This window comes from Alnus glutinosa, chromosome 2 (genome assembly GCF_958979055.1).
Source record: "Alnus glutinosa chromosome 2, dhAlnGlut1.1, whole genome shotgun sequence".
NCBI classification, from domain to species: domain Eukaryota; kingdom Viridiplantae; phylum Streptophyta; class Magnoliopsida; order Fagales; family Betulaceae; genus Alnus; species Alnus glutinosa.
This window is the reverse complement of record NC_084887.1, coordinates 3,276,214-3,347,412: the sequence shown is the minus strand read 5'-3', so window position 1 is coordinate 3,347,412 and position 71,199 is coordinate 3,276,214. Positions and strand designations below refer to the sequence as shown.

At 36.3% G+C, this 71,199-nt stretch overlaps 6 protein-coding genes, 1 long non-coding RNA gene and 1 pseudogene across 9 annotated transcripts in view; 5 read left to right on the top strand and 3 right to left on the bottom strand.

Moving 5' to 3' along the window:
• The window catches only part of LOC133861723 (putative germin-like protein 9-2), an 824-nt gene extending 666 nt beyond the window's left edge, over positions 1-158 (bottom strand). Inside the window, exon 1 of the mRNA XM_062297520.1 lies at positions 1-158. This exon is cut by the window's left edge and continues 666 nt beyond it. Within this exon, the coding sequence (XP_062153504.1) occupies positions 1-128 (128 nt within the window). The 5' untranslated portion in view covers positions 129-158.
• Positions 159-5,442: 5,284 nt separating this feature from the next.
• Positions 5,443-6,047, bottom strand: LOC133859828 (uncharacterized). Its single transcript, XM_062295375.1, has 2 exons — positions 5,933-6,047; positions 5,443-5,783 (listed from the first exon to the last, which is right to left on the bottom strand). Exons 1-2 carry the CDS (start codon positions 6,036-6,038, stop codon positions 5,512-5,514), a joined length of 378 nt encoding a protein of 125 aa, XP_062151359.1. The 5' UTR covers positions 6,039-6,047; the 3' UTR covers positions 5,443-5,511.
• An 869-nt stretch (positions 6,048-6,916) lies between these two features.
• LOC133861787 (uncharacterized) lies at positions 6,917-8,607 on the bottom strand. Its single transcript, XR_009899077.1, has 2 exons — positions 8,474-8,607; positions 6,917-7,192 (listed from the first exon to the last, which is right to left on the bottom strand). It is a non-coding gene; the product is annotated as an uncharacterized LOC133861787 (long non-coding RNA).
• A 7,516-nt stretch (positions 8,608-16,123) lies between these two features.
• LOC133859456 (G-type lectin S-receptor-like serine/threonine-protein kinase At2g19130) lies at positions 16,124-19,558 on the top strand. The gene is made up of 3 exons (XM_062294863.1): positions 16,124-17,441; positions 17,552-17,653; positions 19,314-19,558. Exons 1-3 carry the CDS (start codon positions 16,124-16,126, stop codon positions 19,556-19,558), a joined length of 1,665 nt encoding a protein of 554 aa, XP_062150847.1.
• Positions 19,559-20,280: 722 nt separating this feature from the next.
• On the top strand, positions 20,281-20,838 carry LOC133859454 (receptor-like serine/threonine-protein kinase SD1-6). The gene is made up of 2 exons (XM_062294860.1): positions 20,281-20,421; positions 20,530-20,838. The coding sequence occupies exons 1-2, from the start codon at positions 20,281-20,283 to the stop codon at positions 20,836-20,838; spliced, it is 450 nt and encodes a 149-aa protein (XP_062150844.1).
• An 11,986-nt stretch (positions 20,839-32,824) lies between these two features.
• LOC133859442 (glycine-rich cell wall structural protein 1-like) lies at positions 32,825-41,331 on the top strand (annotated as a pseudogene).
• Positions 41,332-45,036: 3,705 nt separating this feature from the next.
• Positions 45,037-46,615, top strand: LOC133860687 (F-box/kelch-repeat protein At3g06240-like). Its single transcript, XM_062296265.1, has one exon. It carries the CDS (start codon positions 45,183-45,185, stop codon positions 46,413-46,415), a length of 1,233 nt encoding a protein of 410 aa, XP_062152249.1. The 5' UTR covers positions 45,037-45,182; the 3' UTR covers positions 46,416-46,615.
• Positions 46,616-46,683: 68 nt separating this feature from the next.
• Positions 46,684-70,667, top strand: LOC133860685 (DNA repair protein RAD16-like). Of its 3 annotated transcripts, none has more exons than XM_062296261.1 (16): positions 46,684-46,877; positions 47,256-47,354; positions 47,513-48,747; positions 49,820-49,942; positions 50,031-50,104; positions 55,578-55,638; positions 55,752-55,886; positions 55,982-56,067; positions 57,446-57,515; positions 57,958-58,083; positions 65,582-65,797; positions 68,635-68,739; positions 68,814-68,966; positions 69,940-70,028; positions 70,120-70,200; positions 70,267-70,667. In XM_062296261.1, the coding sequence occupies exons 1-16, from the start codon at positions 46,826-46,828 to the stop codon at positions 70,337-70,339; spliced, it is 2,778 nt and encodes a 925-aa protein (XP_062152245.1). In that variant the 5' UTR covers positions 46,684-46,825; the 3' UTR covers positions 70,340-70,667. The 3 variants fall into 3 exon arrangements, with proteins under 3 accessions (XP_062152245.1, XP_062152244.1, XP_062152246.1); XM_062296260.1 differs by having other exon boundaries at positions 47,253-47,354; XM_062296262.1 differs by lacking the exons at positions 70,120-70,200; positions 70,267-70,667 and having other exon boundaries at positions 47,253-47,354; positions 68,839-68,966; positions 69,940-70,029.
• Positions 70,668-71,199: the final 532 nt, after the last annotated feature.

Sequence of the window (71,199 nt, the reverse complement as noted above, 5' to 3'; positions counted from 1 at the left end):
AAGGGCACGTTTGGTGGGACTGCAAAATCAGAGGTGATATCTGCATCTCCAGCAGTCACCATATGGAAAGTAGTGAAGGCAAGTGCAAGTACAAAGCAAAACTCATGCTTGGAGGTGATGAAGGCCATGGTAGAAATATTGATATAAAAAAAAAAGAGGTTATGTTCCTTGATACTTCATTAGTTGCAAAAGGCTTTTATATAGAGGGAGTAGTGAAGGCACCGTACAATGAGGCTTGTGCACGCTACTAAATGATAAAATATTAATTAGATGATTAAATTTATCTTTTCTTACTTGTTTAAGTTTTTAAGATAAACGGTGATTTAATATGCATGGTATCGAAGCCATCAATTCACCTCATTTCAATTAAATATTTCATGTATTAAGATAAATAATATTTTAACACCCAATAAACGGTGATTCTTTGTGAGTAAATAATTCAAGTTGTACTTCATGTGACCTTCAGCTGGAGCGAACCATCAAGGCAACAAGTTGGTAATTAGATAGAAAATGTTGAAATCGGTGGTGTTACATTTGTGGTGAGTTGTAAAGGTTTTGATGTTTGAATATTAATGATTAAATTAACCGTTTATACCCGTTTAAGTTTTGAGAATTAGTACTGATCATATATATTAATTGTTTTGTTTTCCCCTTCTATTTATGTATCAATTATTATCTTAATTAATATATATTGAAAGAAATTTGAAACCTAAAAGAAATAAAATACGGAATAATAAAATAAGAGAGACAAAATTTTATGTGGGTTTTAAAGAATATCTCAAATGCCAAAAGAAATGTGGGACTATCTATAGGCAAAAGAAAATGAGCCAATTATGAGCTGAAACGAGCATGAATTTTAGAAAATACATCAAATGTAAAAAAAAAAAAAAAAAAAAAAAAAACGAAAAAGTAGGGCCATCTATGGGCAAAAAAAAAAGAACCAACTATGGACTGAAAATATTATAGGCACCTTGGCCTCTTGATTTTTTTTTTTTTTTTTTTTTTTCATTGCTGCACGACGCTACACTCATTCAAGTTATGCACATAAATAACCAAGCCTTTCTCAGTTCCTTTTTTTTTTCTTTTTTTTTCTTTTTTTTTTTTTTTTAAACCAAGAAAACACTGAACTGAACGGGTTGAAAAACCAAACAAAATACCTGCAACCAAACGGAGACCTTCTTCTCCAACAACTCCCCTGAGAACTGCCAGAACCTATCGGAAACTTGCCGGCACGACTAAATCTCGCCGGAGAACACCACAGATCTCCTGGAATGTCGCCGGACAACTCAAAAGTTGGCGGAAAATACCACAAAAGTCCCTGACAACCATGAAAACCACCATTAATGGCCAAACGTCGCCGGTGAACACAACAAAACCGCTAGTAACTCGACAGAGACAACCAGACGCCGCCTCAAACGATCTGAAACTGCCGGAGCAGATGAGAACTTGCCGGTGACACCAACTAGGATCAACAAAGAGCCAATCTACAAACACCCACCGTGAAAACACACGGAAAGAATTTTTTTTTTTCTCAAGAACAGTATAAAATCTCCCCATAACGAAATTTCCTCCTTTTTTTTTTTTCTTTCTTTCTTTTTTTTTTTTTTTTTTTTGTCAGATACACTGCAATATCTATGGGGATGAGATTTGCAAAGCATTGACTATCAAGAAAAATAAAATACAAGAAAATGAAAAACAAGAGAAATAAATCACAGGACTATTAGATCGAACACTGATGTTAGCCTATATCTTTGATACCATGAAAGAAATCTAAAACCTAAAAAAAATAAAATGAGAAATAATAAAATAAAAGAGATAAGAGATTTTACGTGGTTCGGTCTATAACTTACGTCCACAGAGTAAATCTCAAAGAGCTACATTGTTGTTATTATTGGTTGATTATCTACAATATAAATGATCCATATTTATAGGGATATAGAGAGAATACAAAATGGTATGTAGAGAGAATATAATCAAATCAGAATTGAATGTATTTAAATCTGATTTGATTATAATCAATTACAATTAATGGGGATTAAATCAAATCCTCCAATGTATGGAGAGTACCGTAATATACGGTATTAATATATTATGTAACATATATCATATTTTACTTTAATACTTTCCTCTCTAATTTTAATTATTACGTACTACGTAGCATAAAAGAACCATCAAGTAAACTTGTTAAAAACCATCACAAACCTGCTGTGAAGAAATAACTTCAAAAAAAAAAAAAAAAAAAAAAAAAAAAAAAAACTTTCACAACTAAACTCTTGATCATCACGTGAAAGACAATTAATTGGAAATAGAACATGGAAAACTCTTGATCAGCACATGTTTTAAGACACTTGTCAAATTATTAAACCGGTTTGTAGCCAATTTTTGTCATATGCTTCTCACTTTATTATATTGGTTTGTAGCAATTTGGTACAAACCAGTTTGTAGCTAATTTTGGTCCCTAATTAATTTATAACTTTTTTTGAAAGATAATTTCATTTGAATGTGAAAACATCTCCGCCTAATTCACACCCTTTAAGGGCATGTTCGGTAAATTTTTCACAAGTGTTTTTTCTTCTCTTGGAAAATCATGTTTAATCCCTAGATTTCATCTTATTTGGATTTAGTTACAAGGTTTCCAATTTTTTCAAGAATAAGATTTTTAGATTTTGTCCAATTTTAAATAGGTCACTCAGTCATTTCATCGTAAGAAATTAATGGTTTGTCATCTGCTGTTGAAAACTACTTCATGAAAATTATTTCGTGAAAATTAAAGTTTCCCTCCAATTGTGTCTTACACTTTGTCCCACGTTGAAAAGGTTTGAGATTTTTTTGTGCTTTATAAAGGATTATCTTACTTTTATTCTAGAATGGCTTTCGAGTAGACATATGGTAGTGGTGTCACCCAATGCGAAACACTAGCCGTACGTGCGTCGCATCAACACTTTAGACACACTTATACATCGTCGCACACTCGAACTAGTCACGTGCTTATTATTTACATCAGAAACTGTTATTACAATAATAAACTGCTTATATAATTCTATAAAAGAAAACTTTTTGGAAATTTGATTTTACACATTTTTCTTCTTCGATCTCTTCTTCTTCTTTGCAGTTACAAAATTTATGGTTTATGATAGTTTTTAGATCGAATTTGCAATCTGAACACTACATTCGGGCATTATTGTATCCTAATGACAGAATTAGTGTATTCCTTAAGAGATAGAATATTTATTTTGCTTTCATTAACTTTGTAGTTCCCACATCTTTATTTTATTATATCTGTCACATGTGTCTCATTTGACATGCTAACGTCATTGCCCCAAATATTAATGTCATTTCATCAAGTGCCAAGTCATCCATTAAGAAAAGAAAACAAAAATCAAAACATCTTTACTTGATCAATCTTTGGCTTTGGTCAATCACCATTCTTGTTGAAATTTAAATTCCCTTGGATGACGCCTAAATCCAATTTCTATCCTACAAGAGATCAAGAAGAGATTGTTGTGATAGTTTGAGATAGGTGGAGAATGTCTTCACAAAGGTGGAAGAAGGGGATAGCTCTTCTCACTACAAAAAATTTGCTCATTAGCGGCCAACAAATTTGGCCGCTAATGATGTTATTTTGGCCGCTATTGATTAATAGCGGCCAACTTTGGCCGCTAATAGTCCGACGCTAAAGACTATTAGCGGCCACTTTTTTGTGTTCGTCGCTAATAATTGCTTTATAGCGGCCACTAAGTTCGCCGCTAAAAGTAATTTTGTCCGCCGCTAATAATTGTCAATTGAATCTAAAGTCGCTGCTAATACTAGATTATTAGCGTCGACACGTATGTGGCCGCTAATAGTTAAAACAGTTGGGTATTATTGTGGCCGCTAATACTAGAATAGTCTAGTATTAGCGGCCACATGTGTGGCCGCTAATAATACCCATTTGTGTTAACTATGTGTGGCCGCTATTACTATTAAAAAATATATATATATATATATATATATATATATATATATATATATATTCAAATTCACCCACCCTAGCTTATGAATTAAATCTTTACATGCATATTACAATATTTTAAAAGAAATACATTCTATGCATAAGCAAAATCGTATTGCATAAATTAATTAATAAGTGGACTATATTGCCAGCCATAAAGCTATTCCTATGTTAAGGTCCTACAATTTCTATTTCACTTGAGATATAATATACTATACATTAAAAAAACATAATAGCAAACATGTATCAATGACAAAAGAAGAGAGATCTGGAATTGATTAAATTTACTCTGTTATTTAGTTATTTCATGGGACAAAATAAGTTTATAGATCATAAGGTACCTTATGAGATCTAAAGGTGAGATTACGACGTAAGCCTACACTTAAGGAACATCAAAGCATGCTAATGAGATAATTATATGTATCTATCACTACAAAAAATTTGCTAATATACGTTCTCTCTCACAGAAAATGTCTGTAATTGTTTCTCAACACTCCTGTACATAAATGGATGTATTCTAAAGTTCAGATATGTGTAAAGAACGAGCAGCTCATCTAAGTTAAAATTCTGCAGTAAAACCTGGACTGTTGGACAGATTCAAAAAGTCTAAGAGGATAAGATCTAGTATAGTACATGTACGCGAGTGATCTAAGTGACATGGTATGTGACAGTACTTAAATCTATAAGTGATTCTTCAAGGAAAACACTAAAAAATAATGTTTCTTCTAAATTCCAAAATAAAGGAAATGAAATGTGTACATGTCTCTTCAAGGATAACGTAAGACATGAAATTTAGAACAATGAACAGAAATTGAGGGATATTGGTATTACCGATTTATAAAGGTGGATAAAACTTAAAACTTACTTCATTGCATTTGTGATTACATCAAATGGGTCTGGTCCAGCAGCCACAAAAACCAAATGACTCCCCTCAAATCCTTCAACAGTGGAATCTCCTGCAAGAAACCACAATCCCTCCCCTCAATCCCTCCCATAATCCCATCTCCCACTATCATCGCCAGAAAGAGGCAGCAGACTCGAAATTGTAAACCCATCGGGTTTCACCCCATCATTCTATATAGATATATTTTACCACCTGCCCCAATTCCTTATCAAAACTGCAACCCCATCATTCTGTTTTGCTTATTAACCTCCATCCCCCCCCCCCCCCCCCCCCCTTGCTTGGACAGCTAAAGCTGTCAAAAGTTCTGAAAGCATATGAAGCAATGAGAACCCATATTAAGAAACAAAAATTAGATTTGTGTAAATTCAACCAACTGAGACAGTACAAACTACTCTACCAAGGATTACAAATGAAAATATACCTTGAGAATGAAATCACAATAGTGTCATAATATTCTGTTTTGGAAGAAACGGCCACACAAAACAGTTACACATAAAGAAGCTGTCTCTTTGAATAAAAATATCAGATAAATTTATCTACATAACTCATGACAAACATATAAAAGAGCATAAAAAAGGAAATCAAGCAAGGCGTGCCATGTATGTAAAATATCTACTCATGAACACATTAGCAAGTTGGAATGGGGATAAGAGACAAACCAATATTTGGAGAATGCATTCTTTAGCGTTGAAGGAGATGACTGTCCACAAACTGATGATAATGTGGCAAATGGATCTAACTGATCATGATCCAATGAAGCTGTTGTTGACGCCAGGGAGAGTTTCTTAACAGCAACTTCTAGATGTTCACAATCCTCATGACCCTCACTCACTGATACTGCATTTCTCCTTTGAAAATTTTTTGTTTGATTCTTGAGAAAATGCCGAACTACACAACAAACCAAATACTTCCTTGGTCGAAATTCAACAAAAGAAAAAAGAAAGAAACAGAGAGAGAGAGAGAAAGAGAGCGAATCTCTTTTCGCACCATATATAAAATAAATAAATTACCAATGCAAGATGGGCGAGAGATCTTACCAGACTTCATATCCACTCTCTCAACCTTCCCATATCTACTGAAAAGCCGTTCCAGATCAGATGGTCGTGCGTCATACTCAAAATTTCCACAGAAGATGGGCTTCATTTTTCCTGCAACACTATAAGAAAGCACCATCATAATTTGATATATCTTGGACTCAATAAGAAGTAAACTTGGTCAAGCAACTGAAATTCGTGCATCTAACTGAAAGTAAGCATGACCACAGCATAATAACCCAGGGAATATCGTCTGCACATAAAATGCAAGTCAACTTATATATAATATGCTTATAACAGGATGCCATCTAAAACTACACAGATTGAGAGTTCGGAGTGGAAATTATGGCTCTTTTTCTGAAAATGAAACTAAAACCAGGGTAATTATATTTTCTTTTCCAATTGACCAAAATTTTTACAAGTCAAGCTTGTAGTAACCCATAATTCAACAGAGAAAAACCCATAAATCCACCCATCAATATGCAACAACCTCAAATTTGTAAATGCTTTCTCGAAATAAACCAAAATATTCAACTTAACACATTAGGAGTCACTACCCGCAGTCAAGGAGTAACAAAACACATTCAGATTGAATGAGGCTAATACACCAAAATTAGTTTGTGTCTAGGGTGTGAATACTATGGTTGTTGATGGTTACCCGAATATTCCCCATTTACCTCTGCTCCTTTTCCTGAGTTTTCTCACCAATCAAACAAAATCCAAATAAAACGAAATCCAGAGCCCTAATCTATAATACCATAGTAGCACAAACAAAAATCTTAAAAATGAACTATAATGAAATAAACACTGTGACGACCCGTTTTTTTTTTTTTTTTTTTTTTTTTTATATACAAAGCGTAAAACGAGTCATCGCAGTGGCACGACTACGTGTCGCTCAGCCAACATATGGCACATGCCCCATAACATGTACCTGATAATCAGAGTATGACATACATCCATCTATGCATCGGAAAACATAAATCTGAATAGCGGAAATTACAACTTATACATCTATCACAAATTAATTACAACAAAGAGCCATTTAACATCTATCCGTTTGAGTCTTATTAACACTATAACAATAATGGCTTAACAAAGAATAAGTGACACAAACGTCACAAGCCATACCAAACCTATAAAATAGTGGACAACCCGTGGTCCGACAATTACAACTGTCGCGGCGAGCTTCAGTCATAATATCTCAAGCACACTGCTACCGACCCATCGACTATACCGAAGTACCTGCAGCCAAAGAAACATCATCTACACGGTTGTGGTGGTATCCACATCCGCATAGATGAAAGAATGAGTTCACCGCCTTAGTATACCTCATACTAAGACCTCAGTGGTATAAGACTACCTGAGTTTTCACAAAGAACCAACCTCTATTTATTTTTAGTCGTGCGAGCACTATATTAGCCACAATTTACCAATAGCTAATGTAGCAAACACCGACTATTCAGAAATCATTTAAAACATACTATATAGCTGTGAAAACATGTAGAAGTTCCAGACATCCCTCCTTGGAAGTTTCTACATATAGACCCCTCTATAATAATACTTTTCACCGGTCGCTTGGACATATGTGCACACGATCACTCCATCACAGATATCACGTATACACATAGGTCTTAAGCAAAGAACATGGCATCTTACTTTTCCGTACTAGGATAACATCCTTCAACAAAACACTCGCAACACCATCTCCAATCGTATTCCAGCTTCGTGCCTTGACGTTAGTAGATCATGAGAGCATTAGAGTTAAACTCAATCATGCTAACACGTCTTTCCTGATAAACAAGAACAGTCAACCTTCCTACTCATAGACATGCCATTACTCGCACCTGGGTAGTCATGTATCCATGTACTTTCAAGTTCAATGTATGACCTTAACACATGATTATCCGATAGAAATATACATAAGATCTTTTTCATGAAGACTCTTATGCATACCAATACGTCTAGTAAAACTACTCATAACATAAAAACCTCTCTCACAAAACAATGCTATAATGCTATGCATGAACTAGGGCTAATAATGCTGCTGATACTGATATGCTGCTGATACTGTTATGCTGCTGATATACTGATACTGCTGGTATGTATGCTCTATACTACATGCTCAATGTTCCGTGCTTGACCAGTATATATTGCACTACTGTGTCACGCTGAAATCATGCAGTTGTTAAATCACGTCCTTTTAAAACTAAACAAATCAAGCATTTTACCCAACACTTTGAAATCATTCAAAACTTAGTTTCTTTATCAAATCTACGCAGTTTCAACATGACATGTTCTCAAACAATTTGCATAATTTAAATCTCAACCGCAGAACTTAACACTTTAAATCTAGTCAATACTTTTCACTCTTGCACTATCTCTTAAACATCATTGATATAGTTTAAACATAATCGAAACTAATAAATCATCTCAAAGCATATACATTTCATCATATGGTTGGTTCAGTTTCATAAACAATATATATATTTTTATCAATCCAATACATATAAAAATATATATTTTCTCAGTGAGTGGAATACCCACCTTGGCTGCATTAGACTCCAACTCGAACACTCCTTGGACTCTAGTCACTTGGACTCTATATTGGAGAACCAATTAAAGTCTCCAATCCGAACATGATCCTGCAAACATTGGTAGCATTAGACTATGCTATTGAATCACATACTCTATGACATCCTAACTACCCGCGTGCTCACACGCCAGAGATCCAGTGAGATATAATGATATACGTATATCGTATACGATCGATATTGGAAAGACAAGAAAAAAAAATCTGGTTTTTGGTGACGTGGGTGTGAGGTAGGTGTCTAAAAATACTTATTTTCAACCTTTATTGGTTTTTTTTTTAAAATAAAAAATAAAATAAAAATGCATTTAGCCACGTGGGTATAGCACATGGCTAAATGTTGCGTGGCTAAATAACCACGCATATGAAAAGCCACGTGGCTAATTGACATTTAGCAACATCCTTATTAGCTATACGGAACCCACGTGGTTAATTGCACATGGCGAACCGTTAGCCACATGGATGTGGCACATCTACGTGGCTAATTGCAGGTGGCTAAAAAACACATTTTTCTATACATACTAATTGTGGTGGTGCAAGTTAGCTAGAGTGGGATGGGTAGCATAACGAGTAAGCCATGGCTCTTATTTCTTATGCTTCTACTCCTGTCTTATTACAGAGAATGCTTCACCATAGCTGCCGATACCCTTTCAACAGGTCAGTCTCTTTCATGGAGCAACACTATATGAGCTCCATTTCTTCCAACGAGGGGCTTCATTAAAGGCCTACCTCAGCATATGGCATAAAAGCTTTGTTCCGAAGAGCATTGTTTGGGTAGCAAATAGATAAACCATTTTTCTAACCTATCTTTCTCAAGACTTGACCTCTCAGAAGATGGCAACCTACTCCTATTTTAAGGTTCCTCCAACATCCCATTTTGGCTAAAAAATTTGACATTTCTCCGATCAAATTTAGCTGAAGCAACAATTGGTGAAGATGGGAATATCGTTTTGAAAGATTGGTCCAATGCAAAACCCTCAAACCCCTAAATCCTCACCACAAAAACTCTAAACCCTAAACCCAAACCCCAAACCTTAAACCCTAAAACTCTAAACCCTAAACCCCATACCCCAAACCTTAAACTCTAAAACTCTAAACCTAAACCCCATAATCGTAAACCCTAAACCCAAAATCCTGAACCCTAAACCTTAAATCCAAGCCCTAAACCCTAAACCCCAAATCCAAACCCTAAACCCTAACCCTAAACTCTAAACCCTAAACGCTAAATCCCAAACCCTGAACCATAACACTAAACCCTAACCCGAAACCCTAAACCCTAAACCCTAAAACTCTAAAACCCTAAGCCCTAAGCCCTAAACCCTAAACCCTAAAACATTAACCCTAAAGCCCTAAACCCTAACCCTAACCCTAACCCTAGCCCTAAACCCTAAAACCCTAAATCCTGACCCTGACTCTGACCCAAAAACCTAAACCCTAAACCCTAAACACTAAAACCCTAAACCCTAAACACTAAGCCCTAAAAATCCTAAAACCCTAATCCCTAACCCTAAATCCAAACCTTAAACCCTAAACCCCAAAACCTAAACCCTAAACTGTGTACCCTAAACCCTAAACCCTAAACCGTATACCTTAAACCATGAAGCAATATTTTGGTGAAGATGGGAATTTTTTTTTGAGATTGGTCAAATGCATCTTCAATATTTTAGGAGAGTTTCGACCATCTTACTGATACATCCCATTTTGGTTGACAAATTTGACATTTCCCCCGTCAACTGAAGCAATACTTGGGGAAGATGGGAATTTTGTTTTAAAAGATAGGTCGAATGCGTCTTCTATATTGTGAGAGTGTTTCGACCATCCGACCGATACATGGCTCCCAAGTGCAAAGTTATTGATTGATAAGGTTACTCGAAAACAACAGCTACTCGTTTCATGGAAAAATTCAAAAGATCCAGCACCTAGTGTGTTCTTTGGGGGGGGGGGGGGGGGGGGGGGGTTAGACCCAAATGGAAGCAATCAAATTAAATTTGCTTAGAGTGGAACATATCCCAAATCTATTGGAATTTTGGAGTTTGGAATGGAAATTAATTCAGCTTAATTCCTGATATGAGATTGAATTTTGTCTACAACATTAGTTTTGTTTCAAATGAAAAGGGAATATATTTTATTCATTCTCTTTATAATCCATCTCACCGGTCTAAATTAGTGATGTCGTCTAACCATGAAATGTATGATATCTATTTCATTTGAAATTGACAAGATCCTTGTCCGCAATCTACGTCTTAGGGTCATTAACCAAAAAGGTTCAATGTCCTCAATAAGATTGAACTAGCATGCTTAAAATAATGCATGCCAATTTGAATTTGTTTATCATATATATGCACGTGTTGTGGTTACAGTTCTCTAGATGCAACCAAACTAAGACCTAAAAAGATTCATCTCATGTCTAAAGGTAGTGGTTTAAAAATCACCTCCCCACACCCATTTTCACACTCCCTTATATAGTTTTTAAAACTATCATTAGATTTAAATACAATAAAGATCCATATCAAATTTAATGGTCATTGTTTTAAAAGCAACTTAAGGGATGTGGAAATGCCGAAATGGGTGTGGAAAAGTAAAAATATGTATAACATTACTCAAAAAGAAAATTTTCACATACCAGCCTTTAAAATTGACAAATGTCCCTTTAATATTTGAGAAGTAAAAGCTTTTTTTAATAATATTAAGAAGAAGAAAAAAAACCTACATACCTTCTTCAATTACCATCCAATTGACAATGTTTCCTTCAAACTTTTAATTAGAATAATGTCCCCTTTAAATTACCAAAAATTATCACAGTCTCGTCGATAATGAAAATACCCTTAATAAAATAAAAGTAAAAAATTCTAAAAAACAAATAAAACTATAAATTGAAAAAACCAAGGGTAGAAAAAAAAATGCATTGTATTTTTTAAAGGAAAAAAAAATTGTTTTTAGTTTTTCATTTATAGGAGTATTTTTGTTTTACTGAAAAAAAAAAAAAAATTAAGAAAAATTTCACAAAACCCCCCGAACTTCCACTCGTTTTTAACTAACCCTCAAAGTTCAAAAACTCGGAATTTAAACAATCAAACTTCTAATTTTTTGCATTGTCCCCTTTCTGTTGGGGTTTGACGCTAAATTAGACAGCAAAAAGAGTGAAATGACATTTATACCCCTTGAACTTTTATAAAATTTCAAATTTATCCTTAATTTCAATTTAAAAATTTAAAAAAGTTCAAACAAAAAAATTAAAGGGTAAATTTAATTACTTTTTTTTTTTTTTTCATAAACTACCAGCCTCACCACCTGATGACATTGAAGTACTATTTAATTATCAAAACTTCCAATTCCGTCGGTCAACCTTGCTAAAAAACTTGACAAACACATATTTTGCTGTTTTGGAAACAGCAACGTACCAAACAGCTAGCCCATCTTCAAGATTTTCACCTCATCTAGGACCATTGACATCTCTACCCGTTTCTCACTTATTCTAGAACCTTCCCCTTTTATCTCCTTCTCGGCCTTTCTCCGGTTGACGTGATTCAGCCGCAAAACCGTCCCCTCCACTTCAAATCCTGCATCTTCCCCTCCATCCTCGTACCATCTCCTTGATTCACGCCCCCTCGCTTTAATTGACTTCGGCCGACCAAGTACTCAATATATGACAACCTTTCCTTGAAAATCCTCTACCCATTTCCCGATAATCTCGCTCCATCTCTCAACCTCCACCTTAATTTATTTTTAAAAAATAAAAAAAAAAATCAAAAAGTAGTGGGGGACCACCTTACCACATAAGCAAGGTGGTAAAAAATTGTATATTTGGGTGGCATTGAATCATTATTCTTAATAGAAATATTAGACACATTTTCACTATTAAACACCCACTTTTATGTAATTTTTAAAATTATTATTAGATTAAAATTTAATAGTAAATTATTTTAAATTTGATGATAATTTTAAAAATCGCATCAAAAAATGCGGAAGTGCAATGTCTTATCATTACTCAATGAAATGTGTTATTTGTACACACTTTTTTGTAACACATTTTGTTCACACACATTTAGTGTGACACTCATGCATGTAGAAACCATCCTATATGTATGGATTTCACACCAAATGTAAAGAACATAAATTTCTTACAAACTGTAAGAAATTTCATACAACTCACATACAAGAATGACATGTATTATTTAAACATGTGAGAAACACATGTTTTTTTATTAGAGTAATGTTTCTTACACAATTTTTGTACAACTTTTACACAACTCTAACAACTTTCTTTTAAAATCAGCTTTTGAATATTTAGGATCCACATGTTGGAAAACAAATCCAATGGTTGATCATAACAAAAAGTAGTTAGAGTTGTGCAAAAGTTGTGAGAGAGTTGTGTAAGAAACATTATTCTTTCTATTAATGCTATTAAAATAGCATGTGAGAAACACATTCTATTAAAACAACATGTGCTTTTCACATGCCAATGAATACATGTCAGTGTTATATATGGGTTGTATAAAATTTCCTACAAACCAGTTTGTAAAAAAATTTCTGTTTCTTTTGATTGCCCCTTTTTTAATTCTAGCAGGTGATTCTCTCATGCCCGATTGTCATTGCAATCAGAATTTCCTGTTTTTTCTTTTTTAGTAGGTCTTGGAACCGGTGATATCCGATATCCAACACCTGATGCTCCCCATTCTTGTTTGGACAGATTTCAAGTCTTTTAGAAGCGTCGATTTCTACGCATCCTATCATTAGAGAGACCGCTTTTCACTTTGTACGTGAAACTTTTCTCATCTTTTCTTTTTTTCTTAAGAGTTAAGTCTATTAGTAGGAGTGGCAGACTGGCAGTGAGTCAATGACCCTCGCAATTCTTTCTCATTCTCCTTTATTGGAATAAATAAATAATAAAAAAAGATTAACCCTTAAATTTTGGTTAAAGTTTCACAACCAGCACTTGATTAGGCATGGTGAAAATGCTATTTTGACAACGATTTTTAGGATGGTTTTTTTTTTTTTAACAAAAAAAAAAGAAAAAAGAAAAAAAGCAGAAGAAGTATTAATAAAATATAAAATATTTAAAATTATTTCTATTTTTATATCATATCACAGATCAAAATAAAATTTTTTTTTAAAAAAAAAAAAAAAAAAACACGCTTAAGCAAATTTTGTCAAACGAACCTAATGATTAAAGCAATTAATTCAAAAAGTTGTTTGATTATTTGTAGAGAGGCCAAAACTAATTAATGAAGTCTGCAGATTCCATTGGAAATAACATGGATATCGTGTTGAATAAAGTCACCCCACCCTTTTCCTCCGCTACGAGAAAGAGCGGATCCTATGGAGTATAATCGTTGACTAATTGACTCCAAAATGGATTCAAAACATGCTGTCAATCGACAGAGTGATTATATCAGACATAAAGAACTATGTGAAATAATTCGGTTAACGAAGACGCCTTAACAGAGTCCAGAAAAAAGATAGTGAGAGAGTCTTCAGTGAAATTTCTGTCTGGCCCGAGGAGGGAGGACATTCCTCCCTCCTCCCGGCTGTGCTTTTTGCTTCTCTCTCAGCCTTTTGAACTGTAGAGATTTTATTCCCCCCGATTTGAACCGGTGGTGGCTGGTTTTTCCCTAACTCTTTTGGGCTATGGTGGCTTGTGTTTGTTTTTGGTTTTGTTGTTTCTTTCTTCTGGTGTTTTGGCAGTGAGAAGAAGTCCGGTTTGGGGAGTGGCCGGCTTCCGGTGTCGTTGACAGAGTGCTTTGACCGGTTTTAAGTTTGTTTTCTCTCGGTTTTCGAAGCCAGATCTACGCACATCACTCGACTTCTGCTAGACACGCGCCACCCAGCTGTGTGGGTGTTTTCTGCTGTTGTGTTATGCATTCTTTTGTTTCTCTAGTACAGACTGTCTTTGTATTGCTTAAATTTTATTGGAATTTTTAGTGGCTAAATGCTAGATAGACCCTCTTTTATTTTGAGAGTGTTCGTTAATGTAAAGAGAGGCCCCAATGTAATTCTTGTAAGGTTTGAGTTTCTGCTAAAGCAGCTGTTTTTTAAGTCAGATCCTTCTGGTTTAGAGTTGTAGGGGTCTTGTACCTCCTTCTCATGATGTAAGCCTTTGGGCTTTTTCAGCAATATATTAGGTAGCACATGCTACTTTGTTCGAAAAAAAAAAAAAAGAAAAAAAAAAAGAACTATGTGAAATAGAGACTAGAAATTTTAGAAGAATGAGTAGGAAGTTTCTTTTGTTCCTTCTTGGAAATCGGAAAATAAAGAAATAGTTAATTCTTACTCTTGCACTTTTGAATGCAGTTTTTTTTTTTTAAAAAAAAAAAAAAAAAAAGTGGCAGTATAAATTGTTATTGATTACTTCGGATTTTAACTTTTAGTGTCACATCAAGAAGTATGAACTTGAAAGTGTGCAAGATTTTTCAAAAATTATTTTGGCTAACTTTGTAACAAAAATTAATAAAAAAAAAAAGAAAAAAGAAAAAAAAGAAAGAACATCATACGGCTAGCCACTTTGTGTAAGGAAATAGCTAACTGCTACAATAATTATTGGAGAACAAAAAAACTAAAGAAAGAATATTTAAAGAGAATTGCTTTGATCCAAATTTAGGTGTTGTTGAAGAACAAAAAATAAAGAATTAATATTTAAAGCAAATAGCTAAAATTATGATCCAAATATAGGTGCTTTAAAAATATTGGGAACTAAAGTATAGAAACATGATCTTTAGCTAAACATTAATTAATTTGTTGAGCTGAATATGAATGCTAAGCTTCGGAAGAAGATTTGGACAGTAAGATTGTCACATGGATGTCACTTTAAGCGTTAGATTAGTTGCACAAGCACGACGGAGTTTATTAGTGTGGTTTTTTAGTTCGAATTAATAAAATAATATTAGACCTTTTTTTTATAAAATCTATCTATATATATATATATATATAATGCTCTTGATATGACTTTTTCTTCCCTTCAAGTTGATAGAAGTCTTTGCACAAGTTAAGCGAAAAAGTACAAACACCAAAAATCTTTTCCGTGCAAACATAAGAAACATAGTGGGGAGCGAAAAGAAAAAACTAAAATCAAATGAAAGAGCTGAACTATCTAAGAGAAAAGGATGCATGCTCTGAAGAATAGTAATAGCAAGGTAGGCCAAAAAAGTTAGAAAATGTGTCTATAAATTAATGTTTTGGCCTTATTAAATTTAGAATCTTTTTAAAAAAATTATGTTGTGAGAAATTAGGAATAATGCTATTCAATAGACTTTCATGCAATTGTCATACAACTGGGATAACGTGTTATGAAAATCAACCCTTAATTCTTATTTTTATTTTTCAAAAGTTCATTTTTAGAAAGAATTTCATTTAAATGTACCGAACTTTCGGTTTATTTAACTTAAAGCGAGTTCGATCAACATGTATAGTTACATAGGAACGTGACAGCACAAGAGGGTTCAGCGTTTTCCAAAAGCTATAAAGCTAGGAATGGCCTGGAAGTGAACTTCGTCACAAGAAGACTACTCCAAGTTTTCTTGTTAACCCATTCATATCTATCATCATTCTTTTTCTACCATTCTCCACTAATTACTAACAGCGGTGCTGCAAGTTAGAGAGAGCTGGGTAGCATGACGAGTAAGCCATGGCTCTTATTTGTTCTGCTTCTAATCCTCTCTTATGGCAGAGCATGCTTTTCCATATCTGGTGATACCCTTTCACCAGGTCACTCTCTTTCTCTTTCAAAGAGCGAGACCATAGTATCTCAAGGTGGCACTTTTGAGCTCGGTTTCTTCAAACCAGGAAGTTCATTAAAAATCTACCTGGGCATATGGTATAAAATGTTTGACCAGAAGGACAATATTGTTTGGGTAGCAAATAGAGAAAACCCTCTGTCTGACCTGTCTTCGTCAAGACTTGACCTCTCAGAAGATGGCAATCTACTCCTGTTTGGAGGTTCCTCCAGCATCCCATTTTCGTTGACAAATTTGACCTCTCCCCGCTCAACTGAAGCAGTACTTGGGGAAGATGGAAATTTTGTTTTAAGAGATAAATCGAATGCGTCTTCTATATTGTGGGAGAGTTTCGACCATCCGACCGATACATGGCTCCCAGGTGCAAAGTGTTGGATCGATAAGGCTACTCGAAAACAACATCAACTCGTTTCATGGAAAAATTCAGAAGATCCATCACCTGGTGTCTTCTCGGTGGGGTTAGACCCAAATGGAATCAATCAAGTTTGCTTACAGTGGAACACATCCCAAATCTATTGGTGTTCTGGAGCTTGGAATGGAAATTCTTTCAACTTAATTCCTGAGATGAGCTTGAGTTCTATCTACAACTTCAGTATTGTGTCAAATGAAAAGGGAATGTATATTATTCATTATCTTCGTAATCCATCTTACCGCTCTAAATTAGTGATGTTGTCTACAGGAAAACTGCAGCTATGGACGTGGCTGTCTGGCCCTTTGGTATGGAATTCATTTTGGTATAAACCGAGGGACCCATCTGATGTCTACGCTTTGTGTGGTGGATTTGGCGTGTATAGTGGGAATTCCTCGAGCCCGATCTGTGAATGTCTAAAAGGCTTTGAACCATTTTCGATTGACTACACCAGACTAAATGATTGGTCGGGTGGCTGTGTGAGGAAATCTCCTTTGCAATGTGAGAATAATACGTATGGTAATGGGACAAAAGATTGGTTCATGAAAATGCCAAACGTGAGATTGCCTGTCAATTCAAAAGCATATTGGGCAGAGAGTGCTAGGATTAATTGTGAAGCGGCTTGCATGAATAATTGCTCTTGCACAGCTTATGCTTATAATAGGAGTGGGTACTGTATGATATGGGAAGGAGCTATTTTTAACTTACAGCAACTCTCAGATGCTGGCGAGACTGGACAATATATCTATCTCAAACTTGCTGCTGATGAGAATCAAAGTACCAAAGGTGAAATGAAATCTACACAATAAAATTTAATTGTGTCATCTTTCATTTTAAGCTAATACTTCATTCTCTGTTATGGTTGAGCTAATAGTGATTCTTGTCATCATGATCAGGCAAAAAATGGAAAGTATGGGTAGCTGTGTTGGTCCCTTCAATAGGGCTTATCTTATGCCTCTTCATTTGTTTTTCAACGAAAGGAAAGCTCAAACGCGTAGGTAAGTGTAAACGACGTTCCAACCTCATATAGAAATCACTTTCAAAAAATTACAAGGAAGTCTACTTTAACTTAACACACTTTTCTAATGGCCTGACAATGAAAGCTAGCAGCTGTTAGCATCCTTAGTTGGTGAAGATAGTGTTTCAGGCTCCTGTTTGTGGGGGTCCTACAAATTTCATCATGTCTCTGTGAAGGAGTTTAATTAATTTGCAGTTATTTGGTCATTTCACTGGAATCGGAATGAATTGCTATATTATTACTACTTATTTGCAAAAATGACTAAATAAACTTAGTTATCTTTGGAAACTGGCATTTCTCAATGGTTGAACTTTGGTGATAGGATAGCTCGATACATTTTGAAGCTTAAGACGACAAATTTAAGTGATGTATTTTTTTTAAAAAAAAAAGAAAAAGAAAAATTAATTAAATAATTTTTTATTTTTATTTTTATTTATTTAAGTGAGGCTTCTTCTTCTTCTTCTTTTATTTTATTTATTTTATTTTTTTCCATTTTTTTCTTTAGATCACTTATCAGCGACGGTCCTAGGGAATGATTTTAATGCCTTGAAAGGCTTGAATAGTGACATGTTGGAAAATAAGTAATGAAATGGGAAAAATCATATTTAGTCCCTAAGTTTTATATCAGATTTGGATTTAGTCCTTAGGTTTTCAATTTAAAAAATAAGGTCCTTAGGTTTTACCCAAGTTTCAAATTGATCCCTTTATTATTTTACCGTCAAAGTTAACAATTTTTCATTTGTCACATGTGTTTCATTTGACACGTTAGGGTTCATGTCAGCACTCAATACAATGTAAATGTTCATATTACGAATCTAGAAGATTAGGATGACGAAGAAGATAATTTTTTGTTTCGGTCTTTGTTTTTTATTTATTTTTTATTTTTTTTGAAAGACTTGTCGCTTAATAACATGTCATTTGTATTAGATGCTGATATGAACGCTAATGTGTTAATTGAGACACACATAAAATATGTCAAACTATTAATTTTGAGGAAAAAAAAAATGACAGAGGGACCTATTTAAAATTTGTGCAAAACCTAAGGACCATATTCTTAAAATTAGAAACTTAAGGACTAAATTCAAACAAGATAAAAACCTAAGGGCTAAATATGATTTTTCCCTAATGAAATTGTAGAAGGAGAACCATAAGCTACTCATTGCTCATTACAAGTCCTAAAAAGTCTTTACCCACAACGTAATTAAATATTATTATTATTTTCATTCTCTCCACAATTTGGAGAGAATTTCCAAGAAATTGAATAGAATGTTTTAAGTTGGAGAATTGGTTTTATTTAAAAATGTCTTTAATATTATTTGTTTATCTCATTTAATACTATCAATTGTTTAAGACTTATTTCAAGAATGGAATGTTGGAGAATTAAGTTTTTAAGAAAATTTAATGATATTAATGCCTTTTTAATTACTTATTACTGAAATTAGGGGCCTTAATTAAATAATATTGATTATAATTAAGCCTTTAAATATTTTTTTTATAAAAAAATATTTATCAATATTAATTAATTGGGGGCCTTAGGCAACCGCATAATTTGTTATAGGGTAGAGCTGGCCCTGTTTGGTGAACCTAATGATGTCACCTCATTGGATTTCCATGTATAGTGACTAATTCTTATCAAACAGGAGAGAAGGCTTCAAGCAACAATCTACTATTATTTGATTTCGATACGGAGCTCAGTGTAATCAATGAAGAAACGAATACCAACAATAATATGAAGAAAAAAGAGAAGGATTTTGAGTTACCACTATTCAGTTATGAGAGCATATCAACTGCAACTAATAATTTTTCAGCTGTAAATAAGCTTGGAGAAGGAGGTTATGGACCTGTTTACAAGGTACGTAACATTTTTTTGATGAATGTGCTTTAAATACTATCAAGAAAACCGACATTAGTGGTAAATCTTTATGGAAGTTTAAAGAGCTTATGGTTCTCCTTCATAGGGGAAATTACTCAGAGCGCGAGAAGTTGCAGTGAAGATGCTTTCAAAAAAATCTGGACAAGGAATTGAGGAGTTCAGAAATGAGATAATACTAATTGCAAAACTTCAGCATCGAAATCTTGTCAGAATCTTAGGTTGTTGTATCGAGCGAGATGAAAAAATATTAATATATGAGTACATGTCTAATCAAAGTTTGGACGTCTACCTTTTTGGTGAGTGCATGTTTATGTACATATGTGTATTTATTTTAATCTCATATGTTTCTAGGTTCTTATGGACTAATTTCCTTGTTGTACTATTTAAACAGACCCAATCAAGAACAAGATGTTAGCTTGGGAGACACGTGTACACATTATTGAAGGGATCGCTCAAGGGCTTCTTTATCTTCATCAATATTCAAGGTTACGAATCATACATAGAGATCTAAAACCGAGTAACATTCTCTTGGATAGTGAAATGAATCCAAAAATATCAGATTTTGGCATGGCTCGAATAGTTGGAGGTAAAGAAACGAAAGCAAACACAAACCGAATTGTTGGAACTTAGTAAGTGTGCAACTTGTTTATATATGATATTTGCAATTGCCAATTAAATTCTTTTTGCAAGCTACTAAAAAAATAGTGTACTAAATTTTGTACTCCAGTGGATACATGTCTCCGGAATATGCTATAGATGGTTTATACTCGATAAAGTCTGATGTGTTTAGCTTTGGAGTGTTGCTCCTAGAGATTATAAGTGGCAAGAAGAATACTGGCTTCTATAACAGTAGTTCACTCAATCTTCTTAGATATGTGAGTATCTTTTATATCCTCTCAATTTCTTTATGTTTTAACTTAGTCTTATAAATTGAAATGCGCTTAATTTTCATTAAAGCTTACATTTATTTGAAATGATACTAGGCTTGGGAGTTGTGGATAGATGATCGGAGTTTGGAGTTGATAAATCCAACAATTGGGTATCCTTCTTCTAGTTCTCTTCCGTTGAGACTCATTAACATCGGCCTTCTTTGTGTCCAAGAAAGCCCGACTGATCGACCTACCATGCCTGATGTAGTCTCAATGATTAGCAATGAACATGCACCTCTATCTAAACCCAAGCAACCAGCGTTTACCACAGGCCGGAACATGATGGACACAAATCCAACAATTGACACATCAAGAAATTGCTCAAATAATAGCGTAACTATTTCAACAATGGAAGCTCGATGATTGTCTCCTATATCAAAGAAAAGAAATGTTGTACAACCAATCTTTTTGTTTAATTTGTATGCAAGTACGTTGATATGCTAAATGTCACTAGATGTTGTCTTGGTTCACTCATATCTTAGAACCAATCTTCTTGAATATTTTGAACCATATCTCTTATAAATTATGCGATAAACATGACTGCAATGATGTGAATTTCTACAAAAATTATATTCACAGCAATATCATGTGTAGACTTCTACTATATCGACGATAAAAAATTTCCAATAATTACACAACTATTAATCAAAGCTCTAACTAAACACCCAATTGAAATACAACATGGCACAATCCAATAATTCCAGCAAATTGGTCCTCATAAATTCAATCAGTTTTCCAAAATATACCATTATAAATGTTAAACATAAATATATAAAAAAGAAATGGCAAGTGTTCACCTGGAAAGAGACCAACATATCATATATGTTAAATAGAACTTCATGCGTTCTGGTCTGAAAGCAGGACGGACAGTTTTATTAGTTGAAGAACACAAACTATTCTCACCTATCTCTCCACAACCTTATTTTTGTAAGAAAATTTTCTACTTACATTCCAATTTTCCAGCACTTAAATTTCATATTAACCAAACAGAACTCAGAATTTTTGCAATACTCCAATGTACTTGGCCCCATTAGAGGCAAAACGCTTACAAAAGTTTTTGAGCGGGTTTCAACCAATTAATGTAGATATAAATAGATACTATAAATTAGTTACGTTTCTTTTCTAGAGCTCCACTATTTTTTACCAAGCTCCAAACCTTTTATCTGAACTGAGCCAATTATATCGTTGCATTGAAAACCCAAGAAATGAAAATTCAAAATATACCTAAACTTCAATTCGTTTCTTTTCTAAGAGCATCCCTAGCGAGCTTTCCATTTCAATTTTTTCACCAAAATTTGGTAAAAAACTTTAAAAAGTCCACTTCAACAAACTCTATAATTTTTTTTTTATTTTGGCTCTTGTCAGAATTTCACTCCAAATTTAGCTAACAAATTTCATGAGCTATTGAATATTTAATCATTTCTCTCTCATTTCACTTTACTTTTCACTTTTCATCTCTCTTCGTTTGTTAGGTGGGCTTGCTTAAAACCAGTAAAAAATTAATATCTAGTTGAAATAGAGAAATATTTAGAGAGTTTGATGTAGGAAGTTTGTTAAAAATATTTGTTAAAATAACCAAAGTAGATTTTTTAACTAAAATTCATAGAAAATTTGGAGAGCTCACTAGGGATTCTCTAACATAGTGAGAAGTGATAAACGTGAAAAATAAACTTTATTCTCAATACACAAAATCAGCACACACATTGATAGAAAAAATTGATAATAATATTGATGGGAAAAAATGTTTATTCCAATACAACTGTTCTAAACTTATTGTAAAACCCTAAGGCTACGAAAGGCAATAAGATACTCCTAAGAATGAAAATAAAACAAAGAAGCAAAATATGGAAATACTTGGTGCCAAAGGATATTCTAAATTTATGGAAATACTTGGTGCCAAAGGAAAGCCATATTAGGAAAAAAAAAAAAATAACTAAAGTAATACTTGACAACAAAGGAAATCAAAACATTGGAATCTTCTAGAAAAGAAATCAAGAAATTTTGGACGGGTTATTATGCATAATATCTTCTAAATCACAGTCTGTCAATAGTTTATTCTTTCCTTTCTTCGTCATTAAACATGTTGGCAATTAACACATCATAAAATAACCCAGCGGTATTTCTGCCGAGGGTCGTCGGCACTTTAGGTCCATCGAGGTCTGATGATTACTTAGGCCCATCGGACTGTCCTACATCAGTCTCCTCCACTTTAGAAAAACTCATCATCGAGTTATTATCCCTATATAATGGGTCATCTAGATGGTATTCGAACAGGTCAGCTACATTGAAGGTGTTCGAAATTAACATGTCGTTGGGGAGTTCCACAACATAGGCATTGTCATTTATCTTCCTTGTCATTCGAAACGGTTCATACTTACGACTTTTCAATTTGCCATAGGTTTTGGTGGGGAAACGGTTCTTGCACAAATGTGCCATGACTAAATCCCCTTCTTGGGAAGTCTTCACTTGCCACTTTTTAGCCACTGCCTTGTACTTATCATTTGATTGTTCTAAATTCAGTCGTACATCTTCCTGTATTTGTTGCACTCGTTCTGCCATATTCTCGGCTGCTAAGCTTAAACCTAGGAGCTTCGAGAGCGGAACCAAGTCCAAAGCATGCTTAAGAGGTTTGGTGTAGACAACCTCGAATGGTGATTTGCCCGTAAACCTGTTGCTGATACTATTGATTGCAAACTCCACCTAAGGAAGATTAAGATCCCACTATTCAGCTTGTCTCCCGAGACACATCTGAGCATGTTATCGAGGGTTCAATTGGTCACCTCTGTCTAACCGTCAGTTTGCAGGTGGCATGTGTTGATGTACTTGAGTGACATGTCAAACCTCCGCCACAAGGTTATCCAGAAGTGACTGAGGAACTTGATGTCTCGGTCCGACGTCATGGACTTGGGTTCGCCATGCACTCAGACAACTTCTCTAAAGAAGAGATGGGCTATCTGGGATGCATCAAATGTCTTCATGTAAGGGATGAAGTGTGCCATTTTGGACAATCTGTCAATTACTACGTAAATAGAGTTCATACCTCATTGGGTCCTCAGCATACAAATCCTTCAAGTGTTCAAAGCTGAGCGTGCATTTGGTTCAAGTTGCTTTGGGTATTGACAAATTTCAAAGCTTGATGGTCGCTGTACTGAACAAACTCCCGCTGGATCAAATAATGTCCCCAATGCTTCAAACCCCAAATAACAACATAGAATTCCAGCTCATAAGTAGACCGGCAAGCTTCATTTAGTTTCTCACTAAAGAACTCAACAGGTCGTCCTTCTTGTGACAACACAGACCCTATTCCCATGACTGACACATCACAATCCATCCGACCACTCAAAAAATTTGTGTAGTCTAATCCCCCTTAATTATCCACAATTTCAACTATGGCTGACCCAGTCACTCCATTTGCTATTTTGAGGGTGATCGACCATCGTCAAAATAGTTTTAAGGGTAGTCATTCAACTCCATCAACTAATTCAGAGTGATCAATCACCTATAAAATTATTTAGAAGTGGTTGGCCATTCCATAGATAGTTACTTCCACGCTAGATAATGAAAGCGAAAGCCCAATAAACAAAAGATTCTAGCCTCGTATATGAGGTTTGAACACTGGAGATTGAAGAGAATGGCCATGTCATGGGCCATCCAAACTTCATATGTATGCTTGTCACATTGTATATGTGGCAGGATGCATTCAAAGGTTATTGTGGTAATTACCTTTTCCCCCCCTCATGAACTACCAGTCATTGTCAATATGTCCCCATGAACTGACACCCTCACCAGATAAGAGCATCAAAGTACCAAAGCATCGCTTACCAAATGCAACTCGATGCAACTTGATATACTAGAGCATCGGGTATATGGCCCGCGGACCACCCCAAATGCAACCCGATGCTCTGGTACTTCGATGCTCTTTTTTGGTGAGAGCTGTCAGTTCATGGAGCATCGAAGTACCAAAGCATCACTTACCAAATGCAACTCAATGTAATTAACCTGATATACCAGAGCATCGGGTATGTGGCCAACGGACCACCCCATATGCAACCCGATGCTCTGGTACTTCGATGCTCTTTTTTGGTGAGAGATGTCAGTTCATGGAGGCATATTAACAATTGCTGGTAATTTATAAGGGAAAAAGGTAATTAGCCCAAGGTTATTGGCTCCTACGAGATGAGGAAGGATTAAAGCCATTCGAAATTGTTATTACCCAGTTGTCCTAAAGCTGAATGTACGTATGACCCATTGCAAAAAAATCTACATGCATAATGTCATAGATATGGGTTATTAGATACGTTCCATTCCTTACAATAATGTAGTACAAACGATATAGATACATTTTATGGCTACATATCGATTCTTGGTTTTTTGATGAATTTAGATGAACATTAGACAGTTAGAACGATCTTCATATTCAAATGAGAAAACCCATTTAATTTTATGTTTCAAAATGGGATTTATTCGATAGAAAAATGTTAAGCCTTGAAAAATGAATGAGAAAATTGAGTCATCATAGCCCGACAAAGTTTTCCTTAAAATTAAATTAGAATTTTTTTTTCTAATTCAATCTATTAAATTGACATCTGTCCTTAAAGTATGTGATTCGCACATACATTTTTAGAATCCTTGTTAGAACTTATGTTATCGAATGTTTGACTTTCCACTTCGAACGTTCGGCCATGACTATTTGATGTGGTCTTTTTGTTTACCAAAATATATCAATAATAAATAACCACTCGCAATAGGACGAATCCTTGTAGGATAAGGCTATAGAGAGGGTGTCGAACCTCAAGGACTACAGGGGTATTGCTGTCAAGCTTTTCGAGATTAAATATAACTTAATTAAAAAGATGTTTGATTTGATTTTTGTTTTCTAAAATAAATACATAAATGTAAAAGAAACATAAATTTAAAGAGAGTAGGGATGAAATAAAGAATAGGGGGTTGATTTCAACACTCACCGCAAAACAATAGTCAATCATAAATTAACAAGGAAAATTCATATTATGCATGATATAGGGCTCGTCTCACTCGAGTAGTCAAAAAATTACCTTTAAAGAATAAGTATAATCCATCTTCGGTTGGCACGGACCATCCACCTAACTACTAAGATGCGGTACGACCCATCTTTCCTAGGTATGGATTAGCTACGTCTTTAATAGGATACACACAATCAATGAAAAAGTATAACCCATCTTCGGTTGGTACGAACTGTCTACCTAAATTACACTAAACTAGGGTGTAGTACAATCCATATTCCCTAAGCATGGTCTAACCCTCTTAATCATATATCAATTAAAACTGTTGTATAACAATCATTCACATAATCACAGAAAATATGAAGGATTGAGTTCAATCAATATAAAAGACTTTCTAAGACAAGATAAGAAATTCATAATGATTGAATATAAATATTAAGACCAATTCTCACAGTTATACAACCATCATGCATATAGAAAATCTCAAATTAAAATACAATTAAACCATCGTTACTTGGTGTTAAGAATATTATATTATTCTAAGTTTATTATCTTTCCTAATAGGGTTTATTCCCTACCTTAATTACTCTAAGGTTTCTTGATTACTACTAATAGCCTCTTTATATATAGAGGTCTCTTGTAATATGTTATGACTACACAACTCAATACAATGTAGTCCTTAATATATTTCCGCTCTCTCTCTTCTACTCTCTCTCTCTCTTTCACATATATTCTCTATTTCATATATTTATTTAACATGGTATCAGAACCACTTTCTTGTGGCCTTCAATAAAGTCATTGACATTTCCAGGTGTCCTTCATGTGTTCTACGACTATCTCATAATTCCAGTCGTCCACATGCCGCCTCCCGCCTTTAAAATTGCTATCGGTCTCTTCCACGCCTTCATCGCAGCCACATCTGGAACATCAATCCTAGAATCAAGTCTGCAAGGTATAGATCTGGTGATTTGGGGAAGATTTACCACTGACGACAGCCACACCTGCCTCCACATGCTCCTCAATCACAATGCCCATGTTGTCATGTGCCGCCATACTCGGCCAATGGCCTCCGTAACAGAACCAATCGACAGATCAGGAGACGCAAATTCTAGAGCCGCCGAGATCATCGTCATTAGACTTCTGACACTCCGCCACGCAACGAGCACAGCTTCGAGCCTTCTGGCCCAGGTGCCCACGCGCTGCCGTGTCTCAGCCAATTACATCCGTGGCCTTGCCAATCGGTAGATCAAACGCTGTAGATTCTAGATCTGCCTCGATCTTCGCCATCAAAACTTCCACGCGCCATCTGAATTCTCTGGTTCTCTAATTCACGCGCCAATGCGCCGCCCTCCTGCCATGCGTGTTTACCACGCGCCTACTGTGTCTTTGTGCCTCGTCAACCCTAGCCACATCAACGCTTCTGACCCAAACCAAATTAGTCAACCCAGACAACTGGGTTAGACCCAGGTCTCTTCATTCCGGATCACCAAAGAACCCGTCCCACACTTGTCAACCCGAACCAGCAAGTTAGACCCGGTTCCTCCACACATTTCTAATCGGTCCACATTTGTCAACCTAGCCGAGCGGGTTAGATCCGGTTCACTTAATTTTGGGTCAGACAATATTCAATGGTCCATGGGTTTTTGCTTATTTTGGTCCAATTAAACCTGTCCAATTTAGCCTATTTTATAAGGCTCCAATCTCAGGCCCAAATAATTCACTGCCACTAGTAGCCACCACCATTCGTTGCTGGCAGCCAGCAGCCGCCGTCCACCGCCCCCAGCAGACACTTTCCAGCCAAACCCCAGCTACTTTGCTGACAACAAATAATAATAATAATAATAATAATAATAATAATAATAATAATAATAATAATAATAATAATAATAATAATATACTTTCCCTTTCTTTTTCCCAAACATAAGGTTACACCTTGAGTTTAAGGGGAGATGTTAGAATATTATATAATTCTAAGTTTATTATCTTTTCTAATAGGGTTTATTCCATACCTTAATTATTCTAGGGTTTCTTGGTCACTACTCATAGCCTCTTTATATATAGAGGTCTCTTGTAATATGTTATGAATATACTACTCAATACAATGTAGTCCTTAATAATATTTCCGCTCTCTCACTCTTTCACATATATTCTCTATTTCATATATTTATTTAACACTTGGAAAGAGTTACATCAACACCCTAGTACGAATTTAGTCATTCATCGTTATGCCGGGATGACCTCCTGCCATGTTCTTCTCTTCAACTTGTCAAGCCTTAAAGAATAATTTTCTGTCTAAAGCTAAGCACAAGCACACCTTCTCTTGAAGCTTAGTGGTCTATTTATAGAGATTAGGATAGGCCTAAAAGCCTTATAAATCCAAGAAAAATCGAAACTTAGTCTCTTAGTCCAAGTAGGAGATTGAAACTTGAATCCAAGTAAGAAAATGATTCTAAATTCGTTTAGATTTGCGGTCTTTTATTACGGGGTGATTTTATTATAGTAAACATCCGAATTGAGAAAAAACTATTTTGACATATTTATTGAATTTTTTATCAGCTTTCCAACGCGATCAATTTCATTACAATCCAAGATCTGAGAAGAAAGTTATGATCCAAACACTGAGATGTGTGCAGAATCCAAATTTGAATCCAATCTGATTTTGACTCTTAGTAGAGAAATTCTGATTTAATCATTTCCTTGATTTGATTAAACTTAACCACATCATATAAGTCTTATATTATGATTGGTTAAGCTTAAACATATCTTCTAGGTCTTCTCAAAGTGTGCTTTAAGCCCATTATCAATGAAATTAATTGCATCTTTATTTAAAACCAAAAAATAATAAAAACAATACAAAATCAAACAAATAACAATGCTAAGGAATTAATATATAAAAGTTAAGGAGTTTGAATGTGCAACATTCACCACTAATCACTATTCCATCATTTGATCCTCCCATCTCGAACATTCGACCAAGACATCAAATCTTAAAATGCCAAAATCTCAATCCAATTCCAAATCCTAGCATCCTAAAACTTAAATTAAGGCTCACTTAACTCCAATTACTAATTTGGGGTATTACAGGCTATTATATAGCTTCCACCGTCTATTCTCACAGCAAGAGAGAGACGATCAAGCCAAGAGCAAGAGAGAGAGAGAAACCAAGAGACAAGATCAGAGAAAGACTCGAGAGATAAAATTAGAGAGAACCCGAGAGAGAGAGAGAGAGAGAGAGAGAGAGAGAGAGAGAGAGAGAGAGAGAGAGAGAGAGAGAGAGAGAGAGAGAGAGAGAGAGAGATAGTTTGGGTCTATGGAGGTTGAAGGTCGTGGCACCACCTCGTTGCTATGTTAGCCATTGTGCGATTGAGGAGAGAGAGAGAGAGAGAGAGAGAGAGAGAGAGAGAGAAAGAGAGAGAGAAAGTTTGGGTCTATGGAGGTTGAAGGTCGTGGCACCACCTCGTTGCTATGTTAGCCATTGTGCGATTGAGGAGAGAGAGAGCCGTAGTCGATGAGGCAGAAAGGTCATAATCATTTTGGTCGGTCATTTTTGGTTATTTCATTAGGTTGTGTTTAGATTTATGGGATTTCTATAGTTTTGAGTTTTGATTGATTGGATAAGTTGGAGTTTCAATTGGTGGTTGATTTTTTTATGGGTGTTTATTCTCAATGGTGGTTGATGGCTGATTATGGTTGAGGCTTGATTTTGGGTATTTTTATTTGGTGTTGCTTGTCTGGGATTTGCTGAATTCTTTTGTGGTGTTTTGGCTAGTTAATTTTCAATATTTTACCCGATATAGGAGCAATCACGTGAACATGTGCTATAGTGTTAAAAGGTGAATAGATGTGATATAATAATTTAGTTGAAGAATTTTAATGGTGTGTTTTTAAGTGTCTTTTCTTTTCTATTTTGTAAGCGACTAATATGGGTAGCTATGTTAATATTGGCACGTTTTTTTTAAAAAAAAATTAAATGATGTAAAGTTATCTACATTTTCAATGCACAAACTTTAAATCCTAACCATAAAATATATAATATCTATTTCATTTGAAATTGACAAGATCCTTGTCCACAATCTACGCCTTAGGGTCATTAAGCAAAAAGGCTCAATGTCCTCAATAAGTTTGAAACAAGTATCCTTAAAATAATATGCATGCCAATTTAAATTTGTTTATCATATATATGCAAACGTTGTGGTTACAGTCCTCTAGATGCAACCAAACTAAGACCTAAAAAGATTCATCTCAAATCTAAAGGTAGTGATTTTAAAATCACTTCCTCACACTCATTTTCACACTCCCTTATATAGTTTTTAAAATAACCACTGGATTTATATACAATAAAGATACATTTCAAATCTAATGGTCATTGCTTTTTTTTTTTTTTTCTTTTTTTTTTCTTTTTTGAAAAAGTAGCATGTGCTACCATCAGAACCTTCATTACTATAAAGGATCCCCAAAGGGGATTACTCTTGAGCAAAGGCCAACACAAATACAAGATCACATAAGGCTATTACAATGCCCGAAGGCAAAATCACTGCCCGTAGGCCATCGTAGTGACTAAAGATAAAGAATCTTCACCCACTAAACCAGGTAAAATCCTGACTTAAAGCAGCTACCAACGGTAAACTGTGACAAAGGTTAAGAATATACAAAACAACAGCTACCCAAATAATAAACAAACATTACAAGAAGCAGACATTAAACCTCTCTTAACAATAAAGCACAACCTATCGCAAAGAAGAGAGGCAAATCTAGCATCCAAGCCATCAAACAGTCCCCATAATGTCTAAAAATTACAAAGCTAAACTGTAAAAGAAAAAACATAAGCAGAAACCCAACGTAGTGCCGACAAGGAGAGGACTACAATGGTTTGAGGTATGGATTATTGATCATTCAGGCGCTTTTGAATTTATATTTCTAAGAACCTAATGAGGATTATGATATATGATAATTCAATTTGAGGATTTTGAGGTTATTTAAGCAATAGAATTGCCAATTAAAATTTTTGGAGATAGGAATCTTGTGACAATCAAAGAAATTGATTATTTAAGAAGATATTGATATCCAAGTATTTTTTTTTTAAGTATAGTTTGATATTTGTGGATTAGTGATTGACATTGGTTAAGTCATAGTCAGAATAAGCGAGATGATAGGTTTCATGTGTTATGTTATGACTTGATTTAAGTACCTTTATTACTAATGTTTGAATGATTGTTTGTTTGATTAACTGATTGTATTTTGTCACAATCGAACAAGAGGACAAGAGGAAGCTTAAGAGAAGCAATGGTTTAGCAAGACCAAGATTACATAACAGAAATACTTATGTGTAAACCAAGAATTAATACTAGATAAGATTACTATCGGTAAATGTACAAGGTATGAGCGTAATTCTACTCAGATTTTAATGTTGAAGAATTTTGTACACAATTATTGGAGTTAAGAAATTCTAAGGGCTTGATAGCTAATGTGACGTCCCACATCGCCTAGGAATGAGGATGTGCTTATATGTATAAATGCACTCTATATGACACAACGCGTTTTAAAGCCGTGATGGCAATGAACCTATCAGAACTCCGCAGTTAAGCGAGCCGCTGCGAGAGCAATCTCAGGATGGATGACCTCTTGGGAAGTCTGGTATGGGGAGCCAAAAGCGGACAGTATTGTGTCATTGGGGGTGGATCGTTACAAATGGTATCAGAGCCATTGCCCAGCCTGAGATGGTGGGAGCGTGTACAAGCCCAAGAGGGTTGCCGGTGGGCACTCGCTGGGATGCCAAGAATGGGGTGATCCCATGAGGGTCGCCAGCGAGGACGCTGGGTCCCAAGGAGGGGTGATTGTGACGTCCCACATCGCCTGGGAATGAGGATGTGCTTATATGTATAAATGCACTCTATATGACACAACGCGTTTTAAAGCCGTGATGTCAATGAACTTATCAGAACTCCGCAATTAAGCGAGCCGCTGCGAGAGCAATCTCAGGATGGGTGACCTCCTGGGAAGTCTGGTATGGGGAGCCAAAAGCGGACAGTATTGTGTCATTGGGGGTGGATCGTTACAGCTAAGTTCTTATGGAGATAGTACTCACGAAGATTTTTTGGAATAAATTAAGTTAAGGAATTAGTTTATTTATGGAAGCTCACGACTCCCTTATCTATAATCTATCTTCAATTATTTGAGAATAAGATAGCATAAGTCAACATTGGATGATAGTAAGTTTGGAATTGATGCTTAGCCTTAATGATGTGTTTATATTATTTGGACTGCTAAGTTATGACCGTGATGGTAACAGATCTTAGCCAAATGAATTAAGGATCTGAATATTACTGTTGATGATTGGGCATGGAGATAGATAAATTTTAATTAAGGATTTCATGATGATATTTTAGATTATCTATCATGATGAACTGTCAGAATTCTAAATGAAGATTTCCAACTAGATTTATAATGGTTGAGTTTGAGGTTTAAAAGATTGATACCAATTCTATGATATTAGCCAAAGATTAAAACTTTGAGGATAAATTTATATTTTGAGGTAATCATTGAATTAAGGGGATGTGATTTTTATTATTGGAAGCATTATGATGTCATTATAGAGATATGATTTAAATATTTATTGTTGGAGAACAATATGTTATGATTAAATCCCATTTTGAAATTCATTTGGATTGAAATGATATTTATGGGATAATGTTATTTAATTCTTTTGATTATAATCATAATGAATGGTAATGACAAAAATGGAGACTAGGTTATGATAAATAATTGATGTTGACGCTTAGTTGAATTTTAGGAAAGTGAGAAATGCTACATTATAGCCAAATGAAATTGTTTCTAATTAGGTAATAAGATCAAGGTAACTGATTATGATCATTTGAAGAATCGTGGATACCTGATAAATTATATTTATGGAGGTCTAGATTGGAATCTACGACATACGATGATTAAAATTGATTTGTTTCATTTACTTAGACGTAAGGAATAGTAAAATTTCATGTATGAACTTGTGTTCGATTCTCTTTACGCTAATGTATGTTTGATTGCTTGACTGGTTGAATACCTCTCGCTGTGACTAATTGGCCTTTGCCATGATCAAACGCTGTTGACAAAGAAAGTTATGAAAGAAATCCAAGCGTTTGGATAAGCCGCATTAAAATAAGAAGATTTAAAGAAATTTTTATAAAGAAATAATTTTTTGGGTAAAAGCCTGAAAATTGTTTTGTTTGAAGAATATATATAGATACGCACACACACATTATGTAATACAAATTATAAATGCGTATGTACCTAAATGATTTCTAAAATAATCTTTGTATATGATTTAACATTTTTGATTTATTATGTTGGATAATTATTAGGATAACAGAATCATGCCGCCTAGATGCTGTCCTCTGTGCGATAGTAACCAAGAGGCACATCACTATGAAAAAAGTGATGAAAGGATTCCACCTCCACCATCTAACAATAGGATGAATCCAGTCGTATTCCAACTTATGGCCGACACTACTAGGCAATTCGCCGAAGTGGTGGCACAAATTTCCCAACTCATCGTACAATTTGATCAAGTAAGTCATTCAATCTGCGGCATTGCCAATCAATATTTTTAGATGTTCGAAAAGATGCAAGAACCACTAGTAGCTGAAGCTCAGCTACTACACAAAACGTCTAGATGTCTGTGCAAGCAAAAAGCCAGGTACACTGAATTAAGATCTAGAACTATTTTGATCTAGTAGACAGGGCAACACTTGTCGAGAAGAAAATTTACAAGACCATTGCCTTCAACGAAGAAAATATAAAGAAACGAGCAATCCCTTAGGTATCACCCCCATCTAAAAGAATTGCTATAGGTTATAATTCCCAATCAAGTTTTCTAATGCCAAATATGTTACTAAGCAACGTTGTATGATCGTCTCCCTACTCAATATTGTTGAAAATTAATAATTTTGAATTGTGCAAAAAATTTTGTTGAAACAAAAAAAACACTAATTCAAAAATTAATGATAAGACAGGTAAAATACAAGCAATGAAAGTAAAATGTGGAAAGATCTCACAATACTATAAAATTATGCAAGAGCGTTTGTCTTTAAAGATTTATTCGTACCTCAAGAATATTTAACTCGGTGCGATCGGATTCTTTAACACGCAACCTTCTAAAATTAAATTATCTTACCTGCATTTGTTATGAACACACTTTCAAAAGCGAAAGTCAAATAAACAACCCTTTGATTTGCACGATGAAAAGCCGTAAAGAATAAACACAAGGAATAGAAAACAATAGATAGACTTTTCAACTAGCTAGTTCTATATATGCATATAGAATATATATATATGTAAAACTGAATGAATATCTGAATTGGGTTCACTAAATCTCAATGAAAATCCATGATGTGAAGAATCTCTCTTTAATTTCTAGTGCTCTTTGGTGGCAAATTGTAAAACAGTTTTTTGTAGGCTATTCACTCACGCTATTAATGTGGTGATTTTCTAATATATGTTGATGACCAAAAGGTCAAAAGAAAAATCAATAGCTTTTCAAGATATTTTAATAACTAGACGGTCACAGACAAAATTAATAGGTTAAGCATATTTTTAAGTGATGGGTTAATACACATGTCCTTCTTCTATCATTTTCTATTGACATGGTATTGTGAATCCACATTTATAGTAATTTGAATACAAAATGTCACGTCAACAGATAAATATGAAATAAAAACGAAAAAAAAAATACATAATAACATTTCTCTATTTTTAATGCCCAAACTATTGAGGGAAAAAAAAATGTTTGTAACGTACTGAATGCCGAAGAATTGTAGACCGTAGAGCATAGCGGCGGTGCTCGACGAAAGCATACTCCACCACAACCTTGATCATCTCCTCCGGCCTCTCCTCTCAATCAAGAAATTGCAATTCTTTCTTTGTACGATAGCTGGGTGACCTTCAGTCGCCCCGACTACACGCCCCCAAGTTATTGTAATGTATTTTTCATTTCTTGGATCGATCTTCTTGTGGAGGGACATCTGTTTGAAAACATGTTTGAAAGACATGCAATAATCTTTTGACAAATTTGCTTAATTATGTTTGAATACATGTTTCATCGTTGCATGTAAGTAAAACAAATTAAATGGGACGCTAGCTAGCCAGCGCTCTCCAAGTTTTTTAGAGCATTAAATTCTCTTTTTCTTTTTTCTTTTTCTTTTTCTCTTTGTTGGATCTTCCTTTGATAATAGGAAGGACTATATATACCTTGTTAAAGTACTCTTTCCTTCTTTTCATCTACTAAAAATACAAGGTGTAAGCACGGAGCCCAACAACGTAAAAAGGCTTTTTTTTTTTTTTTTTTTTAATTAAATTAGCGATGTAAATCTAATTTAACTGAACATTCTTTTATTAGTAAGTAATTAAACTAGGTATTCACTAGGTTTTTTATTTTTATTTTTTTTATAGATAGGTATTCTTTAGGTTGAATCGTTCATATTTCCTTCAAATATAGTATACATTATTTCTTCAATTTTTATTTATTTTTTTTAAAAAAAAAAATTATGTTCTTTGGCCTATATATATATAATTTTTAGTCAAATTACAACTGAATTAAAAGCTTGAAATACCTTATTTGTTATTGGGATATGTATTAAATTGGCAAATGTAAATCTATTCACTAGGTTGATTCGTTCATATTTCCTTCAAATAGTATAAGTTGACGTCCGTGTTCAATTTTAATTATTAATTTTTTTAAAAAACTTTTACTGTATTTTCCCCACTATATATACCATTCATGCATGGAGACCATTTGAAAGTCATTTAGATTTTTCTTAGAAAGCTATCTAGTCTGGTCAACAAACGAACAACGTGATCTCATCTAGAAGAAATTATTAAATCAAAACTTATCTCAAAAGTCGGAGATGATAGGTCGCTTAGAAGAAATTTTATCATTTAATCTATATTTCAACATTCTTATTATGTATAGGCTCAAACTCTTTTTTAATAAGTAAAGGTTAACACGTAAAATATTTAATTAAAAATAAGAGGTAAATGACAGAATCAAGGTTCGAACTCAGGACTTTTAACTCTAATACCATATATATATATATATATACATATATATATATATATATATATAAAATATGAGAGAGGGAGAGAGAGAGAGAGGGAGAGTGGCGGCGAAAAAAGACGTATGTATTACCTCTTGTAGAGAGTCTGAGTAATGAACAAGTAAACTTAAGGTAAATCTAAACTAATTAAGAAATTGAATAAACGTTACAAGAAAATAGAATAATGAAGAATATAAAGTGGTACAATCAAATCTAAAGAAAAAATATTATTATAAGAAAACAAATTAACGTATATGAACGATATATTAATCTAATAGGATCAAGTAATGCTACGGGCAACTTTTGTTACATCCGGAAAATATGACGTGGAGTGGCAATACTGTAATTTTGTATTTAACTGTTCCTCTTTTTATTACAACAATGCCACTCCAGGTCATGTTTTCTGGAGCATTACTCATTATAACAGTAATGTTGCTTCTAATGTGGGTTATGTTGTCTATAATTAATTGGGTTTAATATTGTTGCAGGTGGGCGGGCTTGCCGGGTTTCCTTCAAAACGACACGTCACAATATTTAATGATTTAGGTAATGATATATGGACGGAAATTTCATACAACCCATATATAAAATTGATAGTGTCATTTAAGTATGTGAAAAACACATATTTTTTTAGTAGTATGTAATATATATAGAATGTAGAGTAAAAAAATAAAAAATAAAATAAAAAGTAACTTTTGATTAACTATTTTTGATACAAATGTACGTAAGTAATCATTGTGAATACTCCAACGGATAGAAATTGATCAAAAGAACTAAGCCACCTATCATCTCCACCAAAAATAAAAAGAGCCATGTAAGAATAAATTGAATTGAACTACAATGAAAAACAAACTACACTGGGGCATACCCAAACAACGATAAGATTATAGGAAATTCTGTTATTAGTGATGACATTATTAGCGGTGGCCCAAAAGTCACCCCTAATAAGGCCTTATTAGCATTGACTTTTCTGTGCGTGTGTTGAAGTTGGAAGCTATTAGCGACAACATTTAATAATTAGTGGTGACAAAGATTTTTAAGATCTAAATTAAAAATAATAATAATTAATTGATTAATTAACATTAGTGTCGACATTCAATAGTTTGACATTGATGACCCTAAATAAAAAATAAAATAAAATAAAAACATATCAGCATCGATGCTAATGACCCTAAATAAAAATGAAAACACATTAGCTTCGATCCCAAAAGTCGACGCTGATAACCTATTATCAAATATTTTGATTGGTGCTGATCTGAAATTTGACGGTTTATTCTCATAAAAAAAAAAAAGAATATAAAAAAAAAAGATGAAAATTGCGGGAACCTATTTTTTATTTTTGCACACCACGGGAAGCTTTCAGAACATTTTTATACCACCATAAAAAGTTTATTACAAATGATCAGTGTAGCCACATGAACTTATTTTGCATTTTGCACTAGTATAAAAGATCATTGCATTAGCCCCGGCCTATATATGACTCTGGAAACAAAAACTTTCATATTTGAACTGCTTGATCATAAGCATAACACATTAAAACAATAATCACTTTGCTTTGCTTTTGATATGGTCTACTCCTTAGAAAGAATAGACAGCACCCATGATCAAATTTTCTCTTTATGGCATAGTACTGTTAGAATTTTAAATTTTACTGAAATGATTAACTTCACTATTTTTTTTTTACTAGTTTAAGGTTTTGGGGCAACCGGTCATTTTAATTAGTTAAATATTTCACTTGTTAAGCATTTTTTATTGAAATTAAATTCAATCATCATTTCCTATAAATTTAATCTTTTAACACATGCGCCCGTAACTACTGAATAGTTAAGCTCTAATTGTTCTATAACTACTAGACAAAAATCTCTATGGAAATGGCAGGGCTTGAATTACCAAATCCTAGGTATTTGAGGCACGGGTTCAATATTGTTCTCTACTAGAGGTTTCGTTAATTAGGAACAAATCAACAATCTCTAGATCGAGTTTCCATTGCCGACAAGCGATAGACAGAGAGTATGTAGGATTTGTGGAGTGTCGGCTGGAAGAGTGACTGACTTCAATACATGTAGGCGAAGGCATACATAGAGATAATGTTGGATAATACTTTATTGCATATCCAATAATATTGGCTAACTGTTATACATATGATAAATGTTACATGTATTAAATTTTTTACTAAGAGATGGATACTAAAATGATGCATGTAGAGCTTATTCATTAGAGATAATCAAAATAATTAATAAAAAGAAATGCTACGAGTACTAATTAATAAGCTCCACATAATCTTAATATCTATCTCTTACTAAAATATTTAATACATCTAGCATTTTTCATATTTTTATCTTTTTTGAAAACATTGCAATTCCTTTGACCGGAAAACATTGCAAATTAAGTGGTAGATCATTAAAAGGAATATGCGTAGTTTTCTCATATATATATATATATATATATATAGAGAGAGAGAGAGAGAGAGAGAGAGAGAGAGAGAGAGAGAGAGAGAGAATGCTAGATTTGTCAATGTATCCTATCAATTTGTCAAAGGGATTGCAATAATATCCTCCAAAAAGATAAAAATACTCCTAAAATTCTTTTTTAAAAGAAGGCAAAAAAAACATTTTAAAAAACTAACCAACGCATGCACACGCTGTGGGTAAAGGGTTTCTTTTTTTTTAAAAAAAATAAATAAAAATAAAAAACTGAATTGTATGTCTTTTTTTTAATGGGCGCTTTAGTGTTTTTGAGAGCAAATTAATAGAGGACAAAAACAATGTTCTAGCTCTTTTGTGGTTATAATAACAATGGGTTTGTCATTTAGATTAACTTTTACTTAGAATTTCTTTTTGTTGAACATACTTCATACCTACTCATCTTTGTGAGGTTTGCTAATAGTTCACTTGTATTTAAGAATTTAAATATGCCCTTGTATAAAGACTTATATATTAACTTTATATTATAAATACTTTTAGATATCGTATTAAGCTTTTAATGTTAAACATCACATAATGAATTATCTCTATTATTATCCAACACAATAATCAAACACGTGAACAGTGACATGAGAACCAAGAATGCAAGGTAGTTTAGATATATATATATATCTCGGACGAGTTATTAAAAAAAAAACAAAACAAAAAACAAAAAAACAAAAAACAAAAAACAAAAAAAGAAAAGAAAAAAGAGATAGTCCTACGATCAACAACAAATTTACAAATTAATTGAGTGGTCTTTGACTTCCATTTTCTGAGTTAATGCTTCAGCCAATCCCCTAACTGCCCCAGCACGTTGATGACCATATATATTGCACTCATTAATTACTGTTTAGTTGGGCTGCTTAGATTTGGCAAGTGGGCGAAGCCTATATAAAGAGCTTTCATGCAAACAGATAGCAAATTAAGGCGGAATATCAAGGAGCCACGGGTGCCTCTTCCAAATGGTTCTCTTTGAGTGTTCCTGTCTTATGCATTATCCTCCATTTAAGCGCAGCCACTCTTGGAAATGAGAAGCTTCACAAAACTAGATTTGGGGACGATGGTTGTAGATTTGGAGGCCGACAAGGATGCGGTGGTGGTCATCGAGGTGGTGGCGGATTGGGTGGTGGAAGAGGTGGTGGCATTGGAGGAGGGGGAGGTTTTGGTGGTGGTGGAGGCGCAGGTGCTGGAGGTGGTGTTGGTGGTGGAGTTGGAGGCGGTGGCTTTCGTGGAGGAGGAGGAGATGGTGTTAGAGGTGGGTCAGGTCATGGAGGAGGTTTTGGAGCTGGGGGAGGTGTAGGTGGTGGAGCAGGAGGAGGCATTGGTGCTGGTGGTGGAGGTGGTGAAGGTGGTGAAGGTGGTGGTGGTGGAGTTGGTGGAGGTTCAGGGCATGGTGGAGGCTTTGGAGCTGGAGGTGGGGTAGGAGGTGGCATTGGTGGTGGTGTTGGAGGAGGAGAAGGAGGTGGTGGTGGTGGTGGAGTAGGAGGTGGAGCTGTGGCGGCAGTGGCGGAGCCAGACTTTTAGTTGAGGGGGGTCAATAATTTTTTTTTTTTTTTTTTTTTTTTTTTTTTTTTTTTCATTTTGATAAATAGAGTAAAGTTAATAAAAAATAAATCAAAAATTAAAAAAAAATATAACTAAGACAATAAATAAATAATTCAATAAAATTTAATTATCGCTTAAAATATATAAATGTAACTTACAATTTATTTTGTCACTCCAAGTGTTTATTTATTCAGTTGTCATCGACGAGTCTTTATACTTTGAAATCGCTATATGATTTTTTTTCATTGTTGATAATCTTAAATATATCATTCTCAATTTACGTAACCAGACAATCATTTATCCATTAATCTCCCGTTCGACTACATAAAAAAAAGTTGGTTGAGTTAAGTCTTAATTTTATTTTTAAAAAAATAATTTGTCAACATAGACACAAGTATCATGACTCACATCTAACCAATCCTAATAAGTAGGCAGGCCTAAGGCATTTTTTTAAAAAATAAAAAATAAAATAATAATAGTAATAATAAGGCTTAAAAAAAGAAGGTTAAACTGTTACTTTATATACGTTTTAGACGAAAATTATGAAAAGCTTATTACCTTATTACCAAAAAAAAAAAAAAAAGGAACAAAAAAGTATGAAAAGCTGGAAACCATCAACATCATGGTTCAGCTTTTAGCACTTATGGGCCACGTTTTTGGACCGGGCATAGCTGGAAGCCTGGATTATCTTTAGTCCATAGACGTGTCCGGTATCCTCCAAACGAACGTTTTGTTTATTTAACAAAACGATGCGTTTTATCAAAAGGAAAAAAATGCGTCTTCAACCTATCTTCTTCAACCTGTGGCAGCTGCTAGTGACTGGTTTTAGGTTATAAATCAATGAAAAAATGGTAGAACGTAGTGTGGCTCATGAAACTCGTTCCTCTTAGAAAAATATTTGCCCCTTATGAGTTTTTGAGGGTGGGCAATTAGGACTTTCCAAAAAAGATTTCCAAGAGTAGGGAAAATTTTTAGGAGGTGAGGGGGGGCATTTGACCCCTCTCGACCCCCCCTGCCTCCGCCCCTGTGTGGCGGTGTTGGAGGTGGAGGAGGAGCTGGAGTTGGTGGCGGTGGCGGTGTAGGTGGAGGGTCAGGTCATGGTGGTGGGTTTGGTGCAGGTGGTGGAGTAGGTGGTGGAGCAGGTGGCGGTATTGGAGGTGGAGGAGGAGCTGGTGGTGGAAGTGGTGGCGGTGGTGGTGTAGGTGGAGGATCCGGTCATGGCGGTGGGTTTGGTGCAGGTGGTGGAGTAGGAGGTGGAGCTGGTGGCGGTATTGGAGGGGGAGGAGGAGTTGGAGGTGGAGGTGGTGGCGGTGGTGGTGTAGGTGGAGGATCGGGCCATGGTGGTGGGTTTGGTACAGGTGGAGGTGTTGGAGGTAGTGGAGTAAGAGGTGGAGCTAGTGGCGTTGTTGGAGGTGGAGGAGGAGATGGAGGTGGTGGTGGTGGCAGTGTAGGTGGAGGGTCAGGTCATGGGTGGTGGGTTTGGTGCAGGTGGAGGTGTTGGAGGTGGTGCTGGTGGAGGCATTGGTAGTGGTGTAGGAGGTGGAGGTGGTGCAGGAGGCAGTGCTGATGGTGGCCATGGAGGAGGATTTGGAATTGGAGTTGGCATCGGAGTTGGAGTCGGAGTTGGAGGTGGTGCTGGTGCAAGCCAGGAATCCAAAAGTGGGTTTGGCAGTGGCGGCGGTCGTTAAAACATAGTTGAACAAGTTTTTTAAGCTGGAATCCTTGCATTTGAGTCGAGTCGTCTTGTTATGAGTAGCTTAATTTCTATGGAAAAGCTTAAGGGGGTCACAGCACTACTGCAGATTATAATTTCTTAATGATAAGGTTTGTTTTCTGTAATCAAGATTGGAGAACCTTCCATCTCTCAAATGAAGTCATAATATTATAAATTCCCTCTTTTTCAATTAAAAAGAGTACGAAATTATTTTTTCCCTGGATTTTGAATTTTCTCTACTGCTCTTGTTTCTAACTTTCTATCATCCTAAAATCAAATGTCAGTGGCGTTGGATTAATTGCAAGAATGAAATCAAACTAGCCATTGCACTTCACGTGAAGCCATCATCTTTCTCATAGAAATTTGAAAGAGCTATCTATATATATACAAGAAAGATAACCATCTCAAATCATATTAAAGTCTAATGCTTTCGTTCTGATCATTCCAGATCTTTTGATCGAATTCATAAGATCAAGCTAATTAACAGGTCAATTATCACATGGGCCATCACGGATATGATCATCTAACACAACAACATGCATGATGAATGGCACTAGTAGTCTTGATCGTCTTTGAGTATTGAATCTTAATAATTTTCCACAATTATTAGGATAGATATTGAACTCAATGCTCCATCTACCATGCACAAGAACTCATTAACATACATAAGTGGTATTTACCATAGCAAATTCAGAAGGTCCCTAAAATTGTTAGGAATACAATTCGATTTATTATTGAAAATCGGCTTCCAAGGGAGGGTATCTAAGAGCTTAATATATATTGTTAAGATTATACTTAAGTCATATAGGACATTTATGATCATTATAACATACCACCACGTTCCACAGCTGACGTCCACGATTGTCCACTCGATTGACACTAATCTGATGCTAGCTTATTCTCTTCTAAGCTCTACTCATCTATCGGTATTTAATTACTCTGCTACACCACAATCCTAGTTTTTAACAACAACAACTATGTAGTTATAAAAACCGATTCGTCATTTAAGTTAACAAGACATACGCTGTAGCCACAATAGATGCTTACGGTGACCATATATACTACAAGGAACATGTTAAACCAACTATTGAAAAGAATCATTTAACTCTGCTTATCATCCACATAGAGATGATCAAACATAAATTGTCAACAAGAATTCAAATATTGATGTAGACAAAGTGGTCAGCAAATTTTTGAAGAAAATTGTAGTACATTATCGTGTTTGAGTGATGTCCAAGCCTCAATTGACCGAGATTATAGCATAATTAACATCAATAGTGATTCCCAATAGCCTCGATCAAAGCCTCGTTTGAATCTCGATCGATGGAGAGAAAAAAAAATGCAACTTGGGAAGATTACCACCAAAGTGTGGAATATGATTTTTGAAAGAGGGGCTAACATGACATAGTAGTTAACGTGTACAAGTAAAGTAGGGCAGTTTCCAACGTGTAGTTAGGGCTAGGCAAAATCCTCCACCAAAATTATCTGCTTTGGAGAAAATATTAACGTATTTTTTTATAATATTTATCAATTTTAAATTGGAATAAACATTTCCCATGAATTGTAGAGAAATATCCAACTCATTTTCTTTTAAAATCCCGTTTAAAGCTTTTAAGACCTACTTGATTTATTCTTGAAAATTATTATTTTTTTCTTTTTTTGGGCTAAAGTAACTCTCTAAGCCTAATTGGGCTTAATTCCCAAAAGCTAGGCCTAATATTTTTTTTTCAAAGTAGACGAATTTAAGTAGGCCATCATGGGCCCATTTTTCCTCCTTTGGACTTTTTCTCCAAACCAGGCTTGTCTTTTGTGAAAAAGCCCACTCTATTTACAACATCTTTGCATTCGTGCCGCTGCTTCAACGCCCGATGTAATGAATTTCCTTCAATCCTTCATTACATAATATAAAGGATGATCGAATGGATAAATTGGTAGAATATATGAAATGCATGCACTTTATTGATTTCAAAACTTTCTTCTATTATACGTGATGGCTCCTGTGAGGTCTAATGATCTTGTGGTGATTCAAAGCCAGCCTTTTGTGGTGAATATAGGTGAGAGTGATAAACCGATTTGGATGATTTCAAAATCTGGGATGCTTTGCGAAAAAAAAAATATGAATTTGTGGATTGGTAGTCTTTAATTTGGTTTCTCTTACAATTCCAAAACATTTGTTCATCTAGGGTGGAACATGAATGCTATTAAACATCCAAATCAATGAATCATCCTCTTTCTGAGGACTAGCTTCTACAGAAAAATAAAAAAAAAAATTGGGAGATTAGAGTTCGTGTTATAGGCAAAGGCAAATTTAGGAATACTAAGGTAATATTCATATTTGTTCTAATTGGGGGTTTTATCACCAAATTCTAGTATATGTTCGTTTTTGTTTTGTTTTACAATGTTGGTAAGAGTTAAGGTTTTGAAGCATGTGTCAAAATCTGGTCTCTTCTTTTTAACGGGGCAAATTGTAAAAAATTTCTGTTGTTGATATAAAACTGACTACATCATGTACTTTTTACATCTTCTCACATGTTTAAAGAACACATGTCATTTTTATATGTGGGTTATATAAAATTTTTTACAAACTAATTTGTAGAAAATTTTTATCCTATATATATATATATACATATGTATTGAATTGGGTAACAAGTTTGGCTGATTCCAGATCAACCAAGGCTCCAAAAGTTTTAGATACAGACAATGACCTTCTGATTTTCGATACCTAGCCCAATAACTTTGATGGGTTATTATACCCAGTAAATCTGCTAACAAACTAACAGAAAAGCCCAACCCATCGAGCATTTCAAATACTAAACGGTGTGTTTCGCCTCTTGCCTAACATTCACAAAGTTACTAACGCTGCGTTTCATCTCTCGCTTTAATGCCTCCTTATTGCTGTCTTTTATCACTTACACAGTGAATTATGTAAAACTCACTGTAAATTTATAATAGATAAAAAATTTATGAAAACACCACTCCATCTGATTATGTATCTCAATACCATAATAGATCAAAGCTCCATTTGTGAACAATGTCACGCCCATGATGTATAATATTATATTGTTTTTCTTCCATTCTCTCTCTCTCTCGAATATTATTTCTTCTTCTTCTCTACGTGCGTTCTTTGAGCACGTTTGTCTATGGGTTTTCTTCTCCCATAGAGGTTGGATTTGGCCTTGTCGTACATGTGAGCGGCAACTTTGAGATTCCGACGGGGAAGACACTACTACCCCTCCTTTTACTCAATCAAAGACACGATGCACCACGTCGCACACCACGATGACACGATTCGCCACGATGGGCCATAGACAGCAGGTTCCGCTCCTCCAAGTTTAGCTCTGCCACCGGGGTCGAGCCCGTCACCAGCTTCTCCATGTACTCCACCATCTCCTCATACCACTCAGCTTGCTCTGCCAGCTTTGCCGTAATCTTTCCTGGTCCGTGAAGAAGCCATTGGAGGCTTTGGAGAGAGAGAGAGAGAGAGCAGCTTGGAAAGCATGAAGGAGAGTCTGAAAATTTTTAGAGCAGAATGCGTGGGTGCATGGAGTCCGAAAATTTTGAAAGGTGCAGAACGCAATGGGCAGAGTGGAGAGAGGTTTTTAACAATTTTTTTTTTTAAAAAAAAAGAATAAAAATAATTATTTTAATAAAATAGATAAAAATCTAGATATTCGGTTTAAAGGTAGTTTTGAAATTGGTTAACTAATCTAACAAAAAGTTGGTTTTAATTATTAGATAAAAATTTGCATCATCCACTATGCTCCTTAGAGTTTAGACGCACGCTTTCCCACTTCCTGAACACACTGCTCAAGGTTGACTACACGTTTACTGGTGCTGTGCTTGCCCAAAATCTCTGAAGCTCCTTCTCACGCCTTCAACCTTTATCTCGTCTTCCATTCCTATACACACGATCCATATGTCAGACTATCTCCCAAACGAGGTGATCATCGAAATCCTCTCAAGACTGCCAGTGAAGTCGCTCATCAGATTCAGGTGCGTTTGCAAGACATGGTGCTCTCTGATTGCAAGCCCCCACTTCATCGCCACCCACCTCAATCGCGCTCTTTCTAAATCCAACGCCCAACACCCACCCTACCTTCTCTTCCACTATTTCGACTCCGATTTTCAGACGCAGTGCTTTACTTTGCATTATTCCGATGATCCATTCCCTGCCAACCATTCCGACAAACACCTGGCGTTCTATAGTTCCCCTGGCATACGCACCCGCGAGCTTTCTCTCGACCAAGAAATAGAAGAAATAGAAGAGAAAAGGGGTTATTTGAACGATTTCTTGCACGTTGTTGGTTCATCTAATGGTGTAGTTTGTCTCGCGGATTATGTTTTCCGTAAAAACTCTGGGTCGTTATGTGTTCTCTGGAATCCTTCTATCCAAAAAGTTATATTACTTCCGGACCCTAACATTGGAGCAAACTTTGGAGGATTTACCTCAAACGGTCCAGTTATTCGTTCTCTTGGCTTTGGGTATGACCCCAAGACAGATGATTACAAATTGGTGAAGGCTGTGTATCTTGAAGATCCTACACATATTCTTCATCCTCTGGTTGAGATTTATTCGCTTCGAATGGGCGCGTGGCGCTCTGTTACGACCCCCCCTCCTCCCTACGTCATCGAACTGTGCTACGTATCGGTTTTCTTGAATGGGGCAGTCCATTGGCGCGTACACACTCCATCGGGCCAGGGTGATTTTCGCAATGTGATCGTGTCGTTGGATATGGAAGATGAGGCATTTGGTGAATTGGCCATGCCCAAGAGTTTGGAAGGGGTGAAATTCTTGGACGTTAATCTGGCGGTGATTGATGGGTTGCTTGCGCTTGTCCCTTGTAACGAATGGGGCATCGCGGTGACGGAGCCTCACTCCGTGTGGGTGATGAAAGAGTATGGAGTGGCGGAATCTTGGACAAAGGTGTTTGATATTTGCATTCCCGGAAGGTTGGACAGGGTGATAGGATTTACAAAGAATGGTGAAGTTCTAGTGGTTGACGACATGGGAAAGTTGTTTTCTTACGAACCAAGCAGCCAACAAGCCTTGGATCTTAATATTCTTGGTGGCCTAAAAGACTCGTTTTATTTGGATACTTATGTCGAGAGCCTTGTTCTACTGAATGAAGAGAGTGGAACCCATCTATAATGCCGTGTTTGGCGTGGAGAAATTGAATGGTTTTTTTCTTTTCTTTTCTTTTAATCTGATTGTGATGGAAATGTAAGACGTTTGTTGTTGATTGACCAAATCCTCTGTTTTTGGGGACTTCCAAGGCCCGTTGAAATTAGACGTTCGTACGTGTGTGGATGACATGAATAGAAATGTGATACGTGTTGGATATTGTATTATATATTTATATTTGCTTTACCTTAACGAACAAGTTATTTGGTGCTGATTCTGAACTTTACGTGCGGAGACTCACTACATTTCCATGATTCCATCTTCCACACTGTTTTTCTTTTCTTTCCTTTTCTTTTCCAGAGACAAACAAGAACCCAAAAAAGCCCTAACTTTTGTTATGTTGTTTATTTCTTTTCTTCAAAGTTGTTGAGTAAGCAATGGAGCCTCGTCCTCTTAGTCTCATACGAATATCTAATGCTCCTGTCGATGGTAAAGTCTCAGACTCAATTTTTTTTTTTTTTTTTAATTTATTTTCTTGAGGATTTTTTATCCCTGTGTGATTACCGCGAAAGCGTGGGAAAATTTGAGTCTCTCTCTCTCTCTCTCTCTCTCTCTCTCTCTCTCTCTATTTATTTATTATTTTGTTTTCCTTCGAATTTAGCCTGGTTGGTTATGGAGAAAATACAAAACCCCTAAGGAAACTAGCTGAAATATTTTCCTTTTATTTATTTATTTACATACTTATGAAAAGGAGCTCTGTGTGCTTACTGTGAAAATGAGAATAATATTTTTTTTTTTGAGATATTTGTTTTCTTCTTCTTCTTCTTCTTATTATTATCTTTTAATTTAAATTGTCTAAACTAGAAGCAACCAGTGTGGAAGTGCTTCAGCTTAGTGATGATAGCTCTGACGAATACGGCTCTGATTTGGAAATTTACGTGCCGTCGAATACCCGTGATGGAGGAGGTGCTTTTGATTTTTCTTTATGGGATTATTTACGATTTCGGTTAAATTTTCAGTCATTAAAAAAAAAAAAAATAATAATTAAATGGAATCTTTTAGTCCATTTTAGCTATTTCAGTGGTGTCTTATCTTTGGTGACATACGATGATGTATAAATGTAGATGAAGAATACGGGTGGAGAATGGATTTGGACTTGAACCAGAAACCAAAAGATATAATGGAGGTTTATGTTGGGGAAGATGGTGATTATGATAGACCTTGGACAGAAAGGAGGATGGCAGGACCAGATATGAAAACAGTGGAGCATGGAGAACCGAGTTGTGAAGAGGATGTGGCCGAATACAGAGGACCGGTTCGGGAAGAGAATGCCGTGCATTGTGGAGGTATAGACGGAAATCAATTTACTCAGCAAGGAGTTGTTGAAATTGATTTCCTCACGCTGAGCAAGCAGCAAACATGTGAAGAGAAGACAACCAACGGTCCAAAGCCAATGCTAATGTGGAATCACTGGGAAGAAGAGCACGAGAGATGGATTGATGAAGATTTGACGAAAAATTTTGATTTGGATCATCAGAATGAAGCAATTCGTGAAACTGCTGAGGCGCCGCCTGAATTGACCAAGGCTTTGTACAAGCACCAAAAGGAATGGTTGGCCTGGGCTTTGAAACAGGAAGAGTCTTCAACTAGAGGGGGAATTCTTGCAGACGAGATGGGAATGGGGAAAACGATTCAAGCAATTGCACTCATCCTTGCCAAACGGCAAGTCCAGAGGATGATTTGTGAACCTGATGACCTCTCAGTATTACCAGGTCCATCCAAAGGCTTGCCTGGAATTAAAGCCACCCTTGTAATTTGTCCTCCAGTTGCTGTGAGCCAGTGGGAGAGTGAGATTGGTCGGTTTACTAAAGATGGAAGCACCAAGGTGCTTGTTTATCATGGGGCCAATAGAGAGAAGAATTCTGAACAGTTCAGAGAATATGATTTTGTCATAACATCGTACTATATTGTTGGGACCGAGTACAAAAAGTACATGATGCCTCCCAAGAAGAAGTGCCCTCACTGTCACAAATCATTTTATGACAGTGAACTGTCAATTCACTTGAAAATTTGCGGGCCCGATGCTGTTAGAACAGAGAAGCAGTCTCAACGAGCAAGGAAAAAATTGAAAACTGTAATGTCAAATCAGAAAACAGAATCTGCTGATCGTGAAGACAAGATGAATGAATGTGATGGCAAGAAAGGAGAGGGGAGTTTTAAGAAGACATCGTGCCAGCAAAGCAAAGAGAAGGATATGGGAATTAGATTTGGGAATGAAAATTCAGATGGCGTTGAAGGTTCATCCAGAGTGAAATCGCCTTTGCATTCTGTGCAATGGGAACGTTTAATTCTGGATGAGGTAAGTTGGCATAAATTATTTGCAAAAAGGGGGACTTACCATTCTTCTTGGTTTTCTTTGAATTTGTTAACAACCATTTTATGGTCTCTCGCTCTCTCTCTCTCTCTCTCTCTCTCTCTCTCTCTCTCTCTCTCTCTCTCTCTCTCTCTCTCCATGGACAAGCATCTGCACTCACACTCACACTCACACTCACACTCACACTCAGTGTTGTCCAACATGGATAAGTTTTCTTTTCCCTTTTATCTTAGCAATGAGGAAAACATATAGAGTTAAAATGCCAAGGACTTGACAGTTGTACATTCTATGGACATTTTTTTTGTCAATCGTTAAAAAGCATTCATATAACCTCATGTATGGCTGTCATTTTCATGATCCAGTAAGTAATTGGAAACAGGTATTAACCTAGGTTCCAGGTTTCACATTACATCTAAGCATAAAGTGAAGTAATATGACCTGAATATGAATATGTGCCGGGGAACCCAATCTCTTGTGATTGGAAATTTTGTACAGAGCCAGAAGTTTAAAAAATGTTCAAATCTTTAAGTTCTTTTTGGTTGAAATAGCTGCTTGAATTTCATTTCTGTTAATGTCTTGCTCCTATAAAGATTAATGTTTGTGATAGGTGTTATTTTCTTATTGCTGTCAAATTGTTTAATTATTTCCTCTTTTCCTCTAACACTCCATTGTGGTCGGAAATGTGGGCTTCCATGTTTCTTCTTAATCAAATAATCAGCCAAAAAAAGAAAAGCTTGATCGGATTCTTAGTCATTTTTTCTATTTAACCATGTTCATTGGCAAACAAATACTTAAAAAAAAGAAAAAATCTGATAACATTCTTTATAACAAGTTGAAGTTGCTTTTGTTCTGTACTGTCCCATGCCAAAACTAGTATCTGTTTGTGTTGTTTATTTTCTTATGTTTTTCTGTTGCAACTTTAATCCGTCCACTTGTCTTTGTGGGAGTGTTTGTTTTCCTTTTGTTATTAAATGAAGGATTAAAACGTCAATTACTACAAGGATTGTGCTTTTGAGAAGTAGTTTCACCAGTTTTCTTTTCTTTTATTTGAAAATAGGCCCATTATATAAAAGCTAGACATTGTAATACTGCCAAAGCCGTTTTTGCTTTAGAGTCTTCATACAAATGGGCTTTAAGTGGCACTCCCCTTCAGAACCATATTGGAGAACTCTACTCTTTGGTAAGTTTAATGCATGTACGAAAAATTTGCTATATAATCAGGCAACTGTCTCTGGCAAACTTATATAGTTGATATGCTGTTTGCACAGGTTCGCTTCCTGCGAATAATTCCATATTCTTATTACTTGTGTAAGGACTGTGATTGCAGAACACTAGATCATAGGTATGCTTTGTGATTCGGCATTGTCTATGACTGCAATAATAAGTTTGAAATAATTGTGTACATTTGGCTGTGCTCTATAGTTGATTGACTTAATCTATTAATATGATGTACAATTGGTAGTGGCTCAATTGAGAAACCTGAACTGGTATTCTTCTTTCTAGTATGCAAATTGAAGAATTCGATAATCATTCTTTCATTTGGTACATTTGAACCATTAGCAAAGCCTCTTTTTTTTTTTTTTTTTTTTCATTGAGATAGAATATTTCATGTGTTTATTTTTCTTGTACTGCCAACTTTTTACTGTTGGGAGGTTTTTGGGACATTTTCAGATCTTCTTTTCCTTTGTGTTAAATGAGGGTATGTAATTGGTTTACAATGATGTAGGTACCTGCCAACAATGGAGTGGACAATGATATAGAGTTCAAATCTTGTTTAAATGAGGTGTTCCTGTTTGTTTCCTCTTTCTACTTGTTATGTACAAACAATGATGGACTTATTATTTTCAAGGCTTCCCGAGCTTCATTTTGGCTTGTAAACTTAAGGCCTTCGATGCTGATTTAAGAGTCTACAATGAGCAGGTGTTTGGTAATGTGGAGAACCAGAAAAAGATTCTCTTGGATTAATTATGAGTTCTTGATGGTTTGGAGGAAGAGAAAGCTTTATGTGATGAAGAGAAGTTTTTTTTTTATAAGTAATAAGCCAATCTCATAAAAAGCGTGAGGTGCCCCTTAGTACACTAGAAATATACAAAAGGAAACGCCTAACTAGAGAAACGAGTAAGAAAATCAAGCTAAAAGATAAGGGAAACACATAAGCCATAGTCCAAAGATATAGTGTGATAGAAGGAGGATAAAAGTTCCTCAGAGGTCTTCTCCACGTCCTCAAAGCTCCGGTTATTTCTTTCCCTTCATAAACACCAAAAAAGGCAAATGGGCGCCATTTTCCACACCATAGCGCTCCTCGATCGGTCCGAAGACAACCAACAAGCAAGCAGATCAATAACCTATCGTGGCATAACCCAAGACAACTCAAAGAGACTGAAAAGAGAGTACCACAAGGTAGAAGCCACATCGCAATGGAGAAGGTGATGGTCCACGAACTCCTCCGTCTTTTTGCACATGCAGCATCTGTTTATCACGATAACATAACGCTTCCTGAGATTGTCCAAGGTGAGGATCTTACCAAGAGCCGCACCACGAAAAGAAGCCCGCCCTTGAGGGGGCTTGGGTCCACCACACACACTCCCAGGGAAAGCGAGCACCTATAGTACGAGTCAAGGAGTGAAAAAAAGTGTTGACCTTGAAAAGGCCTTTTTTGGAAGGGACCCACCAAAGCTTGTCTTCGCCACCTCTTTTGACTATACCTGAATGCAGCATCTAGAAGAAAGGCCAAAACATTTACCTCCCAATCATGCGCTTCTCTAGTAAAGCTCACGTTCCATTGGTTGGAACCACCCAAGAAATCTAGGTTATTTGCAACAGAGGCGTCCTTCGCAACGGCTATACCAAACAAGGCTGGAAAAGCTGTCTTGAGAGTCATATTCCCAACCCACAGATCGTGCCAAAAGCTAATCCTGGTTCAATCTCCCACTTCGAATCTAGTGTAACCTGAAAAAGTCTCCCAACCTTTTCTAACATTCTTCCATAATCCCATTCTAAAAGCTCCTGTAGGAACGTGAGAGCACCATTCACCCCATAAATAGCCAAATTTGGAATCCACCACAATTCTCCATCAAGAATCTCTCTCAATACCAAAGCACCACGGCCATTTACCTAGAAGAGCGTGGTTGAACATTCTTAAGTTACGGATACCTCCCTCAGAGATCGGGGAGCAAATCTTAGCCTAGCTAAGAAGATGATATTTAAATTCATCATCAATCCCTCCCCATAGAAAGTCTCGTTGGTGCTTCTCAATTTGATTAGTCACACTAGCAGGTATGGGGAAGAGGGACGAAAAGTACGTAGGTAGGTTGGAAAGTGTGCTCTTAATAAGGGTAACCCTGCCGCCTTTGGAAAGATATATCTGTTTCCAACTGGCCAACCAACGCTCCATATTTTTCACAATGACATCCCAAATAGACTTTGCCTTGTAAGAAGCCCCTAGCGGGAGGCCAATGTACTTCAAGGGTAGAGAGGAGGTCCCACAACCTAGAATGCCAGTCAACTCATCCATGTTGTCCACATTACCCACAGGAACCAAAACAGACTTAGCCAGATTAATCTTTAAACCAGAAACAACTTCGTAAAATAAGGGTAGAACTCGGAGATGACTAGGGTTGGCCCCACAGAAAACCAAAGTATCATCCGCAAACAGCAAGTGTGAGATTTTTACGGCTGGAGGCCTAGAACCCACAGAGAAGCCTCGAGAGAAAACCTCTGTCAACAGTAGTAGTGATCATTTTACTCAAAGCCTCCATGACTATAACGAAGAGAAAAGGAGATAGTAGGTCGCCCTGCCTCAACCCACGAGAGCTACTGAACAAGCCAGCTGGAGAGCCATTTACCAAAATGGAGAAGTGAACCAAAGATATGCAATGCGCTATCCAAGAGCACCATTTCTCCCCGAAACCACTCCTCCTCAACATGTACAAAAGGAAATTCCAATTGACATGGTCAAAAGCCTTTGCGATATTGAGCTTGCAAAGTAACTCAATGGAAAAACTTCGTGCGTTTGTTACTCTCTCTTAACCAAAGCGCCCTTGACTTCTGCCTCCAACTCATCTCCTCCAATAAGGTAGCCCCTCTAAATCACTCATAACTTTGTCTTTCCTCAAACACCTAGCTAGTGAATGTTTGGACAGTTGTCTCAAATCTGGCAGGATAGAGAAAAAACTCTATTGAATCGATGTTGGTAAATGGCTCAGTTACTTGAGTGCAGTCCTTGAGGTGGTGAAAGGTATGAACAGTGATAAGACATCAGGCCCGAATGATTTTACTATGGCTTTCTTTCAAGCTTGTTGAGATGTGAATCAAGAAGATATTATGAGGGTGTTTCATGATTTTCATGTCAGAAGCAAGTTTGAAAAAAGCCTTAATGTCACATTCATTGCTTTCATTTTGAACAAATCTGGGGTTGTTGATGTTAAGGATTTTCGACCTATTAGTTTAATGAGTGGAGTTTACGAGAATATTGGCAAATTCCTAGCCAATAGGTTGAGAAGGGTTTCGGAGAAGATTATTTTGAAGCCCCAGAACGCGTTTTTCAGAGGTAGGCAAATCCTAGACTCTGTTCTTATAGCTAATGAATGCCTGGATAGTAGGATCAGATTTGGTGAGCTAGGTGTGATTTGCAAATTAGATATTGAGAAGGTCTATGATCATGTCAATTGGGAGTTCTTATTATATTTGTTGAGGATTTACGGTTCTGGGGAGAAATGCAGCTTTTCTGTTTCGGTGAATGGCACTTCGTTCAGATTTTTCAGTAGCTCCCGTGATCTGAGTCAAGGAGATCCTTTGTCTCCTTTGTTGTTCGTCATCGTCATGGAGGCTTTAAGTAAAATGCTATCTGCTACTGTAGATGGGGCTCTCTTTTAGGCTTTTCTATGTGGTCTAGGAACATTGTTGCTCTTAAGATCTCTCACCTTCTGTTTACGAATGACACCTTAATATTTTACAGGAAGAGGTGGGCAGACCCAGGCCTCCTCTGCTATCTGTGTGCCTTATTCTTATCCTTTGAAGTTGTATCCGGTTTGAAAATTAATCTAGCTAAGTCAAAATTGGTTCATGTGGGTAATGTCAATAATGTTGATGGACTGACCAGTATTTTGGGCTGCAGGGCTTCTTATTTGCTTTTAAAATATCTTGGTCTTCCGTTGGGAGCTTCTTTTAAGGTCAAATCTATTTAGGATGGTGGTATTGAGAAGATCGAGTGTTGTTTGGCGAACTAGAAGATGGTGCACTCGTCTAAGGGTGGAAGAATTACCTTGATCAAAAGCACCCTATCCAATTTGCCTACATATTTCATGTCTCTTTTTTCCCTCTCTGCTGGTGTTGCCAATCGCATAGAGAAATTACATCAAGATTTCTTATGGGGTGGGTTAGGTGAAGAGTTCAAATTTCATCTGGTAAGTTGGTTCAAGGCTTGTTCTCCTATTTTTTAGGGAGAGTTGGGGTTCAGAACTTGCTTTTGTTCAACCATGCTCTTATTGGGAAATGGCTTTGGCACTATTTGCATGAGAGAGAGAGAGAGAGAGAGAGAGAGAGAGAGAGAGAGAGAGAGAGAGAGAGAGAGAGAGAGAGAGAGAGAGAGAGAGAGAGAGAGGCCTTGTGGAGAGTTGTAGTGGATTCTAAATATGGCAGCTCATGGGGGTGGGTGGTGTTCAAATTAGGTTCATAGGTCGTATGAGGTAGAGCTATGGGGAAATATCAGGAGGGGTTGGGGAGAGATTTCTAGCCATACCAGATTTGAGGTGGAAGACGGCTTCAAGATTAGATTCCTGCACGATAAGTGGTGCGGAGATCAAGCCCTTAAGGAAGCTTTCCTAGATTTGTATGGTATTGCTCGTGTTAAGGATGCTTTTGTAGCAGATCACTTGGAGTTATCTAGTGACTTTTATCAGTGGAATGTAAGCTTTATCAGAATGCCTCACGATTGGAAGGTGGATGCCTTTCCTTTGTTTCTCAACTTCTTGTACTCCTTTAGATTAAGACAAAGAGGTGAAGACAAGCTTTGATGAGCGCCTTCCAAGGGAGGTTTTTTTGACATTAGGTCCTCTTATAACGTCCTTGTTCCTAATGATAGTACTTAATTCCCTTGGAAGAGTATTTGGCGGAATAAGGTAGCCATGAATGCGGCGTTTTTTGTTTGGTCGGCCACCCTAGAGAAGATCTTCATCATGGATAACTTAAGGAAACGGCATATTATTATAGTTGATTGGTATTATATGTGTATGAGGCGCAAGGAGTTTGCGGATCATCTTATAATTCATTGTGAGTTTGCTAGTGTCTTATGGGGTGCTATTTTTAGTGGTGTTGGGTTACCTTGAGTTATGCCTGGACGAGTGGCATACCTTTTCTCTTGTTGGAGAGAAAGAAATGACAGAAGTTTTGAAGACCACAAGAGGACGGTGGTGGAACTGAAGTTTTTCTTTTTCAAAATTCTTTATTTCTAGACAGTTGCCTTAGACTATCTTAATTTGCTTAGTGTTCATGATTTTCTTGACTTTCTCTTTTTCCTCTTTCTTAGGTGCATCTCTTATATATTTCATATGTTACCTGAGTTGTGCCTTTTGCCCTTTTTAAAGATATCTCGATTATTTATTAAGAAAAATGTACATAATAAGGAAACGTTTTAGTGCATCTTTACTTTGTTATGTGGTAACAAGGAAATGTTGTCAAGAATCAGTGACTGTTAGTAATGAACTTTTTAGTTTTCTTTTACATAGATTTATCTTATGCTTCTCATGTTTTTTTATTATCCATTCTGCGTAATTATGTGATCATAATTGATTACTTTTTCTGATGGCCACCTGCAGTTTAAAAGAGTGTTCAAACTGTTCTCATAGTTCTGTGAGACATTTTTGTTGGTGGAATAAAGTGAGTACTGAAAGTTATTGCGCTCATGTTTCTTTTTGTTGTTTATTAAGCATCTTTTATTTTCATAGAAATACTCTTTGCTGAAGTATCATTGAATTCTTGATCCTTTTAAGTATGTGGCTACACCAATACAAAGATATGGAAATAGTGATGGGGGACAAAGAGCTATGATTTTGCTTACACACAAAATTTTAAAGAACATAGTGCTAAGACGTACGAAAGCTGATCTCCCGCTTCCTCCTAGAATTGTAAGTTTTTATTGTTGTATGGCTAAGTTCCCCCCTTCTCTATCAATTTTTTTTTTTCCTTTGCGCCTTTCAATTCTTCCATAATCTTTGTGCAGGTTTCATTGAGGTGGGATGCCTTGGATATCAAAGAACAAGATTATTACGAATCGATATACAATGAAAGTCAAGCACAATTTAATACGTATGTCAACCTAAATCTCTTTTGCTTTGTGTTTCAGTTTTGGAATTCCACAAATTTATGTATATGTTATCACGAACATCATTTCATCTTGATCTAGATGCTAAAGGTTCAAGTTCAATTTTCTGGAAGTTCAACATTTTGCCCTAACGGGTTCCTCGCTTTTCCTCCTTCCTTTTTTGTGTCCAGCCTTTTATTTCATCAGTTTTGCAAGAGAAAAATTGTCATTTGAATGAATTTTTTTTTTGTCCTCTTGAAAGGGTGGAGTTTGCTTTGTAGCCATACCAGACTCATTTTGGGAAATGGATCTAGGATCCGTTTTTGGGACGATGTGTAGTGTGGTGAGGTGCCCCTTAAGGTAGCTTTCCCAATTTTGTATGACATAGCGCATGACAAGGATGTACTTGTTGCAGACCATTTGGTTGTGGGTAGCGGGTGCTATCAGTGGGATGTTAGCTTCTTTCAAGCGGCCCACGACTGGGAGGTGGATATTTTAGCCTCCTTTTTCTCTTTGTTGTACTCAACTAGAGTGGATGGTGATGGGGAAGACCGGCTCTGGTGGTCTCCTTCTCATAAAGAGAAATTTGATGTTAGATCTTTCTACAAGGTTCTTGCTTGTAAAGAGGATATTCATTTTCCCTGGAAAAGTATATGGCAGACCAAGGTTCCCTTGAAAGTGGCTTTCTTCGCTTGGACGGCAGCGCAAGGGAAGATCCTCACCTTAGACAATATTAGAAAGAAGTGTGTCATCGTGATCAATAGATGTTGCATGTGCAAAATGAATGGGGAGTTTGTGGACCATCTTCTTCTCCATTGCGAGGTTGGACGCGCTCTATGGAACGACATCTTTAGTCGCTTCAGTCTGTCTTGGGTTATGCCTCTTCGGGTGGTAGATTTATTCGCTTGCTGGTGGACGGGTGGTCGCGCTCGGAGTGCGGTCGTGTGGAAGATGGTCTCTCGTTGCCTTTTGTGGTGCATGTGGAAGGAACGCAGTGATTGACAGTTCGAGGACAAAGAAAGAACCATTGAGGAACTCATTTCCTTTTTCTTTCATTCTTTGTACTCTTGGTCGGCTGCGTTTCTCGCTCCTTTAGTGTTTAGTGTTAATGATTTCCTTGTTTTGTTTTCTTCTTCCTTTTAGATGCCTTTCTTGTATACTTCCTGTGTACTTGATTACGCTTTGCGCTTTTTAATGATATTTCTCTTACATATCAAAAAAAAAAAGAAATTCCCTCTACAATTTTACATGGGAAAAGCTATTTCCATTCTATTTTTATACTTGTAAACACACATGTTCACATAAACTGCACAATTAATTATTTCATCTGTCTTCTGAAATTAATTCACCGTGTTTGTTCAAATTTCCCTTTATTCTTTACAGATATGTTCAGGCAGGAACTTTGATGAATAACTACGCTCACATATTTGAGCTTCTGACACGCTTGCGGCAGGTGAATAATAATTATAGTATAAACCTAAAGTAGCATTTGGTTACCCTTTAAAAGTATGTCTTCTGTGGACAAAAATATACTCAGAAGGGGCCTTGTGTTAATCATGCGTACCCTTTTGATTATTCATCAAAAAAAATGTGTACCCTTTTGATTGGAAAATCTGACCCCTCCATATTTGGAGCTTCCAAGTTTTTTTAATTAGAAAAAGAATTTAGCTTGTGATTATGAGAGTTTTCAAGAATTCCTCATGAGTTAGGCTTGACCGACCAAGTTTAGAGTCCACCATCATTATTTTTTTTTATCCTCTTAGAGAGTAGTTTGCATATCCAGGCAGCAGCAGAAGAGTGGAATTTACAAAAAGTAAAAACTGTTAATCATCTGCTATTTCTGCAGACAAATCTCATTTGCGAATGCCTCTAATTTTTATTGTGTAAAACTACAGGCAGTGGATCATCCTTACCTCGTGGTATATTCTAGAACTGCTGCACTAAGAAATAGAAACATGGTTAATAATGACAATAGTGAACGAGTTTGTGGCATCTGTCACCATCTAGCTGAAGATCCTGTGGTAAGTTCATCTTTTTTGTTTTGCATTTTTTTCTTTTTGGAGTATGGAATTTTAGCATAAACATTGATAATAACCCACAGATTTTTTCTTTATACTTTGAAGTGAGTTCCTCTAAACCTACTTAATTTTATGGGTATAAAGCTTTTCAATATAATTCTTGATGGATGATACATGAATAAAATAAAATCTGATTAAGATAATGCAAATAATAAATTATTACATCAATCTTAGTAGGGTACCTAACTTACCTGTGAATCACACCTTTGGTTACTTTATCAGTAGATTAAAAAACAAAAAGACTTTAAATTGCATCTTTGGCAGCCAGCTCATTTTTCCATCTTAGTTGGACACTTGAAGAAATGAAACTTAGGAAGTCTGAATGAATACCTTTGTTGCACCTTTGTTGTATCAAGACTCCCTATCAAATAAAGTTATTGTAACAAATTAATATTTTGGATGGCAAACAAGTAGAGAAATGGAAGAAGATTAATATAACAATTTCACTCATGATATCATTCCTTTACCTTGGAGGAGTATTTGGCAAAATAAGACTCCCTTGAGAGTGGCTTTCTTTGTGTGGTCGGCCGCCTTAGAGAAAATTCTCACCATGGACAACCCAAGGAAACAACATATTATTGTGGTTGAGTGGTATTGCATGTGTAAGAATAATGGGGAATCCGTAGATCATCTTCTACTCCATTGTGATATCACAAGTGCTCTTCGGAATACTATCTTTAGCAGTGTAGGGCTAGTTTGGGCTATGCCTAGAAGAATGGTAGATCTCTTTGCCTATTGGAGACGTCCAGGGGCTAGGTCTCAGCTTGATGCAATTTGGAAGATGATTCTGCCTTGCCTAATGTGGTATTTATGGCGGGAAAGAAACAATTGTGGTTTTGAGGATCACGAGAGAACCTTAGTGGATAAAGGATTTATTCTTTAAGACTCACTTTCTTTGTGCTGCTGCCTCATATTATAGTTTTTCGAATTTTCATGCTTTTTTAGATATCTTTTCCCCTACTTGCTAGGCTTCTCTCTCATATGCTTCTTGTTTACTTGGGTTGCACTTTTGCACTTTTTAATGAAATTTTGATTACTTATAAAAAATAAAATAACAATTACACACAAGATACATAAATTTTATGTGATTCAGCACAATAGCCTATATCCGATGACCACAGTGTGACAGACCAGTTGTAGAGAAATACGTGGCTGTAAGTAGTTGACATGTGGAAGTTAGCTCGGGAGGTAGATCATCACACATGGAGAAGCTGTTGAAGGTTGACAGCTGAGAGGCGGTTGCAAGCAGTTAGTTGTTTTAGTAGTTGTGTTAGTTGTTTTCTTTACTTGTATAAAAGCGAGGGAAAGATGTATAGGAGGGTATTCAGTTTGTAATTCGTTCCTAGAGAACTCTGGAGGTTCTTGGCACCTCGAATGCCAAGGAAGGAGAGTAGCCTTCTCGAACAGGCCATTTCTTTCAATAAAATTCCTATCTTTCTCTTCAATTTTTCTCTTTTCCCTTTCTTTTCTCTGTTGAATTCTTAACAGAACTTCAGCTCTATTACAAGTGGTATCAAAGCCCACGATTCTTCTATTCTTGCTTTTCTTCTTTTTCTTTTCTTTCTTTGTTTCGTCTTTTTGATTCATGAGAACACGTTCGATGGCGGATGACGAACAGCATGTTCTTGAGCTTCAACGAGCCATGGCTGGTATGCAAGTAGCAGTGAATTCAATGGAGGAAAGGTTCCAGGAGCAGAATCGGCAACTCCAAGAGCAAAATCGGCAACTTCAGGAGCAATTGTTGAAAAAGATGCAGGAGATGTTGAACGGGGTGACCAAAAATAAGAATCCTGTGGATCAGTCTGCGGGTACTTCTTATACAAATATTGGCGATCAATTGGGTTCGGAGGGCGACTCTATCAAGCCGAGATCTCTGAAGTTGGATTTTTCGCGATTTGACGGTGAAGATCCAGATGGGTGGTGTTATAAAGCAACCCAATTTTTTTGAGTACTATGCTATGCCCGATAATCAGAAGTTCAATCTTGCAGCTTTTCACATGGAAGGTAAGGCTCTGATTTGGTTTCAAGAACTTCGTAGTACTAATAATCTCAATAGTTGGATTGAGTTTACAAAGGCTATTAGAGTTCGTTTTGGAAAGGGTTCCTATGATGACCCTATGGAGACTCTGTCAAAGCTCCATCAATCAGGGGTGTTAGAAGAATATAAGAGTCAATTTGAAGTTTTGGCTAATAGGGTACATGATTTGCCCGAACACCATAAACTGAGCTGTTTTTTGGGGGGTCTTAAGCCTGAAATTCGCTTTCTTGTTAGGATGTTTAATCCTAAGACTCTGGTAGAAGCGTACTCTTTAGCAAAAATTCAGGAAGAAAATATCCTGAATAATAATAAAGGCATTCGACCTTGGATTACAAATCAATTTAGGAGTAACACTGTTGGAGGTTCTGCTGAATTTACAGTAGGTGGTAATAAGGGAGTTGGTTTTGTTGCTAATAAAAATCAAGTGCAGCGTAGTTCCCAGCAGTTTCAGCCTGGTCCTTCTTTTCAAAAAAGTAGTGCTGGTAACTCAGATAGAGCACTAGTTCCTGTCCAAAAAATAACTCAGGCTCAAATGGATGAACGAAGGAAGAAGGGTTTATGTTATTCTTGTGACTCTAAATGGTCCAGAGGACACGTTTGTGCAGCTCCAAAACTCTTTATGATTGAGGAGGTAGAGGTAGTTGCCGAGGAGGATATGGTAGAAGAATTTGAAGATTGTAGGATTGAGGATTTACCTGAGATTTCTCTTAATGCAATAACGGGCACTCCTAATCCTAGAACTATGCGGCTGCTAGGAGTTTTGAAGGGACAGCAGGTGGTCATTCTTATAGACTCGGGAAGCACCCATAATTTTGTGGATGCCCAATTAGCTAAGATGTTAGGTATTCAGGTGCAGAATGGCAGGACCATTAAGGTGAAGGTAGCAAATGGTCAGGAAGTTTTGAGCCCTGGTAGAAGCAAGGCTTTACCTTTGAAAATTCAGAAAGCTCTTTTTCAGATTGAGTTTTATGTCCTTCCTTTAGCTGGATGTGATATTGTTCTGGGCATTCAATGGTTGAGGGTTTTAGGTCCTATTCTCTGGGATTTTCAGCAGCTCACCATGAAGTTTCAGTTTGGCCAGAGTGAATATATGTTGCAGGGGTTATTACAAGGGCCACAGTTGAGTTTTGAAGATGCAGCTGGGTTCAAATTCTCTAACAAGCGACATAAGGGGGTTTTGTTACAGTTACTAGAGCATACTGAGGTCATGTCCAATGAGCTCCAGCAAGGGTCCCAAAGCAATTTCAGTGACATACTATTGGATAGTCTGCTTCTAGAGTATCAAGATGTCTTTGCAGAACCTAAGGATCTTCCTCCTCGCAGAAGCCATGATCATGCTATTCCAATAGTAGAAGGTGCTGGTCCTGTGTCGGTCCGGCCTTATCGTTATCCTTTTTACCAAAAGGGAGAAATCGAAAAAAATTGTGAAAGACTTGTTGGGTTCTGGTGTTATTCGTCACAGCACTAGCCCGTTTTCTTCACCTATGCTTTTAGTTCGAAAAGCTGATGGCACGTGGTGGATGTGCATGGACTATAGGTCCTTGAATAATGTTACGGTGAAAGACAAGTTCCCAATCCCTGTAGTTGATGAGTTGCTAGATGAACTCTGTGGCGCGAAGATTTTCAGTAAGCTGGATTTGAGGTCCGGGTACCACCAGATTCGAGTGGTAGAACAAGATATTCCTAAGACTGTATTTCGTACGCATGAGGGTCACTATGAATTTTTAGTGATGCCTTTTGGTTTGACAAATGCTCCTGCAACTTTTCAGAGTTTGATGAACCACATTTTCAAGCCTTATCTCCGCAGGTTTATATTAGTTTTCTTTGATGACATTCTGGTGTTTAGTTCATCTCCTGAAAGTCATAAAGAACATCTTAGGATTACTCTTGATATCCTGAGGTCTAATCAGCTTTTTGCAAAAAGATCCAAATGTCGGTTTGGCTGCAAAGAGGTGGAATATTTGGGACATATTATTTCTGCAGAAGGTGTTTCTGCTGATCCAGGAAAGATAAAAGCCATGGGGGATTGGCCATTTCCTACCACTATCAAAGCTTTGAGGGGGTTTTTGGGTTTGACGGGTTATTATCGGAATTTTATCCATGCTTATGGATCTATTGCTGCTCCTCTTACTTCCATGCTCAAGAAGAATGCATTTAGTTGGTCTCCGGAAGCTAAGGATGCTTTTTTGAAATTGAAGGCAGTAGTAAGTCAAGCTCCTGTTTTAGCTTTACCAGACTTTGAGAAACCTTTTCTCATTGAATGTGACGCTAGTGGCTTGGGAATAGGAGCTGTGTTGATGCAAAGTAACCAGCCTATTGCTTTTTTAAGTAAAGCCTTGAAAGGTAGAGCTTTACATTTGTCTACTTACGAGAAGGAGTTATTTGCTCTTGTCACTGCAGTGCAAAAGTGGAGACTGTACCTTTTAGGCCGACCTTTTGTTGTGAAGACCGATCAACAAAGTTTAAAATACCTTTTAGAGCAGAAAGTAGGTACTCCTTTTCAGCAGAAATGGTTAACTAAGTTGCTGGGATTTGATTTTCGGGTGGAATATAAAAAGGGGGTTGATAACAAGGTCGCGGATGCCTTGTCTAGGAGGGAAGGTTGGGAGAATGAAGCTACATTATCTTCCATTTCACTTCCAGTTGTTGATTGGGTAGAGCATTTAAAATTTCAGTATCATCATGATCCAGACCTTATGAAATTGATTCAGCAGTGGAATTCTAATAAGTTGGACCATCAGAAGTATTCTATGAGGCAGGGTCTGTTATTATACAAAAACAGAATCCATATTGGAGGAGCTCGTCAGTTGCAGCAACAGGTTCTACAGTTTGTGCATTGTGATCCAGTTGCAGGCCATTCAGGCTATGAGAGGACCATGCAGAGGGCCCGAAGAGATTTTTATTGGCGAGGTATGAAGCAGAGTGTTAAGAAATTCATTCTGGAGTGCCTTGTTTGTCAGCAAAACAAACAGGAGAATACTTCTCCTGCTGGGTTGCTGCAACCCCTTCCAATTCCTAATCGGGTTTGGTCGGATATTTCTTTGGATTTTGTCGAGGGTTTACCCCTTTCACATGGCCATTCGGTGATTTTGGTAGTGGTGGATAGATTATCTAAATATGCCCATTTTATCTCTTTAGCTCATCCTTATACAGCAGTGAAAGTTGCTCAGTTATTCATTGCTAATATCCTTAAGTTACATGGACTGCCCACCTCCATTGTATCCGATAGGGATCCGACTTTTACAAGTCATTTTTGGAAGGAATTGTTTAAACAACAGGGTACAACTTTGAAGATGAGTTCTAGTTATCACCCTCAAACGGATGGTCAGTCGGAAGTAGTCAATAAGTGTTTGGAGAATTATCTCCGTTGCTTTACTCAGGACAGGCCTAAACAGTGGGTGCTATGGTTACCTTGGGCAGAATTTTGGTATAATACAACATGGCACTCTTCTATCAAAATGACTCCTTTTGAGGCAGTCTACGGCCAGCCTCCTCCAAAACTTCTGTCTTATATTCCTGGTACTACAAACGTAGCTGCAGTTGATGAGTTGCTTCGCACCAGAGAACAGATCTTGGCCTTGTTGCAGCAGAATATTAAGCAAGCTCAGCAAAGGATGAAGAAATTTGCTGACTTGAGAAGAAGTGAAAGAACTTTGGAGGTGAATCAGCAGGTTTTTTTGAGACTTCAGCCCTATCGACAAACCTCAATTGCCACTAGAAGAGCTTTGAAGTTAGCTCCAAGGTTCTATGGGCCTTTTACTGTCTTAAGAAGAGTGGGAGCTGTAGCTTATGAGTTGGATTTGCCTGCCACTTCTAGAATACATCCTGTATTCCATGTCTCTCAACTTAAGCCTAAGTTGGGAGCTAATATTTCTCCTATACCTGTACTACCGCCTGTTAATTTGGAGGGTATTATTCAACCAGAGCCTATGGCTATCTTGGATCGCCGGTCTAGGCCTTTGCATAACAGGGCTTTCACTGAAGTATTGGTGCATTGGAGTGGACAGACTCCGGAAGATGCTACTTGGGAGGATTTTCACAAGTTAACTCAAGCCTACCCGCACCTTGTGGGCAAGGTGCTTTAAAAGAGGGGAGTATTGTGACAGACCAGTTGTAAAGAAATACGTGGCTGTAAGTAATGTTGACATGTGGAAGTTAGCTCGGGAGGTAGATCATCACACATGGAGAAGCTGTTGAAGGTTGACAGCTGAGAGGCGGTTGCAAGCAGTTAGTTGTTTTAGTAGTTGTGTTAGTTGTTTTCTTTACTTGTATAAAAGCGAGGGAAAGATGTAAAGGAGGGTATTCAGTTTGTAATTCGTTCCTAGAGAACTCTGGAGGTTCTTGGCACCTCGAATGCCAAGGAAGGAGAGTAGCCTTCTCGAACAGGCCATTTCTTTCAATAAAATTCCTATCTTTCTCTTCAATTTTTCTCTTTTCCCTTTCTTTTCTCTGTTGAATTCTTAACAGAACTTCAGCTCTGTTACACACAGGCAGAGACAAAATTCACTAGTAAAATAGAGTACAAAAGGTGGTGAGAGACACTCAAACCTCAAACCCCCAGTAGACCCGAAGCCTCACTCATTCACGGTGAGAATTTTCTTTTATCCTAATTCTGTAAGCAGGTCTATCACTAACCTCTCTAATTAAAGAGAACATAAGACAGTCGGCTGCTTTACCCACACCAAGAGAAAACCCACTGATGAAGCTTGGTTGATTAATTGGTTCACCACAGTTGGCTGGGCGGCAAGAAACTGAAGTGGCCAACCTAAGAGTGGTCACTAAGTTGGCTACTATGAATGTGGCAAGAAGGATGGCGTCACAATTCTTCACAAAGAGGAAAGCCAGCTGCCAACTGGACAAGCTGACCAACTTATGACAAACAACTTGAAGATGTGGTGGCAACACAAACTCATGCCACCTACAAAAAGTGGTGTGGCTGTTGTTGAATATGTGGTTGACCAGCATTTTGTTAATGAGTTGAAGGATCGCATCATAGTTAATTATTGGAATTGACATATCAAAAAAAAAAAAAAGTTAACTATTGGAGTTGACATCTAGATGCAAATTGAAACTGCATGAAGGCTATGTAGTGCTGGAGAACATGGATTTATGGTTTTAATTTGGTTTTTGGGTATTCAAATTTGTTATTTTTGCCCTTAATACAGTACCCTGGTTAGGAGACATATCTCTAATGTATTTTTCACCAATTTTGCAATGTATTATTTAACAACTTGCTATTGGGTAGTAATAGGCCAAGCTAACATGTATTCTCTGCTTTCCTTTTTGCCCTGAAATAATGCACTTGCTTTCTGGATTCCCTGTGTATAGCTTTGTATATGTAACTCGGTTTACACCTGGTCCTTGATTGATTTTCCATCCAACAGCTTTTTCTTATTGTTGCAGGTCACTGCTTGTGAGCATGTTTTCTGTAATGCTTGTTTCATTGATATTGGACAAGCCGTATGCCCTTCATGTTCAAAATTACTTACTGTTGATTTGCCTAGAAATGCGAATGGAGATCAAGCTTCTAAAACTACCATCAAGGGGTTCAGATCCTCAAGTATTCTGAACAGAATTCAACTTGATGATTTTCAGACAAGCACAAAAATAGAGGCTTTGGTATGTGTACACGAAATTGTTAAATATTACGTGTTCTTTTTCTTTTTTTTCTTTTCTTTTTTTGCAATTTAGATTGCAACCTTGATAATTCTATAAAAGAAGCTCTATTGATTTGAATATCTTATCTTGTGCTGACATGTTTTTTTCTAGCTTGTAATGTCTATATTTTTCTATGAGTATGATAGAGAACAAATAGAGATCTTTGAAGGCAATTGTGGAAGTGATTTCCTTTTATTCTCATTCTTCTAAACTAAGAAAACCTTTAACATTTAATCTTGCAAGAAACGGCTTCAAATGCTACAGCAGTGGTCAATTTACATTTCAAATAGGAAAACGCATGTGAATAAATAATCAGTTTTAAGAGCAAATTCTAATTTATTCTGTCCATGAAAAAGGGGAAATAGTGAAGCTTAAGTTGCAGATTTTTCAGGCCTGAAATTGCAAGCTTTTTGATCTAGGAGGTTGCCTAATCAAACTTTAGAGAATGCTAAACCATTAATTGATGGAGCCAGGATATTCTTTGATCATCTAAAAAAACTGTTTCTTGCTTCAATTTGGTAAAAAAAAAGATCTTCTGAGAAAATAGCTATCCCATGAATTAAAAGTAAGAAGGAAAAAAAAAAAGTGTCAAGGAACAAATTGATTTCATTTTTTGGGCAAAGTGAAAAAGTAATATTTTTCTATATCCGGTTTGAAAATTAATCTAGCTAGGTCAGAATTTGTTTTTGTGGGTAATGTCAGTAATGTTGATGGGTTGGCCAGTATTCTAGGTTGTGGGGTGTCTTCTTTGCCTTTGAAGTATTTTAGCCTTCTGTTGTGAGCTCCTTTTATGCCAGATTGATATGGGATGGTGTAATTGGGAAGATTGTGTGTTGTTTGGCAAGATGGTAAATGATATGTACTTGTCGTTAGAAGGATTACTTTAATCAAGAGTACCCACTTCAGTTTGCATATGTATATTGTCTCTCTTCCCCCTTGATGGCATTGCCAATCACATAGAGAAGTTATGAGACTTCTTGTGGGACGGGCTAGATGATGAATTCAAATTTCACCTGGTCAGTTGGTCCAAGGTTTGCTCCCCGATTTATGAGGGAGGATTGGAGGTTAGAAACTTGCTTTTGCTCAACTGTGCTCTTTTGGGAAGTGGCTTTGGTGCTATTTGTATGAGAGGCCTTATGGAGAGTCGTAATGAACACTAAATATGGCAGATCGTGGGGCGGGTGGTGTTCTAATGAGGTTCATGGGTCATATGAGGTGGAGTTATAGAAAAGTATCAGGAGGGGCTGGTGGAGTTTTATGATCATACCAGGTTTGAGGTGTGAGATGAATTCAAGATTAGATTCCGGCATCACTTGTGGTGTGGGGATCAGGCCCTTAAGAAAACTTTCTCAGTTATGTATAGTATTGCTCGCATAAAGGATGCTTCAATGGTAGATTACTTGGAGTTATCCAGTGGTTCTTATCAGTGGAATGTAAGCTTTATCAGAGTGCTCATGATTGAGAAGTGGATGTCTTTACTTCGCTTTTTAATTTGTTGTATTCTTTTAGATTGAGACAGGGAGGTGAAGACAAGCTACGTTCTGATTCAAGAGATGGATGTTTGATGTTAGATCTTTCTTTAACATTATTGTACCTCATGAAACCGGCCCTTTCCCTTGCAAGAGTATTTGGTGGCATAATGTTTCCTTGAGAGCAACTTTTTTTTTTTTTGACAACCACCCTAGGGAAGATATTCATTCCCCATGGATAACTTAAGGAAACGATGTGTCATTGTGGTTGACTGGTATTGTATGTGCAAGAGGAATTGAGAGATTGTGGATCATTTTCTTCTTCATTGTGAGATTGCCAGTGCTTTGTGGAGTGCTATCTTCTGTCGTGGTAGGATAGCTTGGGTTATGCTTAGAAGAGTAGTAGACATTTTCGCTTGTTGGAGAGGGTTGAGAGGTAGTGCTCAATGTGCAGCTATGTGGAAGTTGGTTGCCTCTTGCCTTGTGTGGTATATTTGGAGGGGAAAAAAAATATAAAAGTTTTGAAGATCGCAAGTGGACGATGGAATTAAAGGATTTCTTTTTCAAAACTTTTTATCACTGGACAACTGCTTTAGATCTTAATTTGCTAAGTTTTCATGAATTTCTTTACTTGTTTTCTCTTTCTAACTAGGTATTTTTCTTGTATACTTCTTGTGTATTTGTGTTGTGACTTTTGTGTTTTTCAATGATATTTCGATTAAGTATGAAAAGAAATGATTTCTAGTGTGTCCTTTATTGCAGGGGTATATATTTTTCACTTGCCGCAAAACTATTAATTGATGGGGTTAAGATAACCTTTGATCATTTGATAATTATGTTTCCTGCATCATGTGGCCATTAGAATATTATCTTCCCTCTCTATCAAAAATCAAGGATTTTAAGAGAAAAACTTATATTTCTGTTAAATTATCAGTTATCCAAAAAACTTAAGCTAATGAGATATGATGAATTTAATCATTTAATCTATATTCTGACACTCCATTTCACGTGTAAGCTTAAACTCTTCCTTAATTGGGAAGGCCCAACACGTGGAATATTTAATTGAAATGAGAGATAAATAATGAAGACATGGTTCGAACTCAGAACATCTGATTTGATACCTTGTAAAATTACTATTTATCCTAAAAGTTTAAGTTAATAAGATAAGATAAATTTAACATTTAATCTATGCTCTAACACTTTCTTTTTTCTTTTTTTGTTATTTAATGAATTTTTTATTGATTTGCCTATATGTTTTCTGGCATGTCCATATCTACCGCAATTGTTATATTTTTGCACTTGCTGTTGACTGAGTTTGAATGGTTCTAGAGGGAAGAAATTAGGTTCATGGTTGAAAGGGATGGTTCTGCAAAAGGAATTGTTTTCAGCCAGTTCACATCATTCTTGGATCTTATAAATTATTCCCTCCACAAGGTAATTTAAAATTTCATTTTGATCTTTTTCCACTTTATGGAAGTAGAGAAAGTAATACATTGAACCTGTTGCAGTCCGATATTAATTGTGTTCAATTAGATGGAAGCATGTCCATGTCTGCTAGAGATGCTGCCATCAAGAGGTTTACTGAGGACCCAGATTGCAAGATTTTCCTTATGAGCTTGAAAGCTGGTGGTGTTGCTCTGAATCTTACAATTGCATCACATGTGAGCAATTCCTTTCTTAGTCTTGTTAAATTTAATTTCTAATTTTCTTCAGGCTTCATTGCATTCGTTTTTACCTGTTTTCCTTAGACTAATTAAGTTTTCATTTCTTGAGCTGGTTTTTCATAAAGAAAAAGTTTTGGAGGGAAGTCCTCTTCTGTTATACTCATGTTTCAGGCTATTGATTGATTTTTGTATTGGGAAGATCTCATGGTATTTGAGAAGCATTTCTGGGACAATATTTTCTATGCTTTATTCCCTTTTCTTCTTTCTTTTTTAGTTTTTGCTGGTAGAATATATTCTTATATCCAAAAAAGCTTAAGCTGATAAGAAGAAGTAAATTTAATTATTTAATCAATATTTTAACACTCTTCCTTATGAGGTAAATTAAAGAGACATGGTTCAAACTCAGGACCTCTGCTCTGATACCATGTTGACATTTGTGTATAATTATAAAATATGGGAATAATAGCGGAAGCAAAGATAGAGAGAAGAAGGCAAGGAATTATGGGTAGTTCGGTGTTAGACAACTATGTCCACCACTCTGAATAGTTCTTATGGCTATATTGTGCTTATTAACTTGATTGTTTACAATATATAGGTCTCTATTTATAGTTGAATAAGTCGACATAAACAAGTCCTAAATCAACTTATACAAGGAAATATAATTCGACCTATACTAGGAAATGCAAATCAATCATGTAAATAAAAGAATACATTCTAACATTTTCCACTGATGTCCTTCTGCATACATGAGCCTGGCCATATACCTTCAAATTATATTTGTAGATTTTGTTTTTTTTGTTCTTGGGTTTTAGTTGTTAATTTGATTTCCTTATACCTCTAAAAAGAGAAAAAGGTGGATGCAATCGGCAACCTTTAGCTTCTTCTTCAATATTTCTTGTGGATGCCTGAATGTAATTCCTTGCTAGTTTCTTAAGTTTTAGAATCCTTCTTGTGTTGTACCTGTGTGTAGGTCTTCTTGATGGATCCTTGGTGGAACCCAGCTGTGGAGCGGCAAGCACAAGATAGAATCCACCGAATAGGGCAGCATAAACCAACCAGGTGCTTCATTTTGCTCACAAATTTAATATCCTGAGTTCTTATAATGTTACCCTTTTCTATGAGGATTCTAACTTGGTCTCTATATTTGCAGAATCGTGAGATTTGTTATTGAGAATACAATTGAGGAGAGGATTCTGAAGCTGCAAGAAAAGAAGGAATTAATGTTTGAAGTGTAAGTGTGTCATTTGTCTGGCAGTGAGGATGTGATAGTGGACCTAACCAATTTTGTGTTTTACAGGACCATATGTGGCTCTTTTGAGGCCCTCGGAAAATTAACTGAGGAAGACTTGAGATTTCTGTTTGTTACCTGAAGATGAAGCTACTAGCCCCAGTTCAAACCTCAACTGCTTCCTCTTGGTTATGGATGATCATCATATTCCAACCTAGTTTAGGAGATCACTACCTGGTATATGTATGCTTCTTCTTTTAGGAGATGAGCCAGCATCAAAAGGTAAGCAATCCAGTCACGGATTCATTTTGGGTAATATTTGGAGATATTTTTGCTAATTCCTAGTTCTTATTTAAAGAAATTGTCCATCATCTATAGTTGTAATGATTAAGTGTGTTCATCATCTTCTTTCTTTCTTTTTTCTTTCCCTGTGTAATGTATTTTCTAAAAAGGGTTTTCTTTATTTTTGAGTGTTTGGTGCGATGTAAAGTATTGGCCAACTTGAAAATATTTTCAACTGACCAAGAAAAATAACGTTCATGAAAAGTAAAATGGTTTACACTTTTCATCTTTATAAACCATTTTTCATTGTCTCTCACATCTTCGAACATGCAATTGTGAGAATATCTTTCACATTTTCTGCCGCTGGCTCAATGGACAAGCTCAATATTCATGCCAATCCATCAAGCCAACGGCTAATGGGACACTGAGGCTAGTAGCAAGGTTGATGGATATGCTCAACTGAAAATCTCTTGCTCTCGCAACCTTGTTGTGTGGATTTATCTCATTTTCCCATTATTCCCAATTTATCAAAAAAAAAAAAAAAAGTTAATGGATACGCACGTGCTCGTAGTGCGTATAATATGGATAATCAAAATATGTGACATAATGACGAAATGTTCAATTACACGTCTGTGTGTTGGTGGGTGTCATTACATGGGCGTGCTGTCAACACAAATGAAACATCAAACAATAGCGCAAATAACAATACGCATCAAACGT

What these genes read in the sequence shown, in the direction of transcription:
- LOC133859828 (XM_062295375.1), bottom strand. Translation starts at nt 6,038, where the DNA reads ATGAAGCCCATCTTCTGTGGAAATTTTGAGTATGACGCACGACCATCT. An exon ending in GAGAGTGGATATGAAGTCTG is followed by an intron (nt 5,784 to 5,932) that starts GTAAGATCTCTC and finishes TTTGTTGTGTAG; the next exon opens with TTCGGCATTTTCTCAAGAAT.
- LOC133859456 (XM_062294863.1), top strand. Translation starts at nt 16,124, where the DNA reads ATGACGAGTAAGCCATGGCTCTTATTTGTTCTGCTTCTAATCCTCTCT. An exon ending in TGAGAATCAAAGTACCAAAG is followed by an intron (nt 17,442 to 17,551) that starts GTGAAATGAAAT and finishes CATCATGATCAG; the next exon opens with GCAAAAAATGGAAAGTATGG. An exon ending in AGGAAAGCTCAAACGCGTAG is followed by an intron (nt 17,654 to 19,313) that starts GTAAGTGTAAAC and finishes CTTATCAAACAG; the next exon opens with GAGAGAAGGCTTCAAGCAAC.
- LOC133859454 (XM_062294860.1), top strand. Translation starts at nt 20,281, where the DNA reads ATGTCTCCGGAATATGCTATAGATGGTTTATACTCGATAAAGTCTGAT. An exon ending in CACTCAATCTTCTTAGATAT is followed by an intron (nt 20,422 to 20,529) that starts GTGAGTATCTTT and finishes AAATGATACTAG; the next exon opens with GCTTGGGAGTTGTGGATAGA.
- LOC133860687 (XM_062296265.1), top strand. Translation starts at nt 45,183, where the DNA reads ATGTCAGACTATCTCCCAAACGAGGTGATCATCGAAATCCTCTCAAGA.
- LOC133860685 (XM_062296260.1), top strand. Translation starts at nt 46,826, where the DNA reads ATGGAGCCTCGTCCTCTTAGTCTCATACGAATATCTAATGCTCCTGTC. An exon ending in TCCCGCTTCCTCCTAGAATT is followed by an intron (nt 55,887 to 55,981) that starts GTAAGTTTTTAT and finishes ATCTTTGTGCAG; the next exon opens with GTTTCATTGAGGTGGGATGC. An exon ending in GCACAAAAATAGAGGCTTTG is followed by an intron (nt 65,798 to 68,634) that starts GTATGTGTACAC and finishes GAATGGTTCTAG; the next exon opens with AGGGAAGAAATTAGGTTCAT.